Source organism: Juglans regia, chromosome 11 (assembly GCF_001411555.2).
Source record: "Juglans regia cultivar Chandler chromosome 11, Walnut 2.0, whole genome shotgun sequence".
Classification (NCBI taxonomy): domain Eukaryota; kingdom Viridiplantae; phylum Streptophyta; class Magnoliopsida; order Fagales; family Juglandaceae; genus Juglans; species Juglans regia.
Window position 1 is genome coordinate 36,926,640 of NC_049911.1, and position 63,202 is coordinate 36,989,841.

The window sequence follows — 63,202 nt, forward strand, 5'->3', positions numbered from 1 at the left end:
TTTTTTGTGATTATTAGACCTCCACTTCAAACTATCACACTGTGCCAAAGGAGTCCCCATGGAATATAATAGACTGAAAAAATTTGAGACAATAGATAGTTCTCAATCATGAAAATCCCTATTAAAAAGAATATTCCACTGATGAGAACCATGAACAAATAACCGCATATCTGCCACTGAAGCCTCCCTATTAGCTGCAATACGATAGAGAGCAAGAAAAGCCATTTCCAATGCATGATCACCACACCACACGTCTCGCCAAAAACGGATACGATTGCCTTCATCGGTTACAAAATGAATCTGTTTTTCGAAACAAGGCCAGCCCTTCCTTATAAACTTCCCTAAACCCACACCATACCCCCCTCTCATTTCATTGGAACACCAACCACCTCAAGCAGCACCATATCTAGTGTCTATAATCTCCTTCCACAATAATCCTCCTTCCAAGTGACATCTCCATAACCATTTCCCCAATAAAGCTTTATTAAAAGTTTTCAAATTACACACTCCCCCCCTCCCCCCCCATATACAACTGGGGCACATACTGTCTTCCAACTAACCAAATGAAACTTTTTCTCCTCCCCCAAACCCCCCCATAAGAATGTCTTAAAGAGTTTCTCAATTCTATTCACCACCCCTGCAAGCATAGGAAACAGAGATAAGAAATATGTGGAGAGGTTAGTAAGGGTACTCTTAATAAGAATGAGACGACCCCCCTTCGATAAATACACCCGTTTCCAACCAGCCAACATTTTCTCTATCTTTTCCACTACATCATTTCATATAGCTCTAGTCTTGAAAATTACACCCAACGGAAGACCCAAATATTTCATTGGTAAAAAGAACACCTTACAATCCAAAAGGCTTGCTAAACTAAGGATATTTGAGACCGCACTCACCGGAAGCATCTCGGACTTACCAAGATTCACTTTAAGCCTTGACACTGCTTCAAAGCAAAGTAGCAATGCTCATAAGGTTTGGATCTGGCTATTACAAAAGACTAAGGTGTCATCTGCAAAAAGAATGTGTGAAATGGTAATAAGGCCATCAGACCCACTGCCCACCTGAAAACCAGATAAGAAACCTACCCAAACAACAGCCTGCACCATCCGACTTAAAGTCTCCATAACTATAACAAACAAAATAGGAGAAAGAGGATCTCCCTGCCGTAAACCCCAAGAACTATAAAAAAAAACCAGCCAGTGTACCATTAACTAGAACTAAAAACTGGGCGGTTGAAATACAATGACGCATCCAAAAAATCCACCTATTCCCAAAGCCACACCTCTCAAGCAAGTATAAGAGGAATTTTCAGTTCACATGATCATACGCCTTTTTAATGTCAAGCTTGCAAATAATACCTGAACCTCCCTCCCGCAGTCTATGATCCAAGCATTCATTTGCAATAAGCACCGAATCAAGAATTTGTCTCCCACGGATAAATGCATTTTGAGGCTTGGAGATAATATGTTCCAGCACAGGGCTTAACCTGTTGGTTAGAACTTTCGAAATAATCTTATAAACACCAATAACCAGGCTTATAGGGCGGAAATCCTCAATAATCGAAGCCCCATGTTTCTTAGGAATGAAAGCAATGAACGTCGCATTAAGGGATTTTTCAAACTTTTGAAAAGAGTGAAATTCACTAAAGACCTGCAAAACATCACCTTTCACTATGTTCCAACAAGTTTGAAAGAAACCCATAGAAAACCCATCCGGGCCTTGTGCTTTATCCTTAGCCATCCCAGAGATAACCTTGTAGATCTCTTCTTCATCAAAAGGTCTATCCAAAACACTCACAGTCTGAGAGTCAATTGCTTCAAAAGACAAGGCATCGAGCTTCAGCCTCCAAGAAACCGTTTCTGAGAGAAAGGTCTCATAATAGTGGACAATATGGTTTTCTAGCTCAGGGGGAAAAGATAGCACCTGAGAGCCTGAATGTAGCGACTCAATAGCGTTGTTGTGCCGATGTGAATTGGCCACTTTATGAAAGAACTTCTTACACTTATCATCTTCTTTCAACCAAAGGGTCTTGGATTTTTGGCGCCATAAAATCTCTTCCGATAACAAAATCCTATCCAAATTTGCCACAATCGTGCCCTTCCTCAATAACACCTCCCCCGAATTATCTCCCAATATTTCCTTGCCCTCTAACTCCTGCAATTCCTCCAACAATGTTGACTTCTGATCATCGATGTGGCCACAAACTTCCAAGTTCAACTTCTTCAGGTCTTGTTTCAATGCCTTCAGCTTGCCTGCAAGAACAAAACTTGGAATACCAATAAATTGATACGATGACCACCAAGCACGCACCATCTCTACAAATCCATCCGATGTTAGCCACGTGTTTTCGAACTTAAAATACCGGCGACCCCTGTGAATGCCCCCACAATCTAATAATATAGGAAAATGATTTGCGCTAATTCGGGCTATCCGTTTCTGACTGACTTCAGGATAGTGGGCTTCCCACGAAGGAGAGACGAGGAATCTGTCCAATTTTGACCACACTTGACCATTTGACCAAGTGTACTCCCCCCTATCAGAGGGGATCCATGAGATCCAGATAAAAAATGAACTCAGAGAACTCCTCCATGGCCACAGTGTTCCGATAATGCCCTGATCGCTCGCTTAGAAAGCAAGTAATGTTAAAATCACCCCCCATGCATCACGGCACATCCCATAGTGCGTATATGTCCGTCAACTCCTCCCACAACCTTCTTCTCTCCCTATCCACATTAGGACCATAGGAGCCTATAAATACCCATTCTCATCCGTCAACAACATTTTTAAATAAAGTCGCAACCGAGAAATCTCCAATATACTCCTCAATCGCCTTAACCACTATTTTATCCCACAGTAATAATACTCCGCCTGAGGCTTCCCAAGAGGCTAAATAAGATCAACCCACATACAAGCACCCTATAAACTCCGCACAATTCTTTTATCAATAAAACGCAACTTTGTTTCTTGAAAACAAACCACATCACCCTTCCACATTCGCAATAAAGATTTGATTCGAAGGCGTTTATTGCGATCATTGAGCCCCCGTACGTTCAAAGATAAAATCTTAGGCTTCATTTGGACATAGATTGCCCCTCCCTTTCAATCTATCGCTTCCGCCACTCCCTTTACATCATAATTGATGGAGCAAGTTAGCCTTTTAAGTTCTCTATCCCGTTTTGTGGCTGACTTCGAATAGCTATCTTCAAGTGCCACAAGAAGGGCCTTGAATTGTTCTTCGTAACCTCCAAAAGAAATCCCAATAACAGCTTGTAACTCCTCTACCTTCTTAAACACTCAATTTGACGGACTACTCCCATATTTAGAACTGGGAGGAAGTGTACACAGAGGGGTTAAAACAGCCCCCTCTCCACCAACACTATTATTGTCAAACAGAGCCAATTGCATGTTTGACTCTGAACATGAGACACTAGTTGCAACAGATTCACTAGGTACCACAAGATTCAGAAAGTCCCATCCTAGCTTCAAAATCACCTCCCACACAACCCCCCAACTTTTTTCCATAAAAAAAACCCATCTCTAGAGGAAAAAAACTTCTTGGAGAGCCCAAATCCTTCATTGGATTTGGAAGCCCACACTCCAGCATTACAGACGGCACAAAAAAGTCATTGGGACCTCCGACCACCACTCGGCTGCTTCTGTGCAGACTCCGGTGACAACATGTCCTTCTCAGCACTACACAACCGTTTCTCAAAAAACTGTCGGCTCAAAACTAGATCTTTGGAAGCTGCCGGCTCACTCTCCAAACCCCCAGACCTCGTCGGCGAACCTACCACCATCGACGATGACCCCTGCTCACACGACGGCTTATGTGCACCTTCCGACAAGAAGATGGGTCTCACAGGATTAGTAATGACAAATTCCCTGAACTCTGCCAGCATGACCACCGACGTCCCTGACCTCGCTAGCGAGTCCGCTACCAACGGCGTCAATCTCTGGGCCACCACTGGCGGTGGAGGTTGAGGCCCATTCAACGACGAGGGGATGACCTCGCTCGACTCCCTACGTCTCCACACAAGATTCACAGCCTGGGCCTGAGGCTGGGCCTGGGCCAGTGGAATCGGGTGAGCCTGTTGCCCCATACGGCCACACGAGTGGACCTGCGAACCAGTCCACTGGGCCACTTGAAAGGCCCTTGGTTGAAGCTCGTCTAAGTCCAAGCCCTTCCCCTTATAACCCACAGCACACAGCCCACTGCGAGGGCCTATTTCCTGGCCCAACTCCAAACCCCACTTCAGCCCCTCCTCCACTCACCGTTTCACATGAGCCAAGTTAAGTTGCAAAGTACTCACTTGTTTCTCCATATCAACCACTGTGTAGCAGATTTTCCATATCCAGCCCCGACATGCACCTGCCAGTGCCATTCCCATTGTCGTGTTGTGCCTTCACCACTACTGTCCTTTCTGCAAATTTTGGCTCTTGTGACAAGGCCTCCTTGTACGAAGAGAAAACAAGGTGCCCCTGTCCCTGTCCCTGCCCCTGCAACAGAGAAGAAAACAGCCATGGACAACTTCCTCTGTTATTCCCCCCCAAAACAGAGGATGTATCAGCAAGTACCTTCAACATACCACCAAAATTTCTCCAACCTACCCTCATTCTCCCTTCCGGAATCACTACTAAACCACCCCTCTTCTCTTGACTAAACTCCAATAAGGAGAAAAAATTCCCATACGCGTTGCGCTATCTCTGCACCACCAAGACCTGAGACCCAACTCTTCTCGTTCTAAGGAAAACAGAGGAGCCCCCAAAGGCAAAGGCTATACCTTCCTTCACCATGACAGCCAACCATCCCAATGCTTCTTGATCAATGATAAAGTATTTCACAATGCGACAACTACTTTCCGTGATTTTCCACCATCTTTCATTAACCTTCTTGAACTCAAAGCACTTTTGATCAATGATAACATTCCTACTCGACCCCATCACGGCACAACAATTCATAAAACGCAGAAAAGAAAGAACTAAACACCACGGAATATTTCCACCATACGCAGAAAATTACCAATGGCAAAAAGAAACAACATTTTTTCTCAAGTGTACGGAGAGAAAAAATTTAGAGAGAGAACCTCTCGATTTCACTTAACATGAACGAGAGGTGCAAATCTTAACAGGCTATTACAAAATAGTTTAAATAACAACAACTTACAGGATCCGTTTCAATAAGGTTGTCAGGTTCATCATACTCAGCCATGTCCGGAATATCTTCTTCCTCCTCACCCCCAAAGTATGAGGGAATTGATCGAATAGGATTTTTCTGACTGATTTCTAGGGTCTCCATGGAAGGCAAGTCATCATCCTCGTCATGTTTATTTTCTAAAATATGAAAAAAAAAAAATCAACAAGGCAAAGATCAAAAGGGTACACTTTGGTCAAAAAATTTCTAGCCCCAATTAGAAACACACCTTTTGGTTTCCCATGAGTTGCCAGCCAACCATCGTTATCTTCACCATCAAGTAGCACTTCGCCTCCAGCAGCTTCATATTCTTCTTCTACAGACGCAGCCCTTCGCAGACAAGGAACTGAAAAGGAGGTTTAAAATTCCCAACGAACCAGGACACTAAAATTCAGGAAGTGAAAAAGTGAACAGAAAATAAATGACTTCGGTAAAGTGACACAGAATATTTGCGTAGGAAATGAAAAGAAAAGTTGCTCTTCTTCTGTTTTCAAAATTCGTTAAACAAAACCAGGTTCTCTCGCCGGGTAGTTCTGCCGACAAATCTCATGTATGCATTGGTGATAAGATTGAATAGAGCACTCCTTTGTACGTTTCTAAAAAAAAATACCGCATCTCACTGTACGATTTGTTAATGTGGACATCCGAATCGCGTTACGGCAATGCTGACAGGATTTTGGTACCGTCCCCAGATTTACATTGACTTGATTGGTAAATATAATGATACAAAAAATAATTTAAAAGTAAAAGAAACAAAAACTGCGACGGTGCCATTACCATTTCTAGTGATCAAGAACTGCTTTTCGGGTGGCAAGTATGGCTTCCGCTTGCTTGGTTCACCTGATTCCCTGCTCGAAATAGTTATCCACATTAAATTTCAATTTTTAAGGAATTAAAAATCCATAATTTCATCCATCATAACTCATTATAATGTCATTTATGAATTATTCCGTACTTTTTTTGTTTAAAAATCCAGGTTATCGAATCAAAAGCATTTACTTGTCTACAACATAAGATTTTGAAGAGAAATTTACAAGGAAACAGATAATTGGAGGGAGAAAAAGGTAAAATTGAACAAAATAATTAAAAATACCAAGACCATGTGGGACATTTGGAAACGAGATTATCGCCAGCGACGACGAATTCGGTGACGCTGAGAACACCTTTCTCCTTGAACGCAGAGACAGTGCGAGGACCAGTGATTCTCTCTACGGTGCCTTTGAAGGCTTCGTGAAGCTTCTGCGACAGCACCATCTCTGTCTTTATCAGAATTTCAGGAAAGCAGAAGAGGAGAGATTCGCTGGTTTTCTTTTCTCCTCTTCTTCCTTTTTTTTCTCTCGTTTTTAGCTGCTTTTCTCTTCTTCTAACTTCTGAGCTCAACTACGTCTGTCATTAGCTGCTTTTTATTTTTTTTATTTTTTTAAAAAAAATTTTTGGTTTTATTATTCTTAAAATAATTAAATTATTCTACTCATAATTCATATACCACATATTTGATAAGAGAATAAAAGTAAATAAATCATAAAAAGAATGGTGTGTGGTGTATGAGGCTTAGGAATATAATGTTTCTTATTTTATTTTATTAGCAATAAGAAAAACAGTGTTACATATTTTATTCAGAAATGTAATTTTATTATTTTCACACTACACATTAATATATAATTTATTATTTTTATTATTCTATTTAAATATATATATATATACATATCAATATATATGTATTAAAATAAAAAGATAAAAATAACAAATCACATATTGATACGTAGTATAGAGAATGATAAATATAATTCTTCATAACATAAAAGCAATTATTTAAAAATTAAGATTTAGCTCAAATGAGAAACTCAGATTTAAAAAAATAATAATTTTTTGATAAAATAATAATTTTTTTATCAATTATGGTAATTTTTAGCACTCTTGGATTAATCTCTATTAATTTAAAAAATTTATTTATAATTTTTTACAATACACACCAATATGTGATTTATCATTTTTATCTTTTTATTTAAGTATATATGTTTATACATCAATCTGTGTGTGTTTAAATAAAATGATAAAAATAACAAATCATATATTGGTATGTGTTATAGGAAATAATAAGTATAATTTTTTTAAAATTAATAGAGATTAATCCAAGAGTGCTAAAAATTACTATAATTGAATAATTGCTTTTATGTCACGAAAAATTGTAAAAGTAATTGTGTTTATATTATAGCTTGTTAGCTAGTTTACGTGTTTCAAATATTTTTTTAAGGGAAAATGTCATTATTTATTTATCAGAAAAATTTACATTATTGACCGGATACATGCAGGGATATCCTCATATCAACTATTACCTCATAAACCAATTAATGCATTTGGTGCTCCACTAGTATGTTATTCTTCTTTATGACTAGTCTGGTCTTCACTACTAATGATATTTTATACAGGTAAACGTCCAATTGACAGCATTTTGCTTAAGCAAAGATTCAACATCACCCTTCATAGAAATAGAGGACTAAACCTATACAGAGAAACGTCCAATAAACAAACTCTTTTTTTTTTTAAATTACTAAACAATAAGAAAAATACTAAAATAGATACGAAAAATGATGGATTATAATTTGGACCAATTTTGGTAGATTTCAAAATCTGTGATGGTGAGTGAATGCACCACGCTTGTCTATTTTCAGTCACAAAAATCAGATATAAAAGATCTGATGGTGGTGATTTCCGGTGATTCGGCACGTGTGGCAAAAAAATTTGTCGAAAGAGGTGGCACATAAGGACCATGGGTAGTGTTCACACGCGGTGATTTTTGCAAAACCATCATTATCCTCAAAACGATTTGCGGTCTAAAAGTCTTCTTATGCTATGTATGTTTCTCAAAAGTTGAAAAAAAAGTATAGATATGATATATCTTTTTCGGCCTTGAAGGAAAAAAAAAAAAAAAACTAAGATAGCACCATCTTGATAAACAAAGTGGGTCAATAAAAAAACGAGGGAAGAAGAGGGAGAAAGCCTCCTCCGACAAAACTCAGATCTACAGACTTTTTACAAGAGTTTGCCTAAGACTTTTTAACCAACCGTACGTATTTAAACTTTTAATCAAACTAATGAATGATCGATATAATTGATAATCAAATTCTCACGTTGATAATTTAAATTTTAAAATTTATATTTTAAATCAAATTATGTTGATATAAGGTGTAAAAATATTTAAATAAAAATATTCTTTATTTTTGACATATCCATATCGGATTGCACTCATTATCATCGATTAGAATCTCTATTTCAATTTATTACTTTGAAAGTAAGAAGTTGTGTCTCGTGAAATCACATCTTCCTCTTTCAACTTACAAATTTTAAAAAATTTAAAAATCAACGTTATGTTATTTTGTGAGTAATTTTATTTAAAGATTTTTACACCACACCATCCACATGACACAATACTATTCAATTTTTAAAATTTATGCCTCGTGTAGCTTTATCATTTTTGCCTTTATTTTGTAAAAATCCAGTTTCAAATTTGAGCTTAAAATCAATCCGAAAATCTTTTTGATTTTTTTTAAATAGATATATTTTGCCATGAGTTTTATAAAAACTATATAGTGAAAATGTTTTAATATGAAGTTTTGACGGAATAGAAGCTAGTTAGGTTTTTTTTTTTTTTTTTCTAGATTTTGCTAATAGATTATGAATTATAACTATCTACACTCTACAGTAGATTCCACCCAAAGAATCGCAGTCATGAACATATATCAGTTACGTTGGAACACATGAAAGAGTAATCTTACAAAAAAAAAAAAAAAACATGGGTTCTTTATGCGATATATGCATGAGATCGCCACACCCTCGATACATGAAGGTCGTAACATGGACAGCTGACTCAGTTACGCAGTCGGGTAACTCACAGTAGTATCCTCCATCGTAAAAACCAATCCCTTTATTCAGATTACAAATTCATCCAAAATGGTTGTATATTTGAGCTGTATCCCTTTATTGTTCAGAACAGCTCTCTTGACTACTAGTTTCAAGACAGTTGCATTTGGAGCTCTATCGGAGGACATTCACGTTATTTCCACACACCATACAGACTACAAGGCATTTCAAAATGATATACCGATCAGAAATTTAGAAGTAAGGACTTACTGCAGGATGCCTTATGGGATAAGCACAACAGATCCAGATGTCTTCCTGCTTTCAAGGTCTACATGTGCCTGTACTGCCTGAGATAAAGGGTAAGTATGATTTACTCGAACCCGCAAGACTCCTGATGCAACATTAGCAAATACCTCCCCAGCAGTTTCCAGTAACTCATCCCTAGTAGTAGTGTATTGCATGAGGGAAGGCCTTGTCAAGAAGAGCGATTTTACGGCAAGAGCTGACAATGGAACTGGATCTGGTGTACCCGATGACTGCCCAAAACTAACCATGTACCCACGAGTCTTTAAGCATGCCAATGATCCCTGGATATGTTAACTTCCAGTAAGAAATATGTTTGGCAGGTCTGGCCTAGAATTGAGAAATGTAAGGGCTATATAGAAGAGAGCTGATTGTAAACGGTTTGATGTGTTGAGGTGATCCTCAAATTAATACTCCAAACCCTAAATATCTATTTTTATTAGTCTAATAAAATCTTTAAAGGCTCGGAGTAAAGATTGAAGTTAAAGTGAGTTGAACAATAAAACAACTTTGCATCCTAGGGTACTAAAATGATATCACAAGAGGAGCTACGAGAATCACATAGAGACATATCTCAAACACATCATTTGATGCCACCTACGCAGAAGATGAAGCTATAACCACAGAATTACTACAGAAATTTGGAGGGCGGGGGGAATCAGGAAGAGAGCAGCCAGTACCTGAAAGGTATCTTTTCCTACGGAATCATAGACAACATCAACCCCATTGCCACATGTTATCTCGTTGACACGAGAAACAAAATCCTCTTCCTTGTAGATTATAACATGGTGGCATCCATCGTCTTTGGCTTGAGATGCCTTCTCTTTGGTTGAGACAGTTCCAATGACAGTGGCACCTAGGGCATTAGCCCACTGGCTTAAAATAGATCCAACTCCGCCAGCTGCTGCATGAACAAGGATTGTGTGTCTAGGTTCAACCTGTATACAACACAATTATTTCATATCAAGGAGCATATGTAATTAAGACTTCTCATCAAGCTGGCATAACAGGGAGGAGAAAAGACAATTTTAGTCAGACTATCATAGCAAGATGGTTATGAGTGTTTTACAAATGCAAACATGAAGAAAAGGGAGGGGGTATATACATAACAATACTTGCAAAGATCATTTTGTTTCAAACACTTAAAAAAAGGAAACATGTACCACCAAGGGTGGCGAATCAGTGGTTCTTGGGTTACTCCCAAGTGGTTTGGCATGTACTAGGTCCTAGGTTCGAATCCGAATATAGATTCACCTAATTCGCTGCCTGAGGATCCATTGAATTCCCTAGTGGGACTGGGCCCCTCCTGTCCGGTTCTCAACGGGTAGGATGCTACTATGGTCACCCAGGTAGGAAAGCCACATCTGGTTGCCCCCTCCTACCCTTTTTATTTTCAAAATAATAATAATAAAAAAGGAGAAAACGTGTTGGACTATGGAATGCAGTGGCCAAATAAAAAAAGAGGCAGTTACATATTAGCTGGAACACTATTTGTTAAATTATCATAAGCTATCTAATACATATAACACCAGTACATGCTTACATTGGATTGATTCCATTTCATTTGATACATATGGAAAATATGTTTTCCTTGTATCAATTTCTAGATTTCTATCAGATCTTCGTGTATTTATACTCTCTAATGACTTATCAAAAAAAAAAAAATTTATACTCTCTAATGGTTTGGACCTTTTTTCTAAATCTTGTTTCCCAGAAATTGAAATGGAAGGTCAACCCACTTAATATCCATACCAAAGAAGCCATGGGGGGTCAAGTAAGGGTTTCATTCCAGTATGGACATATGGCCTCGTTTTTTTTCGTAGATGAGATGAGATGGGATGAGATGAGTTGAAATTAAAGTTAAAAGTTGAATAAAATATTGTTAAAATATATTTATTTAATATTATTTTTGTTTTAGGATTTGAAAAAGTTGAATTGTTTATTTTATTTTGTGTGAGAATTTGGGAAAGTTGTAATGATTAGAAGAGATGAGTTGAGAGAAGTTGTGAAAACAAACGAGGCCAGTTGTATCTAGTTAATGAAAACTAAAAGAATTTAAGATAAAGTTTTAGAAAATAATTTTTTTAGAGAGATAACCAAACATCAATTTTTTTCTCCCATCTGGTCATAGAACCAACTCACACACATAACTGAATGGAAGAAACATTTTTTTATCAGGTTATCAAAATAAGGTCAACACTGCAACTTAGTTTGGCCAAAAGCTATGATCATACTTTTTGTAATTATCATAAATGCAGGTCAAGCATCAGACTGGTGATGATGATCCATCTTTTAAATAATGCAGGTCAAGCATATGGGTATATACACGCATTCACAGACTACATTTGTATAAATGTACGTGATACACAATACATTATTGATGAGGGATAAATATAACTTACCAGAAGATGACATAATTGGTATCTCACTTATATCGAGTTTAATTGTCCAACATATTTTCACATGCTAAAAATGTAATGTTGCTTACAACTTTCCGAGGTGTATATGCAGCTGGATCAGTATACAGCCTACCTTAAAGCAACGGCGGAGTAGAAATTGAGCCGTCATACCCTTAAGAATTATAGATGCTGCAATGATAGGATCGATAGAGGAAGGAACAGGCACAACCTTGTTCGCAGGAAGGATTTGCTCTTCAGCGTATGAGCCCATTGGATTACCAGCATAAGCTACAAGGTCTCCAACTTGCCTGCCAGTCAGTCCAGGGCCCACAGCTGTCACCACCCCAGCAGCCTCCATACCTGCACTACCCAATCATGTAAAACATTGGTCCCACCTTAGTAGGGCTGTAAGTAATTCAGTCCAGACCGGCAAAACCGACCGGACTGGACCAAATTGGACCGAACCCCTATATATATTTTTTTAAAATATTTTTAATAATTTAATATATTATTTTTATATAGTAATTATATAAGTTAATAATATAATTTTCATCTAATTTATTATTATTAACAATATAAAATAATATATGCTATCAATTAATAATAAATCATATATCATGTGATAATTTATGTCATTATATAAGTTGCAAACAAGCATGAATAATCTATGTACAATGAAATTATTCGATAGTCATTAACATTGGCTCGAGCGGGGTGTCGAGCGTGGCTCTTGCGAACACTGGGGTTTGTGTCTCACTTGAGCCCACTGTTGCGCGAGACTCGAGCGAACTCACGGGTTGAGTTTTGCTCGAGCCAACTATCGAGTGCACCTCGAGCAAACTTACTATTAGAGCTTTGCTTGAGCATTAGGTCGAGCAAACTCACTGTTTCTCAAATTTTCAACTCCAAAACTAATCTCCACCCCAACAATTAATAATTATGCATACTGAAGAGTAAAATCTAAGTTAGTAAGTAGTAACTATCAACATCATAAATATAATTATAGTAAAATATTTTTTTAATGAGTTAATTACATAATCCATATTAAAAATTCACTTAATTTTAATTTAGTAATTTAAATAATTTTTTTATTAATTTATTTGTAAAACAAAAGATGAAAAAATAATAAAATAATTAGGCTGGACCGAACAGACCGCCAGACCAATAGCTACCGATCCGGAAAAAATGATGGACTGAACATCATCGGACCAGACTAGACCGATTTACACCCCTACACCTTAGACCCTAACCTCAAACTAACTAGGTAAATCCATTTATGTGCCCATTCAAATGAGAGTCTCCAATATCAATCATTACTGTTGCAAATTCCATGAACTTATAAACACTCCAATAGATTTCTAAGTAGGGGTGGGCGGCGGGGCTCCACCACCCGCCACCCCGTCCACAAAAGGATTGCACGCAACTGGGCGTTGGGGGACGGGGCCTGGGTTGGGCCCATGTCCGCCCGAGGTTTACGCCATCCGCCCGACCCAATTATATATATTTTTAAAAAAATAATAAAACAATGCCGTTTTATCTTAAGTGTTTTTTTTAAATAAATAAATAAATAAAACAACGCCCTTTTGGGGAGAACTCCCAAAATGTCATCGTTTTGCATTAGGTTTTGTTCAAACACTCATGTTCCCCCCCCCACCCCATCTTTCCTCTCTTAGTCTCTTCTCCTCTGTTTCGTCATCCACCTGTCGCCGTGTAACGCCCCAATGGAAGGCCCAAAGCACATGGCCTATGCTCCAAAAGGACTAGTCAATAATACAATTAGAGCCTCATTAGAACCTTATAAAGAGCAAGAACTTCTCATTCCCAATCAATGTGGGATTCCATACACCACCTACTCATATTCATATCATATGGGGGTATCACAATCTACCCCCCTTAAATTCCCAACGTCCTCGTCGGGCCTGTTCATATTAGGTGGCACAGCTCAAATCCCACATTTCTGGTTGGGATAGGCTCTGATACCATTTGTAACGCCCCAATGGAAGGCCCAAACCACATGACCTATGCTCCAAAAGGACTAGTCAATAATACAATTAGAGCCCCATTAGAACCTTATAAAGAGCAAGAACTTCTCATTCCCAAGCAATGTGGGATCCCATACACCACCTACTCATATCCATATCATATGGGGGTATCACACGCCATCCATCTCTCACACCTAAGTTTGGTTTTGGATTTTGGATTTTTTTTTTTTTTTTTCGGTTGGTTTTGTGCGGTGAGGGGTTTTGGGCAGGGCGGACGGCCGTGGGAGCCAATCCGGACGGGGACACTCGCCCACTAAGGGCGAGTAGCACCCCTATTTCGAAGACCATATTTGTAATGTAGCTTTCAAGAAAGTATCATGTGAATGATGTCTTATTGAAGCAAGTCACTTTCATCACAATAAAAGAATCCTTTGTTAGTGCTAAAGTTTTTGTGATCTTGGTAACCATTAGTATCCAACTTCCTGACAAGCTAAATGGCGTCATGATCATGTAGGGAATGTCAACAACCCTTCACTTATGTAGCAAGAAGTTTGAATGGGAATGAAAGGGTCACACTTCGGTTTCTGAAGATTACCATCTTTGGAAAACTTTCTATGACTCTATTATCAGTAGCATTTGACAACTGCATACACTCTGCTGGAGCAGTATATTTACAACTAAGTATTATATAATTGCTGAAAGAAAAAAAAAAACAGTATCTTGGTCATAACCTTTTGGAAAGTCTTACAATTACCAATCATATATATGTAATTCATAAATGATAATCAACCTTGCTTGAAATAAAAGACTGTGTTCTACAGCAGAAACACAAGTGAAAGAAACCAAACCAGGAGTGAAGGGAAAATCAGGGGCCTTATAAACTCCTTTCCGGAAATAGACATCGATGAAATTAAGCCCAATGGCCTTGTTTTTCACTCGAATCTCCCCCTCCTTCGGCTCACCTATTTCCACATCCTCCCACTTGAGAACCTGTGTATCAGAACCAAAACAGATACATCAGAAAATATAGTACTAAAACAGCTACTTAAAAGTCTGTACAAAACCGAAAAGAAAGAACCCAAAAACGATGCGGGCTTCAATGTATTTTGGGTGAAAAGAAGCCTGACCTCGGGACCACCGTGTTCATGAACCCTAATGGCTTTGACCATTTTGGATGGTGGTGTGGATGCCGCTGCTGCCTTCGTAGAAAGTGCTCTCACAGTCACTATAGGGATTCTTCTTCCCGAACGTGCAGATGGAATTGGGTAATTGCAAGTTTGTGAAATGAGTTTTGGATTTTGATGGGATTTATAGGAGTGTGGAAATGGGATTACCTGGCGCTGGTGAAATCTTACCCTTGTTAATAATCCCATTTTCTGCTATAACTTTTCTATCTAGTTTAGTTTACGGCGTATCTGTCTGGGTGGGGTTGCTCTGGTTGGGCCATTTGTCCACAAACCATTCGAGCTCCACTTTTATGAATTCTATTCAGATTTAACTTTTTTTTTTTTTTTACAAGTAAAAAAAAAAATGTAAAAAAAAAAAAACTAGTTATTTAATGAACAAAAACAGAGGTTTATAATTTATTCATTCATCGGGTTAAACTTGTATAAATTTGACTCAAGAACTTTTTCATTTAAAAGTTTTTTATTTTATATCGAAAAAATCTGAAGAAATTCAAAAATATAAAGAGAGAATCCTGTTTATACATAAACTCAAAATCGGTTTGTCAAAAATTTAGATGAAAAACATAACGATTTATTAATAGATTGCCCATTAGCTTTTATAGATTCAAATATGTCTTACATAACTAACCTAGTTGGTAAAACTATTAACCTTATATAATCAAGGAGCAAATTTATCAAAGATAAATGTTTTAACCGTAAAAAAATTTTATAAAAATAAATTTACAAATTGACGTGACTTAATTTAATATTTTATATTAGATTGTAAAGTTACTTTTGCTATAAAGTAGATTCAACGTATCATATAAAGTTATGTCAGTTTGTAAATTTAATTTTGTGAAATATTTTTGTGTTTGCTACACTTTTCTTTACCAAAATATATAAATTATCAATAATGAAATCTATTTTACTTAAAGAAAACAAAAAATTAATCAAACAACACATGAACAAAATCGAACTCAACTTTAAAAAATAATGAATTCGTGGTGAACACAAAATGTAGTCGACTATGAATGTCAGATTCATAGCCAAATGACTATATACTAGCAGTGAATTTACGTGCGATGCACGTTTGCCCCGTATTAGATTATTCTAAAATATAAACATCTAGTGTAGAAGAAGAGAATTTAATGATAAGGTCTATGAAGATAATATAACTAATTGTTTAAGCAAAATATAATTGTTTAAGGTCTCTGATAATAGATTTAAACAAACTATATGTTTAAGCAAGTCTGGAAAGTGAATATTACATAATTGTTTTTTTCGTTACTGAAAGTAGAGTCTAAAACGACTAAATATTACATAATTGTTTCTTTCGTTACTGAAAGTAAAGTCTGAAACAACTAAATATTACATAAGTATTTCTTTTGTTACTGAAAGTAAAGTGTCCGGGTTATGGATTCAAAGTGGTGTGTTCTCCTCATTCACAGCATTTATGGAGAGAACATTGAAGTTTTTGTGACGTTGTTTTTGGAGTTGATCTAAATCTGCACCCAATTGTATGATCCATTTTTTGGTTGAACATAATTTTACAATATTTTGGATATACGGTAAATGTTCCTGTATGGTGAATAAATATAATGTAAAAGATAATTTTAATAACTTCCTATTTGAATATCTAAAATTAAATGTTTTTAAAATATAAATTGGAATATGAATAAGTTGGTTACCTCTCCTGTATGTTCCATTAGTTCGATTGTTGTGCAACCTAGAGCTTCTTCTGCAATTTTACCGAACATGACAGCCCTCAGTCGTCCATTACCATCGTCAACGTCGATGTAAGCTCGACAGCTATATAAACAAACTATATTTTTTAGTCTGAATGATTAAGCAATAATTTGAATATAATATAAAATTGATTAAAGAAACATTTACGACGTAAAATATGAATATAAGATATATATACCGTGGTTGTGCATTACTCATATATTTGCAATGATAACATTGAAATTTTTCATTTTGTTCATATCCAGTCCCTTTCTTACACCCAATGCAGCACATGTAGAAGAATATTTGATGGAGATCAACCACACAAATAGTTGCTTTAATCCAAAATTTTACTTTCTGCATTAATTTTGCAATAGATATATATTTTTAGTGGTTGTAAATAGTATGTAGTCTTAAGATAAGGTTGTATTTATTTTGAAAATGCATGTGTAAAATTTTTAAAAGGCAATATATATAAAGAAAAAAAAGTTTAAGAAGACTGTAGAAATGTACCGTCATTAGTTGTAATGATTTAAGAAAACCAGCAAGATCATCAAGCTTAATTATGTCTTTCATGTCAACATTTGATGCCGATGCTGATGTTGATGTCGTTGTGTGATGTAGATTTTTTTCGACGATTTCTTCAAGCAGTGCATGGTTTAGCATCGTCCTAAATATTTTTAGAATAATTTAAAATGAATGAGATAAATCATGGAGGAAAAGATATAATAGGTACAGATTGTATATATATATAATAAAGTAAGAAAGAATTACCATTGACACAATGGAGTTGCAGCAGAGATGACAGGATTTAAGGTAAATACACTTGTTGGTTGAGATGAAAGAGAAAGACCTATATAAAGAAAAGAAATTTGTTAGTAGATAATAACATTCTATTTTTAATAAATGCTGATATTATAAGTTGTGTAATATACCATTGTATGAACCGACTTTTATACGTGTTGCGAGTAGAGTTGGCTTAACTTCAATAATATCAGAGATTGTTCGGCATTCACCATCCACAAATCGACTCCACATAGTTAACCATATGAGCATTAGGCTGTAAAATTTAGGAGAGAGTATTTAAAAGTGTAGCATGATGAAATAGTATTGAAAACAAGTTAATTAAAGAATTTATTAATATCACATATATAGTTGAGAAATATTTTTTACCTCTGGTCGATAACATATATTTCTTGAATTTTTGTTGGCCCATGTATTGAGGTAATTTCTCTAGGAGGTTTCATGTATATTGCGATCGCCAGAATAGCTGTCGAATTATGTTAAAAAAAATTTTTGTGAAAGCTGAATAAGAGTATCAAGATGTACGTTAAATATATTGATGTGATATTTACCTATTTCAGTTCCAGTGTCTTTGTAGTTATGCAGATTGGTGAATGAGATAATATCATATTCTGGTGGTTGTAATTCCACTTCGTCATCTGGAATGTTTTCGATGATTGTTCTTGAATTTAAGATCCACTGGTATTCATGCGCTTCAATTCTATGCTTGGGATCTAAAGGCTTAACATAAGCATTACTGATGTAGTAAGACCGGAAGATATGTAACATGTCATTACGTAGGTCTATATCTTTGTCAAAAATTGTTGCTTGTAGTCGGTTTCCCTGCATAATATTGTATAAATGAATAGTTATTTGTATTCTATTGATTGTAAAATAGTATTTATTAAATATATATAAGATTTAATTTGAGAATATAGTTAGAATGAATCTATGTTGTAAGGGGAAAACATATTTATTTTGGATACATCATGTGAAAGAATATAATATAAATATTAAGTATATTTTTGCAAATATGATAATGATGTCAATGTGTTACCTCAGGGTCTATCAATGTCAGATTTTGATATTTTGTCGGTGAATGTTGTGCAGTACGTTTGGGAGATTTGTCTGACACAATCATCTTGATGCTCCAATTTCTTGTACTTGGAGTAATGTCTTTGATTGATGTATAGATAGTCGGCATGTTGAAGCCTACTTATGAATGAAGAAAAAAAATATTAGTGTAAACAATTGAATTTAAATAAAACAATTTTAATAAAAGAAAAATAGGAAGTTGTGAAAATTACATAATGGAAAAACAAATTGTATTCAATTGAGAGGTATATATTGAAATTTGATTACTTACATAAGTTTATGATGGATATGCTAGTGTTAGTAATTCTTTATAAACAATATTATTTGTTTCAGCTTCTTCACAATCTTGAGTTGATACTGGTCTTATAAGAACTTTTACCGAAGCAGAAGTTTTGGCTCTTGATAGTACTACATAAAGTTGGCCATGACAAAATACAGGTTGAGGCAAGTATACACAACAAAATCTAATGTCTGTCCTTGTGATTTATTTATTGTCATCGCAAAACTTAATCTGATAGGAAATTGTGTTCTTTTGAATGAAAAACCACTATTATTGTCTGCATTTGGCAAGAAAGGAATCCTTGGTATGAAAACTCTTTTTCCGGTGTGGTGACCAACTGCAATTTCAGCATCGATGATATTTCGTTCAAAGTTGCGACAAATAAGACGTGTTCCATTGCATAAACCTTCTGAATGATTGACATTTCTGAGTAACATGATAGGACAATTTTTTTTTAGTAACAGTTCATGAGGTGGAAGTCCATTTGGTGTCAATGTGTTTAAAAAATCCTCCATGATTCCTTGTTCTGATGTATCAATCGTTTCATCGAAGCTATAGTATTGTGTAACTGTACCAGGAAATCTTTGAATAAGTATTGTATTTATCTCATCGACAGAGTTGTTCTTTGGTGTCAAGATAGCTCGATTTGTCATTTCGGATAGATTTTCTGAATAGCTGCCAATATCTTGGAAGACTGCATCGATCAGATCATCTAAAGACTCCACATCATTTTTGTAAGGAATAAGCATTTCATTAGGAATTTTGATCTTATTCTCAATTGTGATTGGTGTTGTTCCATTTCCGACCTGAAGTAAATAATTTGAGAAATTTGGATCGAATCTTGCTCGCATATTTTCACTCAACCTAATCTTAGTTAAAGTAGACCACAAATATGACGATGCTAAACTGGCATTAACTTCTTCTTGTTTTGTGCCTTTACGAATCACAGGTAAGACTTGACGAAAATTTCCACCGAATACGATAATTTTTCCACCAAATGGTAATCTTGAATCAGTTATGTCTCGTAACATTTTATCCAATGCTTGCATACATTCTTTTCTAGACATAGGTGCTTCATCCCATATGATTAACTTTGCAAGACGTAACAATTTGGCAAGAGCACCTTGTTTGCTTACACAACAAGTACTATTTTTGTCAAGATCTAATGGAATTTTGAAGCGTGAATGTGCTGTTCGACCCCTAGGTAAAATAGATGCAGCAACACCAGACGATGCAGTTGCAAGAGCAATTAAGTTTTTTGATCTTACTGTAGCGAGAAGTGCTTTATATAAGAATGTTTTCCCTGTTCCACCCGGACCATCAATGAAAAATGCAGCAGATTCATTTAGAAGGACTTTTTGCAAAATTGATTCATACGCGTGTTGTTGTTCAGGATTTTAAGACTCATCGATGCCATAAGATCTTCTTCTGGTATCAAAACTGCAAATTCATCATTTATTTCTCTAGCTTCAGTTTCGTTCTGATCAAAAGAGACATCATGTTCTATTAAATGAAACATGTTTATGTCTTTTCCTATCGATTCAAGTGTAGAAGAGATGCTTCGTAAGACTTTTGTCCTAATATCTGCTGATGTTGCAACACTTGTTTGGAAATCACTTGACATATCTTGTTCAAAATATTCCCAAAGTTCTCTAGGATTTTTTGGATTACAATATACTAAAATTGTTGCAAATTACCGTCTTAAACTGTGTGGTATTTGGTATAAGGAAGTCTCTTGCATACAATCTTGCAAACTTGTATATCTTTGTAACAAACCATGTAATGTAGCTGCTTCACGAAAGGTTAGTGCAGTGACATTGCCAACTGTTTTGATGTGGTCAAATGATAAAGGGCCTCTTATATGATTTAACAATATCCGTAAGTAATACATTTCACCTTCGAATGGACTTGCTGTAACAATGCGGCCTATAACAGTTTTCTTCTTTCTTGGAGTCCATATTTTGTGTTGTTGGTTCCAAACAAAAGTTTCAGGAAATTTTTTGTACAGTAGTTTTCGTGCATTTTCATTAGCTTGATTTGTTGAAAAGAATTCAGTCAACATTGATTTTGTCGTAAAATCAGATCTCAGAACATTGTTAAGGTCGTCATGTGCATGAAAAGCTACCAAATGTTGATCTTCAAGATGTAGATGTAAACTGTAAACCGATGGATGCATTTCATTAAGAATAAAACCATATATTCTCCACATAGTTTCTGGTGGAGCAATCCATCTGGCTGATTGAAATTGTTAGATTTCATCTATATCTTGGATGTTTTGTCCAGGAATCAAGTTGAAAGCAACACGATCATGACCTTTATAAATGTACTTATAAAGGTATTTGACTGCTTTGATTGTTGAGCAAATTTCTACATTCAAGTGGCAATCAAATTTTGCGAGGAGATATGGATTATGTGGAACAACCCAACGGTTATCTAAATCTTTACCTCTGACTTTGACAGTTATTCCATTATCACAACGTTTGTATTGTGGGAAACAATCGATTCCAACAGTTGTGTTAGGTACAAAACCTTTTGGAAAGTGGTTTTTACAACTGTCATTTGTTTTCATATACACATTGTTCGGATTCAGTACTCCACAGGGGCCATGTATCATATGTCTTTTTACTGTCTTGTGCAAATGTAGATTTCTTTATTTGTCAGGTATTTCTGCTGATACAATTTCATCAAAAAATTCTGGAGCATAGATTTTCCAATCTCTTTGTAGTATGATCAAGAAATGTGCATGTGGTAGTCCTCTTTTTTGATGTTCAATGACATATACATATGCTGAAACTTTCCCAAATATCTCCCGTTTGAATAATTCATCCTTCAGTTCTTCTAATTTTGCTCTAAAGATATGTGCAATCAAATCAGGACGATTTTGTGCTTCTTCTTGTGGACCCAATTTATCTAAGATTTCTTTCCAACTTGGGTTGCATGTCATGGTTGAAAAGATGTCCGGTTTTCCAAAGCGTTGGACTAAAGCTATTGCTTCCATATATATTTTGCGCATATCTCTTGGACCTCTAATAAAAGAAGAAGGCAGAATTGTGCGTTTACCAACTTTAGAAGCATTGTTTTGTCCAATTGATAGACTGTCAACTATTCCTTGATATACTTCAGATCGAATCTCTTGTTGCTTATTACGAAAATAATCCAATCTTGACGTCTCAATTTTTACGTACATATCAACAACAAACTGCTGCAGTAAACGGCCCGAGAACAATAAAATAGATTTTGTATTTTTCCTAATTTGAAGTTTGTAACAATAGTACTCGCGGCATGAGACAACCTGTTGTTTTCTATTTTTTTTCAGCACTGTAAGATAATAAATTTAATAAATTAGAAATATAACATTATTATATTAGAACAATTAAAAGTTAAAAGAAGAATAATTATTTTAACCTTATTGTTCCTTTATAAGCAGTTGTTCTGCTGATACTGATTGTTGAGGGTCGACTGATGCTCTTGTTACTTGTTATGGTAGTCTTTCCCCTTTCTTTATTCTTAATATTCCTTGGTGCCAACCAGTATCACCAAAAGGAAATAACAATGGATATTGCAGTGGATCATAACAGCCAAAATAGTATTGGACTATATGACTTCCACCTGCATGATTGAATACCACAATATTTCGTCCTCTCAAATGTTCTGAATCATCATCTTCAATCCAAATGACTGCTACTTGAGAAGCTGACGGAATGTTAAAAACACGCTGATCTAAACCCACATCTGATCTAATATGAATTTTGTGATTTTTCAAATTGGGCAAATCTCCAAGAGTTCGAAAGAATGTTGAGTATGGATTAACATGAAGAATATCCATAAGTTGGGCAACAGTTGATAAATCCAATCTTCCAATGTCATAAACACGATTGTCCAATTCATGTTCGGTATCATAAAAATATTGTTGTAGATATGAAGGATGTCCATTCAAAGGAACTAAGTCATTAATGTAATGATAAATTTGACCTTGAGTTAGAAATGTGTAAATACCTCTGTTCCTTCTACACAAATCTCTATCAAATTTAACTCCAAATGATGTGAAAGCAAATTTGTTGTTGTATGTGCGAACATACGTAAGAAAGTTGATAGATTCAACTGTGTTAGAAGTAAACAAATGGTAAAGTTGTTCTGGAACATCATTTGTAGTTAAAGACATTGTTCCATCGGCACAACAAAAACCCTTCGTTTCATGTTGAAATCTTTTTACTTCACAAAATCTACAGAGTGGTACTGATGGTAAGAAAGTTACCTCAAATGGCACTGTTTGTAATATTTTCCTATGACCAGCTGATTGTTTATGTTGATTTCCTATGGAGGAAAAATGAATCATAAAAATGAGGTAAATTCTTAAAGTTGCTATAGTTTCCAATAGTGGTATCATTGAATGAAGTTGTATATAAGAAAGGAAAAGAAGGAAAATAAATACGATTTAATTTTATACATCTTTCTTATCCCGAAAGAGAGATTTTGTTGACGTAATTTCAACTGTGTTTATTTCCTGATAGAGTACTCCAGAACTACCAATATTAGAACTATATTCAAATTGTTCAACGAAGGATATATCACTGGTTCCAGCTTCGGCACGAAAAGTGCGTTGTGTTTTTGTACAATATGGCTTGACTTCTTCATTATTGTGTATGAATTCTATATGATCTCCCAATACATTTGTTTCATCGTGAACGATTGGTTGGGAGAAAAATTGTTCTTCATGTTGAGTAGTATCATTCGTAGAATTCCTTTGTTGCAGATATCTTTCTTTCTTTTTTTGTCGTATATGTTCTTTTTCTTCTAAAGAAAGAGCCTCATATAAATTGTTTATCTTAGGATGTTTTGCAGTACCTTGGAAATCATTTTAAACAAGAATCGAAGTTATAAGAATATCAAAGAACTAATTAATCATATAATGATAAATTTGTACTAATTTATTAATATAAGCTTACTACTTTTCATTTATACATCGAATGAAAGAATTCTTGTTGATAACTGGATAAAAGAGAAACTCATAATGATGCAAATTCAAAAACTTTTTCAATCTAAGTATGTATTCCAACAGAATAAAACCACCTATTGAAAAAGATATATTTATAGCATCGTTGGTTACCTTGGTAGTCTTGAAAAAAGACTAAAAAATTCCAATCAACTCAGCAAATTTAACGAAGCTGTAAAAAATGGATAATGAAAATTAGAAATGAACCACCAATAGATATAGAAATTATATAACTGTTATAGCATGAATTGCAGATGAAGAAAGTAGAAATAAAAAACTTACAATTGAATTAAATATTTAAACAAATAAAAGGAAACAACAAATTTTGAAACTCATGAGAATGTTATATTTTGTTTGCAAGTTTTTATATATATTTCTTGTCTCAAGTTTTTATATATATAATAGTATTTTATGATTATAAAAAGCAGAATAGTTAATTCAATGTGGTGTTTATGTTTTGAGTGCATGGATAGTTAAAAGCTAAAAACTGGCATATATATTATTTGAAATTTTGCGTAATTAAATCAAGTTCGATGCTCTATAAGATCATGGTGTAATTTGAAAAGAGAAAGACATATATATTATGTGAGTTTTAGAGTAGATTACTAATTTAATTAAATTAATGGTGTAACGTTGATTGAAGAGGAGAAAAATATAATTATATTAAGTAATGGCCGGGATTTGTAATCTGTACAGTGAGTTTTAAGTGGAAGACATTAATACCACTACTATACTTATGCATGCAAATGGGGGGTACCATTATAAGAAGATAGGTTCCCTATGTTAATTTTTTTTTTTTTTAAAAAGGCCAGCTTTTTCGTTGACGTGCCCAAGAAAGTTTAGCAAATTTAGAGGTAGTACTAAAGGAAATACTAATATCCTTTCTCTACGAAGGTTTTTATGAGAATTCTTTGTTAATGGATATAAAGCCATGCACTCATTGTTACAGATTAGAAATCTTAATCTCTCTCTCTCTCACAACTTATGTGAAGCATGTGTATGTTTTCTGAAAAAGAGGTGTGAAATGAAAAATAGTTGGTATGTTTAATTAGTTCCTTATTAATGTTTTTTATGGGGGAGGAATAACTTTTGTCTTGTAGAAGAAGGAGCATTTTTTCTTTTGAAAAAGAATGAAAAATTGAATAAATTTATAAAATTAAATTTATTTTTAATTAAATTATATGATTATATTGATTGAATTAATTTAATTTTATATTTTGCAATAAGAATAAATTCTGAAGTTTTTAATTCAAATATAAATAGTAAAAGGAAAACAAATTGTTTAGTAGTAAAACAATAGCAGAAGAGGTATGATTACAAAATTATAATTTAAAAATATTTTAATTTTATAATAATTTTTATTCAACTGTTATGTTTCATTTTTTAAAATCTAATAATTATTTAATCGGAAACTACATCTCTATTATTTACAAACTTTATTATTAATATTCATAAAATTTTTATTTCATTTTGTTCTTGAAGCATATTTTAAAATATAAGTTTATGCACAATATTATTTTTATTGAATGTGTACTCTATTTTATCAAATTATTTAATTAAATTGTCGATTTTTAAAAGTTTCAATATTTTACTAATTGATTATGTATAATTATATGGGTAAAACTGTAAATATTGATGTAAGTATTTACATATAGAACTAAATTTGTCGGTAGAATTTTATGAGCAATTTTATAGCAATTTTTATATATATTTTTTAAATTGAATAAATTTATAAAATTAAATTTATTTTTAATTAAATTATATGATTATATTGATTGATTGAATTAATTTAATTTTATATTTTGCAATAAGAATAAATTCTGAAGTTTTTAATTCAAATATAAATAGTAAAAGGAAAACAAATTGTTTAATAGTAAAACAATAGCAGAAGAGGTATGATTACAAAATTATAATTTAAAAATATTTTAATTTTATAATAATTTTTATTCAACTGTTATGTTTCATTTTTTAAAATCTAATAATTATTTAACCGGAAACTACATCTCTATTATTTACAAACTTTATTATTAATATTCATAAAATTTTTATTTCATTTTGTTCTTGAAGCATATTTTAAAATACAAGTTTATGCACAATATTATTTTTATTGAATGTGTACTCTATTTTATCAAATTATGTAATTAAATTTTCGATTTTTAAAAATTTCAATATTTTACTAATTGATTATGTATAATTATATGGGTAAAATTGTAAATATTGATGTAAGTATTTACATATAGAACTAAATTTGTCGGTAGAATTTTATGAGCAAGTTTATAGCAATTTTTATATATATTTTTTAAATTGAATAAATTTATAAAATTAAATTTATTTTTAATTAAATTATATGATTATATTGATTGATTGAATTAATTTAATTTTATATTTTGCAATAAGAATAAATTCTGAAGTTTTTAATTCAAATATAAATAGTAAAAGGAAAACAAATTGTTTAGTAGTAAAACAATAGCAGAAGAGGTATGATTACAAAATTATAATTTAAAAATATTTTAATTTTATAATAATTTTTATTCAACTGTTATGTTTCATTTTTTAAAATCTAATAATTATTTAATCGGAAACTACATCTCTATTATTTACAAACTTTATTATTAATATTCATAAAACTTTTATTTCATTTTGTTCTTGAAGCATATTTTAAAATACAAGTTTATGCACAATATTATTTTTATTGAATGTGTACTCTATTTTATCAAATTATGTAATTAAAGTTTCGATTTTTAAAAATTTCAATATTTTACTAATTGATTATGTATAATTATATGGGTAAAACTGTAAATATTGATGTAAATATTTACATATAGAACTAAATTTGTCGGTAGAATTTTATGAGCAATTTTATAGCAATTTTAAATTTTTTTTTTCTATAAACATGCATATATAACTAATAAGATATAACATTTAATTATGTCGGAATAACATTTAATTCGAAATTATAATTTAAAACAGCTCAAAGTTCATCCAGAATAAATATTGAATAAATGATATTAAATAATTGACTTAAAAGATTCTAAAATAGAGAAGTAAAATGAATTATTTCAGTTATTAATTCACAGTATGAAACTAAAAAGTTAAAAGATCCATACTTTTGATATTTTTATGAGTAGCTAGTTGTTGGGATATTTTGTTTCCACTTTCAACTTCATGGAGCTCAACCTATATAAAAAATTCAACAATATAAAATTCTAGTAAGAACAAAAGTAGAGTTGTAAAGAAAAAAAAAAAATTTACTATTATTTAATATTTTCATATGGAAAATTGTAGAATAATAGAACATATAAATAGTTATTTAAGTGATTTTATAGGAAAAATTTTTTATTCCTAAACTCTCTCTCTCTCCTAGGCGATTTGGGAGTGCGGCTCCTTCTCCTCCAGCGCAGCCCGGTGCCGCCGAGCGCCGGCCATGATCACCGCCAACACCGGCGTGTTCCCCTCACGCCGACGAGCATCCCTGGCACCACCAATGTTCCCCACGCGCAACCATGGATCTCCTCCGTGGAAAGAGAACCGAAATGGGTTTCTCCCATTTATGTGATTTTGCGCCGCCGTACGCAGCCACCGAAGGTCACGACCACCACCGAGGAATCCCCCTCAAGGCGGCGATCATCCCACCCACCTTCGAAGTCCGCCACGCGCAGCCCTCCGTCTCCCCCACGGAAACCGAACGGAAATGGGTTTCACCCATTTGTTTCATGTTACGCCGCCGTACGTCGCCACCGAACCTCACGACCACCACCGAGGAGTCCCCCTCAAGGCGGCGACCATCGCACCCACCTTCGGAGTCCCCCACGCGCAGCCCTCCGTCTCCCCCACGCAAACGCACACGGAGAAACAGAAAACAAATATGCGAGAAACAGAAAATAGAAAAACAAGATGCAAAAGTTAGAGGTGAAATTAGAATAGAACTACGTACTAACGGCGAGAAGAAATCTCAAAAGCATGGGAAATTTTTTTCTTCCTCGAGTTGAGTTTGAGAATTGTTCTGTAAATCTAAATTCTAAGTGTGTAGATCAGATATTTTATCTCTTATATGTAAAGATCAGATATTTTACATGTATCTGTTGAATGTAAGGATTAGATATTTTAAGTGTGTAAATAATGTTAACCGAACGAAGAAGAAGACTAAAATTGGAACTGAATTTCAGAAGGCAACGAGAAAAAGTAACGAGAAAAAGAAAAGGGTGCTACTATTCACTACTGTTCATCTTTATACATACTTTTAAGTATTAGCAAGATATATGTATATATAATATGGATTTGGAGACCAAATGACTATATATATATGTATATAATATTGATTTAGTTTCGTATTTGTGATAAGATTATAAAATAAAGCTATAATTACCTAAAAATTATATGGATATTTTTATCCTTTAACAATCTTCTTTAAATTTGAAAGTACGTTATGAATTATTTAAAAAAAATATGTTCGAGAAAAATTATCAAAATTATGTTTTATTAAAACCTATTTTTTAGCTTTTTTATATTTAAAAGTATTTTAATATATAACAACTAATGAAATATAATTTTATCATTAAAGAATTTTTAAGATTATTCAAACATTTTTTACCATCTTAACGCAACCCCAAATAGTCCCCTAGTCTTTAGAGCCCAGAGGAGTGATTTCGTTCTAATTGCCCCGACCTGGCACTTCTCCAAAGTTTTTTTTCTTTTCCTTTCTTTGTAATCAAATTGTCAAGGTTTAAAAAATAAAAAATTGTTATAGTTTTGGAGACAAGTCTTGAGTCCGAAATTTGAACATTAAAGGGACTTAATGCAAAGTATTAAATATACTTTATATTAATTTTTTTTTTTTTTTTTTACAATTTGATAGATCATATTAAACTATATTAATGTAAAATTAATTCTCGCGCTTAAGATTTTTACGTGGACGAAACATTTATTATTTCCAAATGAGTACTGTACGTCTGGAGTCTTTTTTGGCATCTTAAAATTAGACCACATATTCCGTCATGGCTTGTTCTCCCTCTCTTTTCTTTTTATAAGCTGTTTTTCCTCACTCCTTAAATCTAAAGTAAGATCGATGCTCTTAACATGATTTAACGTAGTTTACATCAAGTGAATGTATACAAATCTGAAATCTCCGACAAAAAGTTTTCATTTTTTAATATATTAATCTCAAGAAAAAATTGGCTCTACTTTTAATTCATACGGCTAAATCAACTATGAATGATTTTGTTTGTTTTATCTAAACAATTTATTTATTTTTATCAACAATTTAATGGATGATCCAACACGTAAAATATTTAATTAAATAAATCGTAAAATGTAAAGTTATAATTCAATCTCAGAACCTTTAACTCTGATACCATATGAAATCATCATTCACTTATTCTAAAAATTTAAACTTATAAGAAAATATTGTAGATTTTTTATTATTTATTTTATATTTTAAGAGTAAAGATAAAAATATGTTGAAGAAAGACAAACAAATAAAATAGCTAGGTTCTGCAATACTTAATAATGTTCGAAAAATCGATGAAGACAACATGATAATTAACACTTAAAAATCATGTGTTAATCTCGATCTAGCCTAAAATAAAAGCTTTGAGTGGATAATTGCTATTTGGAAAAATATTTGCATCTGCCCCACACCGACACACACTCAATTTATTGAGTGTAAAAAAAAAAAAAGTAATGTGAAGTGTGTGCCGGTGTGGGTAGATGCATAGCATTTCCCTTGCTATTTAGATCCAAGTAGCTATCCAAGAACTGTGATATTTTGTTTTGACTTCCTAGCACTGATAACAGTCAAACAAGACTGCTCTCTTTATATGATCCTATAACTATCGTACGTCTCTATGCACAGTGAACGAGCTTTGGAAGAAGATATGGCAGTTGGGTCAGCCATAACAAGCGAAGGCGGGCAATATAATGGCAAGATGACCCCCTTTGTCGTCCTTTCTTGCATGATTGCTGCCATGGGGGGCCTTATCTTTGGCTACGATATTGGAGTTTCAGGTACCTTCTTACTAAATTTCTCACTTAAATATCCATGCTATTATTCTCCTATTTATAACAAATTGCATATGGTTGAAGATTATAATTTGTATGCTGTGTATATCTTCTAGTGAACTATATATGGTATACGTACAAGTTTTGGTCAGGTTTATCTGGACGGATACGGATTTGGGTATTATCAAGTACCTGGATCCGTATCCAGGTCTACAGCCCTAGTAGGCTAGTATCATGAGGATCTTCTCTAGTGATGATCTCAACTTCAAATACGCCCGCACTAATTATTAATTGCTAATTTCGAGCACCATCAAACTTTTGCCAAATAAACTGCGCACCTATGAAGGTGGAGTGACATCTATGGAGCCTTTTCTCGAGAAGTTCTTCAGAGAGGTGTACACTAAGATGAGAGAAGACACCAGAATTAGCAACTACTGCAAATTTGATAGTCAGCTGCTGACCTCCTTCACATCCTCACTCTATATCGCTGGTCTCGTTGCTTCCTTGTTTGCCTCATCAGTCACAAGAACATATGGGCGCAAGCCATCGATTCTGTTAGGAGGCGCTGCATTCCTTGCTGGTTCAGCCCTTGGTGGTGCAGCTTTTAATGTGTATATGCTTATTTTTGGTCGCATATTGCTTGGAATCGGGGTTGGTTTTGCCAACCAGGTATAGTAAGTTACTTGTCTTTTCGTTTGTGCAACAACTTCTTGAGTACTTCCATCTGTATGAAAAAAAAAAAAAAAATCCTTTATTTGGATTGTAGTCGAAATTATCTTCTAGAAAATATATGTAATTATAATATTTTTAATTTCTGCAGTCAGTCCCTTTGTATCTCTCAGAAATGGCACCACCAAACTGCAGAGGAGCAATGAACATTGGGTTCCAACTCTGCGCTGGCATAGGTGTCCTATCATCCAACCTCATCAACTTTGGCACTGAGAAGATTAAAGGTGGTTGGGGTTGGCGAATCTCTCTAGCCATGGCCGCAGTCCCAGCCTCAATCCTCACACTAGGTGCACTATTTCTTCCCGAGACACCCAACAGCCTAATCCAGAACAGCAACAACCACGAAAAGGCCAAACTAATGCTGCAACGTGTCAGAGGCACCAATGATGTCGATGCAGAACTCGACGACCTCCTGAGAGCAAGTGCCATATCAAAGTCCATTAACCACCCATTCAAGAAAATCATACAGAGAAAGTATAGGCCCCAACTTGTGATGGCAATTGCAATTCCATTTTTCCAACAAGTAACCGGCATAAACGTTATCTCCTTCTATGCTCCCGTACTATTTCGAACAATTGGACTAGGAGAAAGTGCGTCACTTCTGTCCTCGGCTATGATTATTGGGGTTGTGGGCACTGCCTCAACCTTCATATCTATGCTCATAGTGGACAAAGTTGGCCGAAGAGCTTTGTTCATGATTGGGGGTGTTCAGATGTTCCTCTCACAAATCATGGTTGGTGGCCTCATTGCAGCTCAGCTAGGAGATTATGGAGGGATGAGCAAAAGGTATGTAAGTTTGGTTATAGTTTTCGTATGTATTTATGTGGCCGGGTTTGCTTGGTCTTGGGGGCCGCTAGGATGGTTGGTTCCAAGCGAGATTTTCCCCTTGGAGATTCGGTCTGTCGGGCAAAGTATTACAGTGGCAGTCAACTTTCTCTTCACTTTTATGGTTGCTCAAGCTTTTCTTACTATGCTTTGCCACTTCAAATCTGGCATTTTTTTCTTCTTTGGGGGATGGGTGGTAGTGATGTCAGTATTTGTGTATTTGTTGTTGCCGGAGACTAAGAATATGCCGATTGAGCATATGGATAGAGTGTGGAGGGAGCATTGGTTTTGGAAGAGAATTGTTGGGGAAGGGAATGAAGATAGAAAGAGGGAGATCATACAGTGACATGTTTGCTGGCCTCTTTGCACTTGCAATAAACATCATTCAATATTTCATCAGGAAAGTTATTTGTGGTCTGAGAACATAGTAATCCTATTTTTGCTAGTTTACAAGCTTTACTGCAGTTTGATGCTAACTTGACTAATTATTTGTAAAATCAGTATTCACACATCTCTTGAGAATTTGACATGAAAATGCAATTAAGCCCAAGTCCGGACTTTTATGTCTGTGTTTTTAATTGGGTAAAATGAGTTCAAGCTTTAAACAATTCCTACCTCCAAATGTATTGGGCAGCCCATCGAACTCTGGGTACGTACTCATGGTTAAAAGGAAATCCTAGCATCCACGATGGGTCGAAAACATAAGCCTATTGCGGATCCAATCCTAGAATAACGACTGAACTTGTGTTTTGTGGGCATGAAAGTTGTAATGTCCGAGGCGTGAACCACAAATATAAAGATGGAGGCTCCAATTTTTCTTTTTCTTTTTTAATCTATTTTTCCAACCAAAACGAGATAAACACGAAGATATTATGTAACGTCCAGGTCCTGCACGGATCGGAGAGTTACTTCTTAACACTTAAACTCACATTCTAATAATATAAAAATAGACTCCAAATTCTCAATATCATTTAGAAAATTCGATTCAATCTAATTTTCTCAATATAACCAATTTTTCAAAATGTCAAATCATTACAACACAATAAAATTTCTAAATAAAATACGACAATACTCATAAAAAACTTCCTGTACTTGAACCACTACACTTAAAACATCTCACCCAATGTCTCATAATCTTGATCATCAGCTGAACCATCATAATATCTGAAAAATATTGTAGAGATAAGAGAGTGAGTTATCAACAACTCAGTAAGTAGAGAGCATATACTAGCATGTAAACATGAGCATTTATAAAGTTCGATATGCAGAACAAGACATTTACTTTCAGAATGCAGAAACAACAAATTTTCTTTTAGAATGCAAAAACAACATATTTTCTTTCAGAATGCATAAATAAAACTTGTTACAAAACATCAGAGCAAAATTTAAAAAAAAAAAAAAAACTTGTTCCCAAAAAAAAATTCCATTGGCATTTCCAAATTGAAACATTATAATCATATCATCTCTTAGCATCACATCAGGACAAATACCATGTTTAACTCCCGTGGTAGGATTATAAACCACCATTATACCCGTGGCTGGGTCGTATACCATGTTTCACCCCGTGGTAGGGTTATAAACAACCATTATACCCGTGGCTGGGCCGTATACCATGTTTCATCCTCGTGGTAAGGTTATAAACCATCATTATACCTGTGGCTGGGCCTTAACAGAAATAGAATGGAACATCATCGGAAACAGAATATATTCAGATACAGATTCAGAACTTCATGCCAAGGTTTTTCAGATGACACATCATATCAAAACAAAATACTGAAAAGTTTCAGATCATTTCACATGTTCGAAATAAACAGACACCAAAACATCTTCATTTATTCATAGCAAAAACTTTTAGACTTCCATATTCGCTCTTTTTGTATAGTTCAGAAACAGAATGTACAAATCTAGCTCATGTCCACACCAGTCATGACAGAAAATACTTTCTCTTATAGAATTTATGCATATGCAGAACAAACATCTGAGGTCGTTTTTAGATTTCTTTTCAAAAATAAACATGAATATTTTCAAAATCAACCTCATTTCATTTATTTTATGCAAAACCAGTATATAAACCCCGCTTACTTGGACAACTTAGATTTTCAGAATTTTTCTCAAAAAAAGTCGAGTCGAATATAAAATGTCACCTATAAAAAATAATCACATAATTTCTGTAAGTTTTCAATCAATCACGGTTTCGATATTTAAGCCTAAATTTCTAAAATAACCTATTTTAATATCTCAAAACTTAAAACCCTCATAATCCCAAAATATATCATCACTTCTTAAAAATCATCAATATCCACCATGATCAACGTCAAACTCAAAACACCAATATTTAAATCCGAAACAGCCAACAAATTTCAAAGCATAAACCAATCTCACGCAAACAATTCCATCATCCAATCCAACCGACCCCCTTACTCCTCGGACTCAGTCCGGCACAACCAACAAATTCACAGTAAATATGAATTAGTGTAAAAAATACATTTAAATCTCAAAAGTTCTTTGGAAAAAATACTTACAATGCTATAATATAATTTTTGAAAGATCACAAAGGTGCTAGAAGCGGCAACGCAGCAATAAAACAGTGCGAAATGCACTGTGGCCGTGAGACTCAAAAACCCACTTTTGAACGGGTGTAAACGAAGACCCGAGATTGATAGGGTAGGGCCTAGGGATGTTGGTGAAGCTAGTGGTGGTGGTGGTTGGCCGTGGGTGGCGGCGCAAAGGGTGGTTGAAGTGCAAAAATACCCAAAACGGAAATATTGATGGTGGGGCTTCACCGGTGACAGATCGGAGGTGGGGTTGGGTCCATTGGGTTGCTAGGAGGTCGAGGATGATGTGGTGAGAAGATGGTGGCCAGAGGTGGCGCGACGGCGGCGCATCGGCGCAAGGAGTGCCACGGCTTGGTGATGCGCATGGGAGCTAACGGTGGCGCGATTGGGGCTGAGATTACAGGGGGGTGGTCGCCGGTGGTTGGGGAGGACGGTGGGCCGGGAGGTGTCGCGCACAGCGGCGCGAGGCGGCGGGGCTAGGTGGATGAAGGAACGGACGGAGAGAGGGAGGGGGAGAGTAGTGTGCGCGCGAGAAGAGGCCAAAAAAAAATGTAGGAAAAGAAATGAGGTCCAATCCTCACATCTTGGGTCACAAAAAAGATCCAACGAAAATGATTTTAAAACAGTAAGTGAAATAAAATAATTCAAATGTAGTGATTAAAAATAAAATAAATAATTAAATCCAACAAGAAGTTAATTTAATATGAAAAGAAAATTAAATGCATAACAATAATTAATAATAAGGAAACATGTCAAACTTAATTTTCACAAATTAAAAAATCATAAAAATAAACCCACTAAAATCTGAAAATTTTAAACAAGATAATCAAATTTTAAACTAATAACAAATAATCTTTCAATTAAAAAAAAAATACACTAAAAAAAATACAGGATGTTACATATTAACCTGACGCCATACAGACTAAGGGATTCGAAAAATAAGATGATATGAAAATTTTGTAAATAATAAAAAAATAATTTATGAATAATAGTGAAATAGTTTAAGTTAAGTATTTATTAGATTTTAAAAAAAGATAAAGAAAAAGTTTAATAAAAAATATTATAAAATTAAAATATTATTAAAATATAAATTTTTTAATATTATTTTTGTTTTAAAATTTGAAAAAAAATTTCAATTATTTTTTTTTTACAAGTTTGAAAACTAAGAAAAATTGTAATGATTAATTTAAAAGATATTTAGAAAGAAAATAACATGAGATGAAATAAAAATTATTTTCAAACATTCTCTTAGTGATAAGAGAATTTATATTGATTCAGTTCACATATTTATCTTTTTTTTAACCTAACTTCCACTTATAATTATTAGATTATGAAATTTAAGAGTTGTTTAGAAAATACATCTCATCTTAAAATTTTACTTTTAAACATCACTTAAATCTAAAAAATTTTTAAAAATGAAACAATAAGAGAATTTATTGTGGAAAATGGATAGTGTGAATACTGAATAGGTGCTTAAAAAATAAAGGACAAAAGACTCCGCACTTGGGAATCGAACCCGGGAGACCGTTGGAATAAGGCCAACCATGGTGTGGGTACAAATTATACTTGAATGAAAAGGAAAATGATTCGACTATTGAATATGTCCATCAAATTCATATATGTATATATATATATATATATATATATAAATATTTAATAGTTAATAAAGTAACTATTAATAAATTTATTTTTAATTTTAATTTTTTTTTAATATTTAAGAATGTTTAAAAATTAATTAAAGAAAAAAGAACTCATTTATACTACTAATGTGCACATTTGGTAGGCATATTTGGTAGTCACCTTAATCTTATCCAATTAAGAAATTAATTTTTAATAATATTATGAATTTTTTAAATGTCTAAAAATAGAAAAAATTAAATTAAAAAAATAAAAAACATTTGATCTTATCGAAACCTAACCTGAGTGTAGCATGCTTTAATTATGAGGATGCCGATCCGAACATTATGGATAAGATTAAGCATATTTATCAGGACAGCTCCAAAAACCAACGACTGATCATTGGGCCAATTAAGTGTACGGCCAGTTTAATTAATTTGTTGACAAATGACAACACATTCGGGATTTGAGCTTCATGATCTCCTAAATAAGAAGAGGATAAGCCATATTTCTAAGCTTCACTATATGCTTTGCATCTGATCAGATTCTCATATATGCTTCATTTCGCATTAATTTTCAGACCTCTTAATTAACACATGCAATCATCTTATAATTAATTACTCATGCGGTCATAGTAATCAATCAAAAGTAATGAACTTGAGTTTTTACCACTATCCATCCTAATAGTGGGTAGGGTGTCCCTACATTTGCCCCAGCTTCGAGAGTATGTCTAGTCCCTTTTAAATTTAGAAAAACTATGTGCTTCAATAAAGGGTTGATATGATCAAGTACAAGTAGACCTTTTATTCTCATTGTTTTAAGGAAAATGCTACATGCCCCGCTGGGGGCTCCCGCTAGGCACGTAGCATTTTTTTATCTATATTTTTTTCGTTTTTTTTATATAAATATTTTTTAATAATTTTAAATATTTTAAAAAATAAAATAAAAATTATAATATTATTAAAAAATATTTTCTTAATCACAAAATAGAATAAAAAATAATATTTATTCTACTTCGTGATTAAAGAAATATTTTTTAATATTTTTTTTACTTTCTGATTAAGGAAGTATTTTTTAATAATATTTTAAATTTATTTTATTTTTTAAAAGTGTAAAAAAAGTCTATATAAAAAATAAATTAAAAAAATATACATAAAAAAAATACATATTAAGCCCAACGGAAGCCACAGCGAGACTGTAGCATGTCCATTTTAAATATTTAAAAAAAATCATAATATTATTAAAAAATATTTTCTTTATTTTATTTCGTAATTAAGAAAATATTTTTTAATATATTTTTTTACTTTCTGATTAAAAAAATATTTTCTTAATAATATTTTAAATTTATTTTATTTTTTAAAAAAATTTTAAAATATTAAAAAATTTATATAAAAAATTATTTAAATAAAATACCTATAAAATAATCTACAGCCCCCAGCGGGAGCCCCCAGTGGGGGTTGTAGCATCACCCTTGTTTTAAATACGGTACCGTACCGGCCGGTACAACTAGTATTTGTCATACCGGTCACTGGTTCGGTACAAGTATTACATATATTTTATACTGACCCAAATACCAGTCGTATTAGTCGATATTTCGGCTTAATTTTTTTTTTCATATTTTCAAACTACAAGCTCATTTTTTTTACTCCTAATTTAGACTACGTTATTTATAATTTATATATAATTTATTCATATATAAACTATTATTTTGAAATATAATTTATATATATAATTTATTCATATATCGACTATCTCGAAACGGTACATAAAATGATATCAGTACCAAAATATTTCGTTCCAATGCCTTGACTGATCCGGCGTTCAGTACGGTATTCAAAACTTTATTTATTCTTAGTAAAAACAAAACAAATGCTGCGAAAAGAAATCCAACCTATATATATATACATATATATATATATATATAAAATTTCTACTCATTGTCCTTACACCACACTGTACTACACATAATTTTTTAATTTTTAATTTTTCTCTCTTACTAAGTAGATGAGTAGAAAAACTCAATCAATTTAAGAAGAATGAAATTTAAAAAATTATAAAAAATAAAAATAAATATAATATGTAATGTATGTAGATGATGAATAACATAAACTTCTATATATCATTATCCTAATGTTGGTCCAAAGAAAAGAGTAATAACAAAGTGAGATGACATTAATGGTTAAAAGAATCAATATTAAATTACTGTGCCCACGTACGTAAATGGGGTTTATATATAACACATCAAATCAAAATCAAAACTAAAATAAATATTTTATAAAATATTATTTTATTGAAAGATTGTAGAAAAATTATAAAGGAGTTGTCATTTTATCATTTTATATATATCAGCGATCAACCCTTTAAGATACCCTGGCATGGAGACCCATGTTCTCCGCCATCTAAAACGCTTATCTAAAAGGCTAAGATCTAGATCAGCCACTTGAAGGAGTAGAGTATCATTCTAATGAGAGTATGTAGCTCCAAGTTTAAAGACCAGTCTAGTGCCCAGATCCTAATCTCACCACATCAAATGCAGCTATTTTAGATGTTTTATAATTTTTAAAGGCGCAGCTAAGAATCATCGTGCATGGTTTGAATACTACTTTTATGTTCTGACCGTGGTCTTCCTTTCTTTCGCTTTCCTGAGCTGTCTCTGTATACTTTTTACTTTGGTCCCAAGGAAGTCCTTGTCGAGTACTACTGGATAATTGATCTCTCTCTCTCTCTCTCTCTCTCTCTATCTCTATCTCTCTCTCTCCGCCCTTGCTTATATGATTGTTGCTAAGTAGTAAAGGATGTCAAACAAGTGTTTTGAATGCCGCATATATGCTAGCTTTAACGTTACCATACTCACAAATTCTTTTGACCAGCTGGAGATCAAGTATGGGTTGGTTGGACGATTACAAGCCTGCAATGGCCATGGTTGGGTTACAATTTATTTACGCTGGGCTTGCTCTCTTTACTAGAGTTGCTCTGGTACGAGGAATGAGCCCCAGGGTGTATGTGGTCTACAGGCAAGCCATAGCAACTTTGGTCATGGCTCCTATAGCCTGCTTCGCTAGAAGGTACGTACGGTATAATCACATAAATACACTAGTAACTAATACTTGCTCTCTCTCTCTCTCTCTCCAGCTGATCTCCCTTTCTTTTGTACGTGTTCTCATACGCTTGCTTCGGCTGGCAGGAGGAATCCTGGTCGGATCTCATTGGGATTAAAGAGCTTTTCTTTGATATTTGTGGCCTCTCTTGTTGGGTATAGTGTACATGATTCTCTACGAATTCGTATTCTTCTTCATGGACTTAAATTACATGAGGATAAGGTGGCGACATTAATTATATATTGAGATGCTGTGTAATGTTTTTCATTTGTAGAGTGACTGCGAATCAGAACTTCTATTTTGAAGGACTATACTTGGCTTCTTCAACAGCAGCAAGTGCCACAATTAATCTGATCCCTGCAATCACCTTTGTAATGGCAACCACTGTAGGGTAAATTAATGCACAATACCAACTGATCTGTTCCGCACCATTCATTTTGACGGCGCACGTACATGCGTGAAATATATAGTTCTTTTATGTTTTCGTGGTACATATAAATTATCCATGAAGAATAATACTGTTTAGTCATCTGAAATTTACATGAGTCTGGATCTTGACTTGGCACCGCTATATAATATCACGTGATTTATTAAAAAAGTTAAAAATATAAATACAAAAAGGATAGATCAGGAAATCTAAATTTTTTATCTGAGCGGTAAATTTGAAATATCCGAATAGCAATATTAATACTCATAAACAAATAATTGATGGCACGAAATTAATAATATATAGATATATCAAATTACAGTAGGCTGGGATATATATATATATATATATATATATATTTAACTATATTATGATCATATATACGATCGAGGGACTCGATCATGATCTACTCATTCTAGATGGCAGATATTTATTCATGTAAAATATCTCTTATATATTTTTCAGTAGAAGCAGCTAGCTTTGATACGTTTTAAAAGTTAATTTCTATTTTGATCAGAATGGAGAAGATTAATATACGAAGCTTGAGAAGCATTGCCAAGATAATGGGGACAATCTTCTGCGTTATTGGATCCATTTCCATGGCATTGCTCAAAGGACCAAAGCTATTTATAAACATGACGGAATTGCTACCATCAAAATCCAGCATGGTCACGGGTGGAGATCATAATTATAATTGGCTGCTGGGTTGTTTATCTCTCTTTGGAAGCAGTTGTTTCTGGTCATTCTGGGTAATTATGCAGGTATATATATACTTCCTGATCAAATTCATGACTTGCATCATTTAGTTGCTCATGTTCACCACTAGATCGCGAATCCTGTTTAAATTTTCGAGCAGGTCCCAATTTCAGCAAGCGTTCCTGACCATATATATTCATCTACTTGGATGCTTTTCTTGGCGATGCTACAAGCAGCAATGGTTACATTAGTCTTAGAGCATGAGCCAGAAGCATGGTATCTGCATTCATTTGTTGAATTGGGATGTTGTTTATTTGGAGTAAGTAGTTGTATGGGTTAGTTTTTTTCATAATTACCTTTTGTTTTTCCCTAGTCTTCTTTTGACTATGATCGTCATTTCTTGCTATTACATATATATATAGTTTAGTACGTACGTACATGATTGTATTTAAGAAAAAACAATTGTCCTTTAGATGTCTCAAAATTTATTGTGTCTTTCATGTGGATATTATTATATAGGGAATTGGATCTGCGGTTACCTTTTTTGTTCAGGCCTGGTGCATATCACAAAGAGGTCCGCTCTTCTCTGCAATGTTTTTCCCTCTATGCACAGTTATGACAACCGTTTTAGCTTATATGTTTCTGCATGAGGAGTTGTATACCGGAAGGTATTGTCTTGCCGATCCTAATTTGCAAACCTATATACATAGTTCTTGTTATCTTTAATTCGTTTGTCAATGAGGAAAATTACAATTCTCTCCGGCCACGTTTTCTTAATTGGTACTGTTCTTCTGATCCCGGCTAGCTAGCTGTTTAATTTGTTGGCTAATGCGTTCAAATAATTGCCTTGGTTAATTAATTTCACAGCCTGCTAGGTGCTTTTGCCGTGATCATCGGTTTGTACGTTGTTCTTTGGGGTAAAGCCGAAGACCTTCAAGATCATCAGATCATCAAAGAAGAGAGTACTTCAAAGCTGCAACATGATGAAGCTTCGGGGAAGATCATAAGTAGTACAGTACTTGATATGGAAGAGCCATTATTACTGTCTTGAAAATCAAGTGATCATGTTAATGTAACAATATATATATATATATATATATATATGAATCCCATATGAATTATAAAATTCCCTTAATTCCTTCGCTTTTCATGTTACAAGGCAGACCCCTTATATGAATTTTTACTTAAATCAAGATGATCATGTACTGGTGTAAACCCCTCTTTTATACTCTCCAATAAAAACATGACACCTTAATTTTCAATTGAATCATAAAATACACTCTCTCTTTTCTGCCGAGAAAAAGGGTAGGAGAAGGAGACCGAAGACCCTACCCGTTGGGAATCGGCACAAGAGGGGCCTAGACGGAAAGCTGCAGATACTCTCTCAAGTTGGGTTTGAGTCATATCTTAAACCCTAATTCCTTCAATAAATTCTTAGACAACTAGTTAATACTAATTAATAGTCTAATTATGTGAATCTATATTAAATTCAAACCACATGATCTAAAAATACTTAGAGCAACCATAGACCATTGAGCCACACATGACTCCCTAGATTACAAACACTAAAAATTAAAACAATTAACATCATTTTAGAATTTTAGTAATAATTCCATGTGGTCTAGTTTTTTTTTTTAGTGTCTAATTATTAGGTGGCAGCCTGTCATTGGAGGGTTCAGCTCAGACTGTTCATCCGGGCCGGGTTTTTTCCCGGCCCGGTCCGGAACCCGGATAACCGGATTCTGGTTACGGGTTCCGGCCCGGAATACACCCGGCCGGGTACCCACTTTTTAAAACCTCAGCAGCATGTGCTCTCTTATTTTCTCTTCTCATGTGAACTAGATCAAGTTTCAAAGCCACCATATCCTTTTTTTTTTTTTAATATTATAATAATTGTAATGGGATTTTTATCGGTTCACCTGAGATTTTTCACTACAAGTTTTATTTATTTGTAAGACCCATTGTTCACGGTAGGTAGGTAGGTAGGATCTGTTCAACTTTTGATCACATGGAAAGTTGGAGAAGTATATCACTTCGTCCACGAAAATGATCATTTGGTATGATCAGCCCACCCCACGAAAATGATGCATAATACATGATATCGCACGCCACAAGTCATTTATCCAAAAAGACGAAGAAGAAAAAGAAAAACACAAAAGTAGTCAGCTTAAGCATGAGTACATGAAAAGCCCAGTGCTTCAGTGAGAAACACGTCTCCATGATTGCCATCAAGGAAGTTGATTGTGAATAAGCAGATTGGCATATACACAATCTCATTTTTTATAATATTTTATTAGTTTAATATTATTTAAAAATTATTTTACAATTATATTGAAACTACCAACACAATTATTTATGCCATTTCATTAAGAATTATTTTAATTTTAGATGATTATCCTCCATTTGAAATAACTGTACTAAAACCTAGCTCGTATGTATTCCAATATTATCCATCAACCACTACAAGTAGATAAACTCATGTTTTTTAAAATAGCAAATTCAATAATTGCTGAATAAATTTGCAATAATACAGTAAAATAAGGAAAAGATGATAAGTATACTATATAACAATAATATTTTTCGTTTATATTCTTACTTTTTGGTATTGTGATTATTAAATTTTTTACACCATATCAGTTCAGTAAGACTCAGCTGCGATCAACCACTCGTTTGCATTCGATCCCACATGCAGAAGTGTCCAAAAGAACGATGAGACAGTAATTATAGCGATTCCCCACCAACAACCAACAACCAAAGCAGCCAGTGATCCCACCGGTGAAATCTTCGCTAGGTTAGCCAGACTAGATAATCTTTTCCAAGGAAAACGTCATAATTCAGAACTAGCATCCAGATCATGACCAAGATTGACGAACATCTTTACCTCCACCAATACAAGGATTTGGAGTGTAAGAACGGCAAATTATAGAAATCATAGTGACTTTTTGTTGCAAATAAACATTTGTGCAAGATGCATATGCGTTTATGATCACGATGCAGCCAACCCAACTTCACACCCAGCACTTTTTTTTTTTCTTTTTTTTTTTTAAATTTTCAAAACAATGATACGCAAGTTTTAAAAAGAGAGAGAATTTAACAGCAAAACTCATTGAGCACGTCCTCTGCAGTCAAGTAACCGAAGCAATGTCTTACTACTGATGCACAAGACCGATGGCAATCAAACTAGCAGCAGATAAAACATCGTGTCATAACAAACTAAAAGTCATAAACAATAGTGATCATACAACAGATCAAATACTTTCATGGTGAAGAATTTCCACAAGTATTTTACAGAGAACCGAATATAAGTGCACAGTCTCAGAGACATAATCCACAAAATAAGAGGAGACACCAAACCAATCTACATGCTAACATACAATCCATCCTAGTGCCGATTCCAATAAGCATTGTCCTTCCTATTGTTTCTGAACGCACAGCATCCCAGAGAATACACAACAATGAGGAAGACAAGGAATATAACGTTTACAATAGCCACCTTCTTCCAGTTACTCTTTATGTTGTCAAGCAATCCAGCCTTGCACGACCCACAGTTGAAGCACAAAACCATTGGGTCATTCTCCCATGCATTGCAGTCAGGGTTAGTATAAGCACCGCCCTCTGTCTTGTTCCATTCAGTTGGTTTGACATAGGTGAAATTGCAGTCATTTGATGGCTTGCAGCAACCAGACTGCAACTCAGTGAACACATTAGGAGGCGCATTAAATTTTTGAAAATGGTAGCATACAAATAATCAGAAAAATGAGTCAAACCACTCACTGCAATCTATGATTCATTATAGACATGCACTTTGCACACTGTTCTTAATTTAATCAGTTAAAATTAGACGCAAGTCAACTAAAAAGGTATTAACAACAAGCATATATTTTGAGGGTGTTATGTTTGTCCTACAAGAATTGCATCAGTTCTAGCTCCTAAAAGTTAAACACAGAAGCACCAAATGTCAATTGGAATACCAAAAGATGTCCAACCATCCCATAAACGTCATAAAATCACAAGGGAGCCATCTAGAGTTTGAGCACCCTAAAAAAATATCCAAGTGTCCTCCCAAAATTCACTATACAGTAGATAAAACTCTAATCTAGCACTAGTACCAAGCAAAGTGATTTCCTAATTAAAAATATAAAAAAAAGGCCTCAATTTTCAGTTTAAGTAACACTCTGATCAAGCTGATATCAAGTTCACCTTATGGAAGCTACAACTAGTTTAATACAAATTCTGTATGAAGATGACATGCTGACGATAAGTTATTTCATTAAAAGCAAAAAAGACCCCACATGGAGACCGTGAAAACTGAATCCACGGAAGTTCTTGATGAAATAGATGACAATTTATACCACTGCAAATATCACCACCTACCACCTATGATGCCCAAAATTGATGAAATAGACAACAGATCTGAACAATGTGTTAAGATAATCCCAACTGCAATTAACCAAACGCCCCGAAGGAGCAAGACTAGAAATTTTATATAAATTACTCTTAGGAACCAAAACTGCAAAACTTCCTCCCAAGAAGTCAATTCATCAACAAAAAATAAAATAAAATAATACTTGGAAAAACTCAGAAATTTATAAAATTAGTCCCGGGCATCATCTGCTGAAGAAAATCTTGCAATAGAGGACAATTTTAAGTAGCACCAAAATCCATTAGTTATAGACCATAATGAATCCATCGGTGCAAATTTAACACAAACGAAATATTAAAGTAGAAACCCATACCATATGATGGGATTACTTCCAAAAGATACGACAAGCAGGAATGTTATGAACCTACTAGGTAGAACTCATCCTTGAAAACCGACTTACAAGGGAAGGATGCCTAGGGGCTTATAAACCACCAACCAATCTCATACTTAGTCGATGTGGGATCATGAATAGGGTGAGGAACCCACATAATCACCAATTAAGATTTATAAAGCAATATTACAACAAAATATAAATTGAACACCAACTTCATCAGTAAATTAAATTAATCTCCAACTCCAATTATAAAAGTTCATGATTGTTCAAAAAGTAGTCCAAGCAGATCTGTATCAGAAACCCATACAAAGTACGAAACTTTAGAAAGATAATCTGAGGAAAGAACAACATATTCTTTTTATCCTAAAGTTCAAACCACGCTCAAAAGGCTTACACCTTTTCAAATGGACTACACAAATCAGATTTCTATCAAACAGATTCAGCATACAAAGAAAATAGGCTAATCAAAACCCAAAATAAAAGGGGACAAAAAGCCCCAGGTACCTGGAGCGCAGAGAGGTGCTCGGCATAGAATTGCTCGACAGTGTCGTTAAGGTACTTGTCGGCGAAACTGGAACAGACCTTGCTGTCATGCAAGCAACTCTTAATCTTGTTCCAGTTCTTGGTGTTGTTGACCCTGTTCTGAAGCCAGTTGGAGTAGTCGCCAAGCCTGTACTCCTTGTAGCCCCGGTAGGAGAGAGCCTCTCCGGCCCCCTTGTTAGTGACGGCGAAAGCAAAAATGGTGAAAACGGTGAGGAGGAGAATGAGGAGGAACATTACGAGGAGGTAGAACCAGAGGAGCCAGGAGACCTGGCAGCAGGCGCCAATGAGGCCGGCGAGGGAGACGAGCATGAGGAAGACACCAAGAACGATGACGGGCTTCTCGAGCCAGCGCTCGCACTCGGAGTCGGCCTGGTTGCTGAGCCATATACCGGCGACGAGGATGGGAATGGAGAGCAGGAAGGTAACGAGGTTGAGGATCCCCACCAGGTTGTTGCTGACGCGGAACATGGTATGGTGGCTTTGAGCCTTTGGCTAGCGCTAGAGAGTAGGACCCCAATGGAATTCTGGGTTGGACTGGAGCGTGCAGCCCGAAAATTGAAGCTGAACAAACGAGAATAGCCTGCAAATTCAGGAGTGGCGAAGTAAAGAATGTAAGGAAGAATTATATACATCATTCTAATATACCACGCATCATATTTTTTTTTCTTATTAAATATATAATATATAGATAATAAATAGAATAATTAATTTAATTTTAAAAAAATACCTAAAAAAATTAAAAATAAATATAATATATATGGATGATAAATAACAAAATTCATTTGAAAAATATAACCATGTTATATATACCACGAGCTTTGTTATATTATCCCACACAACACACTTTTTTTATTTTTTTATTTGTTTTATTCTTTTTAAACTAATTAATTTTTTCTATTTATTATTCATACACCACATGTTTAATAAGGAAAAAAATTAAAAATTTATATATGATGCGTGATATAGGAATGATGAGTATAATTTTTCATATATCGCACGTGCCAAAAAATTTACATATTCACGTGGTTTATACACACTACTTTCATTTAAAAAGACAGAATTAAAAAAAACAAAAAATTTGAGTAGAAGTTATAATATGGTCGTGTCTATACTATTTTTTAATAAATAAGTACTTATAAAAAAAACTAGTTTTTTAACAAATCTTAAGCTTTATATTTTGAATGATTAAAATTTTGCTTTCAAACTATTAAAAACTAAAATTTATATTTATTTTAACTATCATAATTGAGTTAAGATAAAATTTAATAATTTTAATATATAATTCAATTGCATGTAGCTTATAATCTCGAAAATTTTATAAAATCTCTTGTGATTTCAAGATGTAATATATATATATATATATATATATATATATGTGTGTGTGTGTGTGTGTGTATAAATAACATAGACATAACTATTTTACAATTTTTACAGAAGTTCTCAATAAATATTATTATTTTTTTGAATTTATCTCAAACTTGTTTGAACTTAATGTGTTTGAATTTAAAAATAGCAATATTTTATTAAAAAGTCGGAAATTATAAAATAGTTTATTCAAAGTATTCGTAATTACTAATAATTAACTTTTTATAAGCGAAAGTTTTGCCTGCTCGAAATAAGGTAAAAAGGAAAAAGGAGTGAAATTTGGCGTGGTAAATCATAGTGACTTTTGCTGAAAAACGTGTCTACTTTGGGATTAAATTCATAGCTAATTAGATTCGTTTGGATAGTAAAAATATTTCATGTTATCTAATTTTATCATTATATTTTTTTTAAATTCTTACACAAAATATAATAAACAATTCAATTTTTTAATTCTCAAAACAATAATAATATTAAAAAATAATATTTCAATAATATTTTATTCAACTTTCAACTTTTATCTCAACTCACTATCCAAACGGCACCGGACTCGTTTGAAAGTGAAATGAGAGAAAATTTTGTGAATAGTAATAAGATAATTTGTGAATAGCAGTGAGATAGTTTGAGTTGACTATTTTTTAAATTTTGAGAAATGAGATATAAGAAGTTGAATAAAAAATATTATAAATTTAAAACATTATTAGAATATAATTTTATAATCTTATTTTTATTTGAGATTTGAAAAAATTGAATTATTTTTTATTTTTTGTTTAAAAGCTTAGAAAAATTGTAATAATTAATTTAAAAATTTTGTATTTGACGTATGTTTAGAAAGAAGATGATATGAGATGAGATAAGAATTTTGAGATGAAATCTATTTCCAAACATGCCTAATAGATAGGTTACTTGCGTTTGGCTGTGTATAATGTTCAACCGTATTAGTAATTGGTGGTAAGAAGTTGCTGCCATATCCATGACATTCATTGGTACATGAGTAATAATGCCAACACAACACACTTTACAATATATTTTTCTTTGTACATAGAGGTATACTGAAGAGACACAGATTGACTTTGTTTGGGGGTATTACAGCAGTTTTATTTTTCTCTCGGCTTGGACATAACATTACAATACATTTTAAATGTTTATATAAAGCCATGAATTGAATCTAGAACTTAAATTAAAAGAAAGATAAATATATGAATTGAATCTTCTCTCAAAGTATTCAGCACACCGTCTGTTTATAAATGGTAACTTTCCATACCTGAGATGGGGAGCATAGCATTCATCATCTCAGATGGTCTCTAAATTCAAGGGAAACCCTAGTGTATTACATCCTACAACTCCCATTTATGGTACATTCCAAATGGAGTAATGATATATACACAACATATTATACAACAATGTTATAAAATGAAGATATTTTGTAAAATTATGTTACTTTTATAAAATGTTTTACAAAATACATTTTATTTAAAACATAGTTGTATAAAATGTTGTAAAAAGTGTTGTGTAAATCATTTTCCTTAGGAACTTCCAGCCCTTCACCATTTAGTTTCCTTTTTCTTTTTCTTTTTTTTTAACTGTTTTTGCACCTTTGACTATCGTACTTAGCCCTAGGGGCCGTTCTTGTATTTCTCCTTCCGGCAACGAATAACTTAGGCATCCAAAAACAAAAACAAAACCCTAGGAACTTCAACAGATAATCATGCCCGCCCAAGCTCTTACGTAGCTCAGCAGCTGTTCTTGCTTCTTTCCAGTTCCTCCATTTCCACTAAAAGTCGTCTCAATCTCCTCAAAATAAAGCATAACCCAAGAACCAAAAGAATCTCATCCTACCTTGATTTTGTCAGATTTCAAAATATCATCATATCAATTTACTAGGGTCATTAAATAAAATTAGGTATGAATGTTTAAGAATTAACCCAGGTTGGTTCAGTTCTGAATCGTGAAAGAACCAACCAAGCCGAAGAGGGTTATATTTGTGGAGATTTAACACTATCTGCTCGAAACAATTTAATATATTAGAAGAATGATAAACGCCAATCGTTTCAAGTTCTGGATCACCTTGTCCACATGCAATTAAGGGATTAACTGTTCAATAGACACCAAAGGAAACTCAATTTGTACCTTTTTATTCCACTGGGATTAGATGAAAGACATTGTCACCAGCTTAAAGAAGATGAACAGAGCAATCTAAGTTGCAGAAGGACCATCTATAGAGGACCTGGAAAAGACCCGTACTCCCTCTGCTCATTCCACCTGTCAACCTGCATTAATTTAAGATAAAAGCAAAAATAGTTAGATAAAATGGCAGAACTTGTTCAATTATCTGTTATGTATTGGCTACAAATTCAAGCACTAGGGGAAATATATTGGGTAAGAGCCGTGAAGTGAGAAGACAGCACATGCATAATAGCGAGGACCCAACCAAATGGCATGATAATTCTATTGTAATAGACAGCTTTTGTCCAAGCTGCTGAATTCGTAAATATAAAAAGCTTTCAATGGTAATTTTGGTGAACACAGTGCTGAGGAATCCGATCTAGGGAACATATGAATGAATATGAAAATAATTATAATAGAAAAAGAGTACCTCCATTTCTATATGTCTCCATATTCTTTGCATTCTAGTCCATAAATAGTCATCAAGTTCAAAAAGTTAAAATCATTGAATCCAGGGACTTGGGAAGTGCCTTGCAGCCCCCACCACCTCTTGCACAATATCTTTAGACAACCACCAAACTTATAACACCGACTAAGAACTGAACAAACTGGTCCTTATTTAACCAGCAAAGCTAATAAACCAGACCAAAAAAATTCAAAAGGGTCTGATTATGCTTTATAACACGCGTACTTAATGACTTCAAAAGCCTAATGTCTTTATTAATCATTTGTACATAAATTGCGTTATCAGATAAGTGGACAAATAATTTATATGTTCAGTCAGTTGTGGCAATACAATAAGCTAGAAGTACTCACCCATTCACCGGGGCAGATGGAACGATAATACTTGGCAAACTTCTCACATTCACCAGACTCAGCTTTTGCTGCCAAGCACCTGCAATTGATGTTGGCTTTTAAAAAAGAAGGGGAAAAAAGGAACTCAGCTAATAAGTTTCCAGTTAAAATCAATTGCAAGTAAAATTACCTGTGAAACTCAATGTAGCGTGTGAAACAGTGTCTGGTTTGATTTGTTGTAGGGAATCGAAAATCAGCAGGGGCTGTTTTCAGCTCAATCTGGGAGTTAAATTAGTTAATGACAGAAACATTGTATAAGCTAGAATTTAACAAGTAGCAACCATAATTTACATGTCTCAAGCTAATCATTGTAGTGAAAAAAAAATCATTCAAATCAGATTTAAAACCCATACATGAGCATAGCATACAGATATAAACTCTAGCACCTTTGACCCATATGGCATTGTAACAACCCCATCCAATGTTATTAGGGACTGAATAAGGATAATTTTATTCGACCTGAATTATATTTAATGGGTCATATTGGATAAGCCCACGAGTTATTATTTATTGAGGTTGACTAGAAATTGTAGTTAGGCCCATATGCTCAAAAGTTTATTTTAAGGTCTGTTAAGGTTTAGTTAATGATTTTGGATGGTATTAATGGGCCAATATTTTTTAAAAGCCAATTGAAATTTATTGGATAATTTTAAACAAGGCACGGTCTCAAATTTTATTACAGTGGATTAATGGCTTTTATTGGACCCAATAATTGGATTCAAACCCATAAAATGGACCCAACCCATGAGACCCAAGACCCAACCCGCGTATATATATATAACCCGTTAGCCCCATGCAGTAGTCATCTTCCTCCTTACAAAACTAGGGTTGTTGCACCATAGCCTCAGTCTATGATCCAAGCTTCTCCACGTACGGCAGACCCTTAGCCTCCGTTACACCATCACGTAGCACTTCTCCCATTATAGCCGCCGTCCAAATCGCATGTCCTCTCCTTCACGCCGTAGCTTCACAGTTTTCTCTTCCAAACAACTCGTCCAACCACCAGTGAAAAACCAGCCCCTTCCTGTTGACGTCAACCACCGCTATCCTGGTAGGACCCCATGTTTTGTGACCCATGGTCAAGCCACTAGCCATGTCATTACAAGGTTGGACAACCCCACAGCAGCCCCATGGGCATGTCAGCCACATGCCAACAGCCATGCCAGCCATGCCCATGGCCCATGCCATGGGCCAGCCTAGCCCACCCATGGGCTCATGCATGCCATGGGTCAACTTGGTCCATGCCAAACATGTTATTTTTTATTATTAATTTTTATTTAATTATTTATTTTCTAAGGGACTTATTAGGGGTTTCCAAGTTGCAATTCTTATAAATAAGACCCTTAGGTTTTACATTTACATCTTTTGGCAAATTCCCTAGTGGATAGACTATTTTGTTTTTGAGATCATCATTTGGTGCTAACGCACTTGGGCTCTTTGGAGTGCAATACGTGAATCCCTTAAGAGAGGATCACACCTTGCAATTCGTGAATATGTGTGGTTCAATCTATCTTATTCTTGCAACTTGGTGCAATTCGTGAATCCAAGTTGTGTATATCAATATATGAGGTTTATTTAATTCTTGTGCAATTCGTGAATCAAGTGTTAAATTATCTTGTTTGTTCTTTTGTTCATTTAAGTTCATAAGTATTGTTGCTTTTGTTCTTAAGTGTTCATCATAGTGTTCTTGGTGTTCATCTTTTTTTTGCTCTTTCGATCCATCCAAACCACAAAAGTCGACCAACCTAGTGTTTGTCAACTTTCCATAAATTGTTTGTTTCTTCAATCTTTGCCTTAGCCGAAACACATTACCCTTGCCAAGTCCAACTCAATTTCGACAATCACTTGCCTTGTTTGGACTTGCCATAACCGCCCACCATACTTTCCATAGTTAGAGTTCCTACATTTTAGGAACCCTAATTGACCAAAGTCTTACTTCCATAGCCACCGAACACTCTTGCCCTAAGTCCTAAACCCTAGCCGTCCATCATCATCTTCCCAACACTAAACCCTAAACTCAAGTGGCGCCAACCCTAGTGTTCCCATCTTACCATCTTTGTCACTTACCATAAATAGCCCCATCATCCACCTAAGCCCTAGCCGTCCACCTCAAGGCTCCATAAGGTGATTCTTTCCTTTTAGGAGTCTTGACATCCTCTTACCATATTCAAATTCAAATCTCAAATCCAAACCCCTTAATTTAAGGAATTGCAAATCCTCTTCAATTCCTTAAATCACTCTTCCTACAATCTCTCTAAGTCAACTATTGACTTATCATCTTAATTCAAATTCAAACTTCCCTCTTCCCTCAAAGATTTATTCCATCTTACAAGCTTTCCATATCCATTCCTAAACCAACCAAACCCTAGCCAAATCCCTCCAACTCGCCAACCCTAATTCCACCACACCAATTCGACAACCCTAGTTGTTCCTTAGCCACCAAACCCTAGCCTCACTCTTTCATCTCATTCCCAAATCCTAGCCTCACTCTTCCATCTCATTCCCAAACCCTAGCATCATCCTAAACTTCAACCCTAAGCCAACTCTTGCAAATCTCGAAATTCACCCTAGGCACCCCACAAAACCCTAGCTACACTATACCATACCTACCCTAATCACCATCCAAGTGGCCCAAACATTAAGGGCAACCCTTAAGCCATTCTCATTGCATCAAACACCCATAATCATCTCTTAGAACACTCATATTCCATCATCTTGGTACTTCATTCAAGAACAAGTCTTGCCACCCACATTGATTTGCTTTAACCTAAAAACTTAGCCTACCCAAGTGCATCATCATTTCATCACTCAAACACCATCCTTTTGTGGAAGGCCAAGCAAGTTGGCAAGATCACTCGGTCGTTATCTTCACCAAGGCAAGCTCATGGACCTTAGTGTTAGGGACAAGACCGGGGTATCTAACATGTCCACCATCCTCACAGCAAGCCTCCACCGTACTTGCACCACGCAAGCCGCAACACTCCACTAGGTTGCCACCGCACAAAACAGCCACTCCCAACGTGTTTCAACCAACCAATACACACCTTTTGCACCAACCACCGTACACCACCACCACACAGCAGCACCTCCCTCACACCCAGACCACCACGAGCCCCCCACTACCGGAAGCAACCACCCAACAGTGCCAATCAAGAGCAATGGAAGCAACCATGGATGAGCCTCGTTGTTTCACGGCCAAAGAAGCCTGCATCCCAAAGTGATTAATCACTGCACCACCCTCGCTCCTCCATTGCTGCACCGCCTCCTTGGCTTCGGACCAGCCCACGTTGCCCAACAAGAGATCCAAGCCGATGCCACCGTAAACAGCCAACAGAAATGCCCCTGCTTTATAATTCTGAAACAAAGCACCTCCAAGCCACGTGAATCTGCACCGAACACCACCATGTCAAGCATCTACCACCTAGTTGAGCACCCCTTGAACCACCATGTACTGCCCATCGGTCGCACCACCCATATTCCACTATGAACGCTACACCAGTGCGTAAGCCTTGACCACACACCACTCAAACGTGAAGCCCACCTGCACCATCGGCTCAACCCCCTTGGACCACTAGCCATTGCTCCACACCAGAAAACAGCCACCCTCCACCACCACACCGCTGCTCCGTGTAAGAGAAAATAGCACTGCCCAATTAGTGTTGGACATATGGTTTATTATTTATGATGAATTCCCATAATAAAATTATGGGAAACATGGGTTATTTAAGGTATTTAGGGTTTAATGAAGATAGGACGGACCATTGGGACAGTGAAATTATGAAGATTCTAGATTTTAAAGAAATATAGGTTATTTAAGTGTTTAGAGTTTTAATTACAAGGTACCTATTTAATTAGAAATTGGCATAAGTTGCGTGCCTATTTTATAGGTAATCGGCTTCGCCCCAGAAATACTGGATTAACAATACGAGGTAAATAGCATGATCTTATCCTTACACGTACGTACAGTAAACGACATGTCTTTTATAAAAGTATTACACATGTATTCCCTTTATTGGAAGCCCCTTTTTACGTATCAAGTTATGATGAAAGTGATTTTTTAATGTCATGTTAATATGTGTGACATGCATCATGATATGTTTTCATTTATGATTACGATAAGCTTTGTCATTATGTATTCTAGATACATCATGGTAGGAAAGATAAAAGACAAGTTATGAAAAAAGCTTTAAGAATGGACATAAGAGATGCATGGTACCAATGCAATTATGAGTGGATGTGCAAGCCAAAGGCCTACGCGTGATCCACTATAGTATGTTATGATAAGTTAAGACATTCCCCTTGTGGCCACAGGCAGTGGAACCGGTGCACAACCTTGCACAAGGGGGTTAAGGTGTGTTGGCCATTTAAGAAAAAAAGACAAGTTTAATGAGTTATGGATAATACATGTTACATGTTTATGTTAGTATAAGTGTAAGTATTAATTATGCACGTCTTTCAAGAAAACCTTATTGAGTATTCGACTCATTTTTTTGTATATTTTATATTTTAACCACCCCAGGTGATGAAATTTATTAGGATAGAGCTGCAGGATGGGACTTGACTCAGAATGACAAAACAGAGGCCTAGGTCATGTATAGAGCTTTTAAATTATGATTTTTACAGTACAAAATTTTGAGAAATTTTAAGAAGTTCTTCTGCATACACTCTTTTATATTTTCAATATTTTAATCAAGAATGACTCAATTTATTATATGGAATCTTTTATACCTAGTGCTTCTTTAAAAAAAAATAATTAATGCCTAGGAGTTTGCTCAAGTGGTAAAGGTCTTGTTCTTGGTGGTATGCTCCCTCCAAGTCTAAGATTCGAATCTTCTTGGGTGCAAACAATTTCTAGGGCCGTCAGACTAGAGGTACTTCCCCTTGAACTAACCAAGATGCACTTGTAGGAAACTCTTTGTTGAGAGCCTATGGACCCCTAAGATTAGTTGGGACTAAGTTCTTGGACACACAGTGCCAATAAAAAATAAAAAAATAAAAATAAAAAACTATAGACAATGTTAGTAGCACTCTGGTTCCCTTAGATTTCTAAAAATAGCGTTATTCTTAACTCTAGGGGGACGAGATGTTACAAGCATTCTAATACAACCACCATGGACAAGCACTCCCTTTTCTTTGACGCAATCCATTAACAATTTCAGATAGAACATTTTAAGAAAACTGGTTGAATCCTTGGATCTATGAAAATAAAGAATGTCGAAAACATGTTATATTTTTCAACATCTTCTTCTTCTTCTTTTTTAAATGCAAGTTGCATCTCCCATCAAAAAAAAAAAATGCAAGTTGCATCTTACATTGCTCTTATGGGCAGGGGGGCATTGTTTGTAACAGGCTAGATGTCCATGATTTTCTACTTTTGGTTGTAAACTCTAGTTAGGTACTTCTCATGTATACTCCATGTGTACTTGAGCTTTGCCTACTTTTTTTTTATTGGCACTGGATGTCCAGGAACAGCGTTCCGACTAATTCTGGAGGTGCACAGGCTTTGCTTACTTTTATGAATAAAACTTCTTGATTACCTATCCAAAAAAAAAATGTGAGTTGCATCGTGTGCATTAATCTTAGTTCTGTTGTACAGAGTCTATGTCTATAAACGATCACAAATATTCCCCAGAAACCTAGCTGCAATATCAAACTCAAAAGAACAAAAACTTCCACCAAATCAGTCTAATCTCGGAATGTTTTTAATGGGTGACCTCAGAAACGATTTAATCTTTGACAAAAAAGAAAAAGCACATGGCACCCAGTGATTAACATTGAATGTGAATATGGTATACTTGTGACATAAATGGCCTAGCAATTTTATTACGAAAACTTTCATCTAAACCAACCAGGCCCAGTTCGTAATTAAATTACAGTACAAATCCTTGTCAAAGAAATAATTAAAAAAACAGTAATAAGTAATAGATCAATACGAAATGGATTAACTTGTAATTAACAAGAAAGGAAATTTTTTTTTCACTTCTGGCGATTTCTCAGAGAGAGAGAGAGAGAGAGCTTACCTCCGCCATGAGTTGTCGATCAGAAAGAGAACGAGAGCGAGAACCGATGCTGGGCTTTTGGTCCATTAGAAATAAAAGGGTTGAGCTCGGCATTTCTCTCCGGTTCGTCCGGTCACCAATGATAATGTACGACGTATAGCACACAAGCCAACCGAGGGCGTTGCCGCGTTCTGCCTTTTTTTTTATCTTTATGGGTAATTCGTTTTATTTTTCTTAAATTTCTTTTAAAACGAGAGATGGATTGGTAATCTTTTTAAATTATCTTCGACTATGAAAATATATATTTATATATATATATATATATATCTATATACACACACTAGGCCAGAACATCATACAAAACACGTTTACCTAGTTAAATGAAATAATTATTTTTAAAAAATAATATATATTTCGTAAAAAAATTGATTTCAATTAATGACGTGGCAAACAAACAATGATTGACATAATATGGCATATACTATTAGTGAAAGAGAAATAAAAAATTTAAATAAATTTAATATTAAAGTACATTTGAGTGATTAAAGCAAGCAATAACGTTTGATTGCTTTTCAAAAAAACGACGTTTGAGTGATAAGTATTATTGCATGTACAATATTATTACAGTCCAAAATTTGAGTGAGTGAACCAGGGATGCTCAAGGTCTATGAGTTAACCCTGCCAGTCAGTTTCAACCAACATAATATGACATTCTATTATTTGGGCGAGAAATAGATAGGTGCAGTTTTAGGAGATAAAAGAGTTGTGTGTCAGCGTGTAGTGTAGCAGATTGAGGAATTGGTTGAGTTAATTATGTGTCAGTTGTATGTCAGCGGATCAGTTTTATTTTATTTGTTTTTAATTTATTTGATTTTTAGGTACTCAGTTTTTTAATTATGGTATTTTATTATTTGGACGGGAAATTGATAGGTTCAGTTTGGAGAAAATGAAGAAATGTGTAAGTGTGTCAGTTGTATTATTTATATTTTTCAAAAAATATACATTATTTTAAACAATAATTTTTTAAAAAAAAATATTATTTTTGTAAGCCAAGTTATAAAAATAATGTCATTTTATCGGATCATTCTTATTTTATAATATATATTATGAAATATATTGTGTAGGTTTGCACCTGCTGATCAATGGCTAGTAAGTACGTATATTTAATTTATATGTTAAAAAAATTATTTACAAATTTATATTTATGAAAAATATTAAATGTATTTAAGAAAAATTTACAAAAAATTTACTTCTCCAAATATTAGTTATTAATACATTGAAAATCATAAATTTAAATTTCAAAAAAAAAACTGAATCTTGTGAACAAAAATATAAATAAAATTATAGATACTACTCTTTATTTATTATTCTACCAAATTGTAAGCATACTATATTAGTTAACATTAAAATAAATTGTGTTGTTAATTTTTTCTTTCAATTGTGTTTATATCTTAATGGGATAAAAACACATATGCCCTCTTTATTTATTATTCTACCAAATTGTAAGCATACTATATTAGTTAACATTAAAATAAATTGTGTTGTTAATTTTTTCTTTCAATTGTGTTTATATCTTAATGGGATAAAAACACATATGCCCCATCACTATTTCTTCCCAATCCTTCTCTCTCTCTCTCTCTCTCTCTCTCTCTCTCTCTCTCACACACACACACACTCTCACTCTCAATCTTTTATTTCTTTTTCTCACTTTTCTTCTATTCCTTCTCTCGTCTCATCCCTTTACATTTGATATCTCTCTCTCGATTCACAATTTCTATTAAATCATCTTCCTCGTCTCTCTCACTCTCACTCTCACTCACTCTATTTTCTTTTTCTCACTTTTCTTCATCATCCTCCCTCTCTCTCTCTCTCTCTCTCAAGCACACTCTCACTTTTCATATTTTTTGTCACATTTACTCTTCGCGGCTGTCTATATTTTTGTTTCCATCGTGGATCTGCAGGTAAATGAAGAGGTATTTCCTACAGAATTGAGTTGATGTGGATTTTTGTAACTCATTTTATATCTATTTGTTTTACTCTAGATCTGAACAGATCTTCATATATTTGAAGATATATTGTTCAAGTCTCAGTGTTCTTATTATTTTACAAAGAACAAAAGAAATAAATTTACAAAATAGACCAAATGCAACCCATATTCCCTTTGGATCAGCAAGCATGTTAGTGATGGCTGCATCAATAGCATCTTGATTTTCCTGCCTTGCTGCTCTGGCTGCAAGCAAGACAACTGTGTCTTTGTCTATATCTTTGTTAAAAACCTGTGCATATATGAGTTACTGTTAGGATTATTAGAACAAATGAGGGAATTGAATTACTAGGATCTTCTTAGAGTTCCATGCACAGAAATTCAGAAGCTTCTTATTGAAATCAGAAAAGTGAACGGTAAATTGCTACGTTTTCCAATGGAAACCAATGAAAATAGCTAAATCATGCAACCATTAGCGCCTATCTTTAACTTGTTCTCGCATTCAATCCTAATGAATTAATTGAAGATGGGTGATTAATTTGTTTTTCACTCACCTTGAGTTGGGAAATCTCCATTGAAATCATTGTCAGATGAAGATATAGCCTTCGCTGAAGATAGTGCCCCAATATATGGAGAAATACTCCCAATGAAAAGATTTCCACTCATATCTAAAATCTCCAACCTACTTCAATTTGCCAAATCTACAAAGGGATTTGAAGACAGAAAGTATGAAAAAAAATATAATTTAGAAAGGTAAAAAAGATTTATGAATCTATGGACTTGGAAAGAAGCTGTAAATACAAACAGTAGTAGTAAAATTGGGCTGGCAGGGTGAGAGAGTTCCCAATCAATGTAGTATATGCAATCATGAGCTGTTTCATGTTAGGTGATACCCTCTAATTTCTTTCCAGCTTGGGGCTTAATTTGGACGCAGGCTAGCTAATATTTTCTTTGCGCGCTTGATTAATGCAAAGCCCCCACTTACACAGCTGGTTACAACCCATGACAGAATCAAATCTACTAGATTACATGATTTAGCAGTTAACAGTGTGCAATTGACATGACCCAAATGCAATTTATTAGTAGAATTGCCAAATTTCCTGTAGAATTGATGTCATGTTCTTGATACATAAAGACAAAATATCCAACAGGATGGATAATGAAAGGTGGTAGCTAGAAAAGAAAACTCTTCCTCTCTAATTAGCACTGTAATTGCTATATCTTACATGTGGTGCTTTTAATATTTCTGCACCAAAAGACATTTTTGATTTTGGGATATTACACTTGATACTTCTAAAGAGAATAAAATAAAAACACCTCAAAAAATTTGGACAACAAAATCACATTGACGGGATAATATAACACTAAAATAAAGGGAAAAAATGTTCAGTACTTCATGAGACCATTTTCTTTCAAACCAAACAGCCCACGCCAAGCAAGAAGGGACTGCCATATTTTCAAACAACAAAAACCCCCTCCCACCTTCACATTTCCTACTTTATATTGGGCTTAATCAAAGAGACTCAAAACCCCTCTCGCAAGTACGTAGAACAATGTTAATCAGAACTTTAAACACAACAAAACATAGATCAAACAAAAATCAAACCCAACAACCCAAAAACGAACCAACAACCCACACAAATCAAAACCCACTTACTCAAATCCAAAGTGCATCTAACTTTAAACACAACATAAAAATATCTATATAAACCGAGCAAGAGAGATGAACATACCGTAGGTTTCGGAGTTGAGAGAGACAGATGGGGCTCGCAGACTCGGCGCTCGCAGTGATGGCTAGCAGCTAGGGTTTCACTTTTCAGCTCAGTTGAGATAAAATGAGAGGTAGAGAGGCGCTCGAGGGGTGCAAACCAGTGAGATGAGGGCTAGGGTTTCACCGTTTCAGCGACGAACTCAGAAAGAAGTATGAGACGAGAACGGAGAATGAATGAAATTTAGGAAAGTCGATGCGAAGAAATGAGGATTAATCTCAAGGTTAAACGGCGTAGTTTTCCATTAGCAAAAACGACGCCGTTTTAAATCAAAATCATTGTTTTTAAAAAGAAGCAGCCGGTTACGGAAACCGGGTTAACAACCGGATCCGTAACCGGATCCGGGCGGGTACGAAATTGTTTTTACCCGCCCGGGTTTAATCCGGGCGGATAACCGCCCGGATCCACCCGGATTCCGGGTTTCAGACCGGACCGGAAAAAAATCCGGCCCGGTTGAACACCCCTAGAGAAAATGAAGAAATGTGTAAGTGTGTTAGTTGTATTATTTATATTTTTCAAAAAATATACATTATTTTAAACAATAATTTTTTTAAAAAAAATATTATTTTTGTAAGCCAAGGTATAAAAATAATGTCATTTTATCGGATCATTCTTATTTTATAATATATATTATGAAATATATTGTGTAGGTTTGCACCTGCTGATCAATGGCTAGTAAGTACGTATATTTAATTTATATGTTAAAAAAATTATTTACAAATTTATATTTATGAAAAATATTAAATGTATTTAAGAAAAATTTACAAAAAATTTACTTTTCCAAATATTAGTTATTAATACATTGAAAATCATAAATTTAAATTTCAAAAAAAAAAACTGAATCTTGTGAATAAAAATATAAATAAAATTATAGATACTACTCTTTATTTATTATTCTACCAAATTGTAAGCATACTATATTAGTTAACATTAAAATAAATTGTGTTGTTAATTTTTTCTTTCAATTGTGTTTATATCTTAACGGGATAAAAACACATATGCCCCATCACTATTTCTTCCCAATCCTTCTCTCTCTCTCTCTCTCTCTCTCTCTCTCTCTCTCCCTCTCTCTCTCTCAATCTTTTATTTCTTTTTCTCACTTTTCTTCTATTCCTTCTCTCGTCTCATCCCTTTACATTTGATATCTCTCTCTCGATTAACAATTTCTATTAAATCATCTTCCTCGTCTCTCTCACTCTCACTCTCACTCACTCTATTTTCTTTTTCTCACTTTTCTTCATCATCCTCTCTCTCTCTCTCTCTCTCTCTCTCTCTCTCTCTCTCTCAAGCACACTCTCACTTTTCATATTTTTGGTCACATTTACTCTTCGCGGCTGTCTATATTTTTGTTTCCATTGTGGATCTGCAGGTAAATGAAGAGGTATTTCCTACAGAATTGAGTTGATATGGATTTTTGTAACTCATTTTATATCTATTTGTTTTACTCTAGATCTGAACAGATCTTCATATATTTGAAGATATATTGTTCAAGTCTTAGTGTTCTTATTATTTTTTTGCTTGATGTTTATTTTTTTTCTCTTTCACTAATTTTGTTGTGCTTTCCTATCGGGTTATTTTGTTTTTCATATATGTGAAGATTATTTTTTTTTAGTGTAGGCGAATGAAAAAACCTTTTACATTTCTTACAGATCTGAAAGAATTTTTTTTTTTTTAACTTTTTTTGTTGTCATTGGTCATTTAATTTTTCTAAGATCTTAGTGTTTTTTGTTTTTTTTTGTGTGTAATGAACAAATCATTTTCATTCGCTATAGATCTAAGCAGTTATATATTTTTTTTAACAAATCATCTTTATAATTTTTGTTAAATCATCTTCCCGTCTCTCTCTCACTCACTCACTCTTTATTTCTCTTTTTCACTTTTTTTCAGAGTGCTCGTTTTGGGTAAGAGAACAATGCTCACAACTTTGGGTGAGCACCTTAAAAAGCAACAGTGCTTGCCCCAAGGTGAGCACATGTCAAACACACACGTCAACCCAACTACAACAACTTAATGATAGCTATTTTAATGGTTTTTCTTTTATCACTATATTCGCTTTTCATGTACTATCTCAAATTTCAAAACCTGAGAAACAAGAGATGCAACTAGACTTGGTGGTATTCATGTTGAAGAGATGGTTTGTCATCGTCTATATGGACTAAGAAACTCGCACATGCAAAAGAGAGAGAGAGACAGAGAGATGAGGGGAAAAGTAAACAATGACTTTATTTTGAACAATTTGGGATCTTGTGGAGAGAAAGTGTCTCATAATTGAGAAAGTTGATAATTTCATGGAACGAAAAAAGAAGAAGAATAATATAAAGAGAAGCATCAGAAATATAATAGTAGAATAGACGATTTTAAAAGGATCAGTAAAAAAACAGTGTAAAGGTTTGAGAAATAAGGCAATGAGGTCCTTGAATGTAGGACAAGCAAAATGACCTAAAAAGGTTTCAAATGCATATCTCACTGCACAACTAAGGATATTTTATGCAAAAACCACATGTTTTTTCACATTTGACAAAGATAATCATGCAATTTCAAATTTACTACCAACATCAGTCATAAGGATACCACAAGGCAAAACAAAACACCCACATAACAGTTATAGAGATACCATTGTTTCCCCCCAAAATATAATCAAACTTATCACAAACCTCAACGATAAAAATGTAATATATTTATCAAATACAAATCAACATTCATGAAAGGTAGCCACTTTTTATATATAATAAAGGTAGATGTGTATATATATATATAATATATATACACATATATACTCACACACACATACACATTTTGTAAAAGATGGTGATCACAAACAATCTAATAAATAAAAGTCATGAAAAGTAGCAAGTGAGTACATATAAGCAGAGGGGTAACTGTGTATAGGGCTACAAATAAACAATAATATTCGACAAGCCATTCAAGATCTGCTCGGCCAAACTTGAGTTTGGTTTGATTTGTTTATCAAATAAGTTGTTCGTGACCATAAAATTACAATCAATCATTAAATAATACAATTCGAATAAAACTCGGCTCGACTAGAATAAGCTTGTATAAAGTCAAATAATTTAGTATCTAACATTTCTTAGAGTATTGTCTATATATTTATAATAAGAATATTTATAACATTTAAATAGATTAGAGAAAACTATATTCCTGATACTAAATATGCTATTGAATCATTATAAAGTATATATAAATTTTATAAAAATATTAATAACAAATTATTTTATTTATTAAAATTTGTAGATAAAATATAAATAATTTATTTAATTTAAACGAGGCAATTTAGAAGCTCGATGCTCATTGCTGATTGCCCGATGAAAAGCACAGGTAGACTTTGCCCACTTTTCGTCAGAACTACTCTTTTCTACCCCTAACTACAAAGAGAAAAAGGAGATGATACGCCTGCCAGTCCCAACTCGAAACACGTCCGTTGTCCACCACCGCATATGTATAACTGACAATACCTTCGAGAGACAAAACGATTACTTTAGAAAACAAAAACAAAATAAAAATAAATCCTTAAATTTAAAATTAAAAACATAATCATAGCTGTAACAATTAATAATGTCACGAAAATTAAGCAAAGCATTTGGGTAGTAAAAAATACTTATTAAGCAAAGCAAAACATTTTAACTATTTCAATTCATCTCATATAATTATTATAATTTTTTTAAATTTGCACACAAAATATAATAAACAATTCAACTTTTTTAAATTTGAAAACAATAATAATATTAAAAAATAATATCCTAATAATATTTTATTCAACTTTTAACTTTTATCTTCTCTCAACTCACTAACAAAACCTCACCTAAAGCATCCATTATTAGATTCACCTCAGACTCTATGAAATGTTTTGCTACCGTGTATGTATGCTCCCATTAGTAAATTCAAATTAAGATTTATTTATTTATTTTACGTTCGACATTATTTTATGAATTGGACAATTCTATGCACTAAATTATTATTTTATTTAATCTCATTATATAAGATGTAACACATTTATTATTATCAGATAATATTTTATTGGATA

The 63,202-nt window shown here is 34.1% G+C and overlaps 6 protein-coding genes across 9 annotated transcripts; 2 read left to right on the plus strand and 4 right to left on the minus strand.

The window, feature by feature from the left end:
* Window positions 1-8,901: 8,901 nt before the first annotated feature.
* LOC109008795 (quinone oxidoreductase 1) lies at window positions 8,902-15,188 on the minus strand. Its single transcript, XM_018989027.2, has 5 exons — window positions 14,867-15,188; window positions 14,588-14,729; window positions 11,891-12,117; window positions 10,039-10,296; window positions 8,902-9,642 (listed from the first exon to the last, which is right to left on the minus strand). The coding sequence occupies exons 1-5, from the start codon at window positions 15,110-15,112 to the stop codon at window positions 9,337-9,339; spliced, it is 1,179 nt and encodes a 392-aa protein (XP_018844572.2). The 5' UTR covers window positions 15,113-15,188; the 3' UTR covers window positions 8,902-9,336.
* Window positions 15,189-16,107: 919 nt separating this feature from the next.
* On the minus strand, window positions 16,108-20,412 carry LOC118343811 (ATP-dependent DNA helicase PIF1-like). The gene is made up of 6 exons (XM_035682618.1): window positions 20,166-20,412; window positions 19,103-20,091; window positions 17,986-18,256; window positions 17,405-17,483; window positions 16,594-16,714; window positions 16,108-16,116 (listed from the first exon to the last, which is right to left on the minus strand). The coding sequence occupies exons 1-6, from the start codon at window positions 20,410-20,412 to the stop codon at window positions 16,108-16,110; spliced, it is 1,716 nt and encodes a 571-aa protein (XP_035538511.1).
* Window positions 20,413-29,646: 9,234 nt separating this feature from the next.
* LOC109008794 (hexose carrier protein HEX6-like) lies at window positions 29,647-31,781 on the plus strand. Its single transcript, XM_035695551.1, has 3 exons — window positions 29,647-29,784; window positions 30,125-30,447; window positions 30,599-31,781. Exons 1-3 carry the CDS (start codon window positions 29,655-29,657, stop codon window positions 31,676-31,678), a joined length of 1,533 nt encoding a protein of 510 aa, XP_035551444.1. The 5' UTR covers window positions 29,647-29,654; the 3' UTR covers window positions 31,679-31,781.
* Window positions 31,782-37,909: 6,128 nt separating this feature from the next.
* On the plus strand, window positions 37,910-40,855 carry LOC108979642 (WAT1-related protein At4g30420-like). Of its 4 annotated transcripts, XM_018950352.2 has the most exons (8): window positions 37,910-37,974; window positions 38,375-38,569; window positions 38,689-38,757; window positions 38,877-38,993; window positions 39,547-39,790; window positions 39,886-40,044; window positions 40,245-40,393; window positions 40,593-40,796. In XM_018950352.2, the coding sequence occupies exons 2-8, from the start codon at window positions 38,388-38,390 to the stop codon at window positions 40,774-40,776; spliced, it is 1,104 nt and encodes a 367-aa protein (XP_018805897.1). In that variant the 5' UTR covers window positions 37,910-37,974; window positions 38,375-38,387; the 3' UTR covers window positions 40,777-40,796. The 4 variants fall into 4 exon arrangements, with proteins under 4 accessions (XP_018805897.1, XP_018805895.2, XP_018805896.2 ...); XM_018950350.2 differs by lacking the exon at window positions 37,910-37,974 and having other exon boundaries at window positions 38,312-38,569; window positions 40,593-40,855; XM_018950351.2 differs by lacking the exon at window positions 37,910-37,974 and having other exon boundaries at window positions 38,319-38,569; window positions 40,278-40,393.
* A 2,039-nt stretch (window positions 40,856-42,894) lies between these two features.
* On the minus strand, window positions 42,895-45,635 carry LOC108979643 (tetraspanin-8-like). Its single transcript, XM_018950354.2, has 2 exons — window positions 44,987-45,635; window positions 42,895-43,410 (listed from the first exon to the last, which is right to left on the minus strand). Exons 1-2 carry the CDS (start codon window positions 45,491-45,493, stop codon window positions 43,108-43,110), a joined length of 810 nt encoding a protein of 269 aa, XP_018805899.1. The 5' UTR covers window positions 45,494-45,635; the 3' UTR covers window positions 42,895-43,107.
* Window positions 45,636-48,390: 2,755 nt separating this feature from the next.
* Window positions 48,391-55,569, minus strand: LOC108980227 (cytochrome c oxidase subunit 6b-2-like). The gene is made up of 4 exons (XM_035695781.1): window positions 55,429-55,569; window positions 49,539-49,627; window positions 49,370-49,448; window positions 48,391-48,657 (listed from the first exon to the last, which is right to left on the minus strand). The coding sequence occupies exons 1-4, from the start codon at window positions 55,519-55,521 to the stop codon at window positions 48,604-48,606; spliced, it is 315 nt and encodes a 104-aa protein (XP_035551674.1). The 5' UTR covers window positions 55,522-55,569; the 3' UTR covers window positions 48,391-48,603.
* Between the last annotated feature and the right edge of the window lie 7,633 nt (window positions 55,570-63,202).

Coding starts and splice junctions, on each gene's coding strand:
- LOC109008794 (XM_035695551.1), top strand. CDS start 29,655: ATGGCAGTTGGGTCAGCCATAACAAGCGAAGGCGGGCAATATAATGGC. Junction 29,785..30,124: donor CTACGATATTGGAGTTTCAG/GTACCTTCTTAC, acceptor GCACCTATGAAG/GTGGAGTGACATCTATGGAG. Junction 30,448..30,598: donor GGGTTGGTTTTGCCAACCAG/GTATAGTAAGTT, acceptor TAATTTCTGCAG/TCAGTCCCTTTGTATCTCTC.
- LOC109008795 (XM_018989027.2), bottom strand. CDS start 15,112: ATGGGATTATTAACAAGGGTAAGATTTCACCAGCGCCAGGTAATCCCA. Junction 12,118..14,587: donor TGATTTTCCCTTCACTCCTG/GTTTGGTTTCTT, acceptor TGGGTAGTGCAG/GTATGGAGGCTGCTGGGGTG. Junction 9,643..10,038: donor TAGGAAAAGATACCTTTCAG/GTACTGGCTGCT, acceptor TAACATATCCAG/GGATCATTGGCATGCTTAAA.
- LOC108979643 (XM_018950354.2), bottom strand. CDS start 45,493: ATGTTCCGCGTCAGCAACAACCTGGTGGGGATCCTCAACCTCGTTACC. Junction 43,411..44,986: donor AGCACCTCTCTGCGCTCCAG/GTACCTGGGGCT, acceptor ACTGAGTTGCAG/TCTGGTTGCTGCAAGCCATC.
- LOC108979642 (XM_018950350.2), top strand. CDS start 38,331: ATGCTAGCTTTAACGTTACCATACTCACAAATTCTTTTGACCAGCTGG. Junction 38,758..38,876: donor TTTGTGGCCTCTCTTGTTGG/GTATAGTGTACA, acceptor TTTCATTTGTAG/AGTGACTGCGAATCAGAACT. Junction 40,394..40,592: donor GAGGAGTTGTATACCGGAAG/GTATTGTCTTGC, acceptor TTAATTTCACAG/CCTGCTAGGTGCTTTTGCCG.
- LOC118343811 (XM_035682618.1), bottom strand. CDS start 20,412: ATGTCAAGTGATTTCCAAACAAGTGTTGCAACATCAGCAGATATTAGG. Junction 17,484..17,985: donor AGACACTGGAACTGAAATAG/GTAAATATCACA, acceptor TTCTTTATATAG/GTCTTTCTCTTTCATCTCAA. Junction 16,715..17,404: donor GCAACTCCATTGTGTCAATG/GTAATTCTTTCT, acceptor TTGTTTATATAG/CTGTCGAGCTTACATCGACG.
- LOC108980227 (XM_035695781.1), bottom strand. CDS start 55,521: ATGCCGAGCTCAACCCTTTTATTTCTAATGGACCAAAAGCCCAGCATC. Junction 49,628..55,428: donor ATCGACAACTCATGGCGGAG/GTAAGCTCTCTC, acceptor TTTAACTCCCAG/ATTGAGCTGAAAACAGCCCC. Junction 48,658..49,369: donor CCATCTGCCCCGGTGAATGG/GTGAGTACTTCT, acceptor AAATTAATGCAG/GTTGACAGGTGGAATGAGCA.